This window comes from Camellia sinensis, chromosome 11 (genome assembly GCF_055761805.1).
Source record: "Camellia sinensis isolate YWXY chromosome 11, ASM5576180v1, whole genome shotgun sequence".
Classification (NCBI taxonomy): Eukaryota; Viridiplantae; Streptophyta; class Magnoliopsida; order Ericales; family Theaceae; genus Camellia; species Camellia sinensis.
The window spans coordinates 120,617,036-120,689,124 of NC_138971.1; the positions used below are offsets into that span (position 1 = coordinate 120,617,036).

General features: G+C 37.7%; 2 protein-coding genes across 2 annotated transcripts in view; both read left to right on the top strand.

Annotated features, from left to right (window-relative positions):
- Positions 1 to 15,972: 15,972 nt before the first annotated feature.
- Positions 15,973 to 50,073, top strand: LOC114289014 (putative sucrose-phosphate synthase 1). Its single transcript, XM_028232653.2, has 13 exons — positions 15,973 to 16,522; positions 17,874 to 17,963; positions 41,917 to 42,158; positions 42,437 to 42,500; positions 42,627 to 43,325; positions 43,487 to 43,588; positions 43,736 to 43,867; positions 44,000 to 44,176; positions 45,424 to 45,477; positions 45,568 to 45,630; positions 45,884 to 46,822; positions 46,969 to 47,096; positions 49,426 to 50,073. Exons 1-13 carry the CDS (start codon positions 16,340 to 16,342, stop codon positions 49,697 to 49,699), a joined length of 3,147 nt encoding a protein of 1,048 aa, XP_028088454.2. The 5' UTR covers positions 15,973 to 16,339; the 3' UTR covers positions 49,700 to 50,073.
- An 18,252-nt stretch (positions 50,074 to 68,325) lies between these two features.
- LOC114289028 (uncharacterized) overlaps positions 68,326 to 72,089 on the top strand; it is a 7,866-nt gene continuing 4,102 nt past the window's right edge. The window contains exons 1-5 of the mRNA XM_082895327.1: positions 68,326 to 68,388; positions 68,637 to 68,714; positions 68,798 to 69,262; positions 69,557 to 69,984; positions 70,064 to 70,601. Coding sequence (XP_082751453.1) covers positions 68,326 to 68,388; positions 68,637 to 68,714; positions 68,798 to 69,262; positions 69,557 to 69,984; positions 70,064 to 70,601 — 1,572 coding nt within the window. The remainder of the gene's footprint in view (positions 68,389 to 68,636; positions 68,715 to 68,797; positions 69,263 to 69,556; positions 69,985 to 70,063; positions 70,602 to 72,089) is intronic.

A 72,089-nucleotide genomic window follows, 5' to 3' on the forward strand; every position in this document is an offset into this window, starting at 1 on the left:
AGCGGAGGTACCGGGGGAAGCCGGCCAAGCCGCAATGGGGGCTCTAGCCCGGGAAATGGTGGGGGCATTGAGAGAGTCCATGAATATCCTTAGGGCGGAAACCCAAACTAGGGAGGACGCGGTAGAGACAAGGGCGAGCTTCCTTACGAGGGAGTTCCTACGGGCCAAACCGAATGAGTTCCATGGTGGCCCCGATCCGAAGAAGGCTCTAGAACAAACGGTAAAGACTTTTGAGATGCTCCACATAGAGGATAGCGAGTTGAGGGTGACCCTTGCAAGTTACTATCTGAAGGGTGATGCGGGCCAATGGTGGAAATATGCCAAGGGCCGGATAGCACCAACATGGGAGGCATTTGTAGGGGCTTTCCAAGACAAGTACCTACCTCCCACGGCTCGGGAAAGGTTAAGGTAGGAGTTCCAGGACCTTAAGCAACTGAACATGTCAGTGGCCGAGTTTGAGGCGGTCTTTTCTAGTTTGTTCCGGTTTGCACTGGAATTGGTAGCGACGGAGGAGCGCCGTTACTTTGAGTTTGAGCAAAGGTTGAGAACCAAGATCTTGTACAAGGTAGCCGGGAACATGGTCCATAAATATGATCGCCTTGTGGAGGCGGGTGCACATGTAGAGATTATTGTAGAGGCCGAGGAGAAGAGGCAACAAAACTCGAGGTCTAGGGGCCAAGGGCCTCAGGGGGACTATAGGCCCAACAAGAAGAGTAACAGGACTTTTTCATCTCAGTCCCAGCCACAGCAGTGTAGATTTACATTTCCCTTGCCCAGTGCAGGTTCGGGGAAGGGTGCACCTAGTGGGTTTTCTTGTTTCAAGTGTGGCCAGCTGAGTCACAAGGCCTTTGCATGTCCACAGAAGGGTGGAAGACAGCAGACGTTGCCACTACCACCACCTAACCAATCTCATAGCCAGACTCAAAGTAGGGGTCAGGGGCCTACTTACTTTCAGTGCGGTCAGTCAGGGCATATGAAGAGAGCTTGCCCTCAGTTGGGAAACGCGTCTGGCGCTTCACGGTCTAGGCAGACACAGAGCCACCAGCAGGCTCACTCAGCTCAACCTTCACGAGTTCATCAGGAAGCCGCTTCGGCTCAGTCAGTACAGCAGGCCTACGCTCCAAGGGATGAGCAGGTTGAGCAGAGGCCACAGGGGCGCGTGTATGCAATTACCGCGCTAGAGCAGTTGCCAGGATCCTCGGTAGTGAGAGGTATTTGCATTGTGTGTAATTCTTTGGCCAGTGTGTTGATAGATACGGGTGCGTCTTATTCATTCATATCTGCTGCATTCGCATCTGCATTGGGGTTAGAGATAGTACAATTAGCGTTTCCACTCAGAGTTGAGTCACCAGTCGATGGTACAGTTGACTTAGTCCGGGGGTGTCATGACTGTGAGATAGAGGTCGCTGGGCGTAGACTCCTGTTTGCTTTTGTGTTGTTAGACATGTCGAGTTTTGACGTCATCTTGGGCATAGATTGGTTGTCTTCATATCGGGCAGTGATAGATTGTTTTCGTCGGAGGGTCACAGTATACACCACGGGTGGGGATTGTTTTTATTTTCTGGGAGACAAGGTTGATCGGGTCTTATCGCCAGTATTTAATCCTCGTAGCAGGAATAAGCTTAGCGGCCTTCTAGCTACTCTCCTGGATAGTGAGAGTGACGGGACTCGAGTTGAGTTGCCGAGGGTAGTGCGTGAATACCTGGATGTGTTTCCCGAGGACCTTACCAGTTTGCCACCCCACCGGGAGATTGAGTCCACAATCGACTTAGTACCTGGAACGGCACCAATTTCTATGGCACCGTATAGATTTGCACCCGCGAAGTTGCATGAGTTGAAGATTCAACTCCAAAAGCTTTTAGACAAGGGCTTCATTCGCCCTAGTACGTCACCTTGGGGAGCGTCGGCTCTCTTTGCGAAGAAAAATGATTGGTCGTTGCGATTGTGTATTGACTATTGCAAATTGAATCGAGTTACTGTCATGAACAAATACCCTTTACCCAGAATAGATGACTTGTTCGATTAACTTAGAGGGTCTTGTTGTTTTTCGAAGATAGACTTAAGGTCCGGGTACCATCAGTTGAGAGTCCAGGAGGAAGATATCCAAAAAACGGCCTTTCGTACGCATTACGGCCACTATGAGTTCCTTGTAATGCCCTTTGGGTTGACTAACGCACCGACTTCTTTCATGGACTTAATGAACCGAATTTTTAGGGAGTATTTGGACCATTTTGTGGTCGTCTTCGTGGACGACATCCTTATCTATTCGACCTCCGAGGAGGAACACGAGGCTCAGTTGAGGATAGTGCTTGACTTGCTTAGGGGGCACCAGTTATATGCCAAAATTGAGAAGTGTGAGTTTTGGCTCACCGAGGTGACGTTTTTGGGTCATGTGGTATCAAGTGAAGGGGTAACCGTAGATTCTTCGAAGATAGATTCTGTACAAGATTGGGAGCAATCTAAGAACGTCTTTAAGATCTGGAGTTTCTTGGGATTGGCGGGGTGCTACTGGCGTTTTGTAAAAGACTTTTCTAGACTAGCCGCACCTTTGACTAGGTTGACTAGAAAGGGGGTTAAATTTGTGTAGAATGAGACGTGTGAAAGATCCTTCCAAGAGCTTAAAACTAGATTGACCACGACACCGGTGTTGATCATTCCGAAGAGGGGTTTGGGTTACACCGTCTATTGTGATGCGTCTCGAGATGGACTTGGTTGTGTTCTGATGCAAGAGGGAAAGGTTGTAGCGTATGGTTCTCGTCAGTTGAAAATTCAAGAGAAAAATTACCCAACCCACAACTTAGACCTAGCAGCGGTAGTTTTTACCTTGAAGATTTGGAGGCATTACTTGTACGGTAAGAAATTTGAGGTTTTCTCCGACCATAAGAGCTTGAAATATTTGTTTTCCCAGAAAGATTTGAATCTAAGACAACGAATGTGGATGGAATTTCTAGAAGATTACGATTTTGAATTACACTACCACCCGGGGAAGGGCAATGTAGTGGCCGACGCTTTAAGTCGAAAAACTGTGAGTAGTTTGGCAAGTGTGGCTATTCGGGAGTGGGGTATGTTGGGTGAAGTCGGCAAGTTTGAATTGCAATTGAATGAGTCCGAAGGGGGTGCAACATTGTTTAGTTTGAGTGCTCAACCTATTTTGATTAGCAAAGTTATAGAATCACAACAAGGGGATCGGGAAGTAGAGTTAATTCGGGATAGAATCACCAATGGGAAGGAAGAGAAGGGTTTGAACATTCGCTTAGATCAGAGTATACGTTACCTAGATCGTTTATTTGTGCTTCAATCTTGTAGAGAGGAGGTGCTTCGGGAATTCCATCATTCACGCCTTGCGGTACACCCGGAAGGCACCAAAATGTATCGTGACCTTAGCCATCAGTTTTGGTAGAGGGGTATAAAGCGGGATATCGCATCCTTTGTGTCCAAGTGCCTTACTTGTCAGCAAGTGAAGGCCGAACATCAGAGACCAGCGAGTTTGTTACAACCCTTACCTATAGCCGAGTGGAAGTGCGAATACGTGACCATGGACTTCATAGTTGGGCTTCCTAGAACGCAGCGGGGCAATGATGCCATTTGGGTAATTGTTGATAGGTTGACTAAGTCCACACATTTCATTCCAATGCGTATTAGCAACTCAGTTAAACATTGGCGGAATTGTATGTTAGAGAGATAGTTCGGCTTCATGGGGTACTTGTAACCATTGTGTTAGATAGGGATCCTCATTTTACCACCCGGTTGTGGCAAAGCCTTCAAGAAGCACTGAGGACTAAGTTAACTTTTAGCACCGCTTATCAACCTCAAACCGATTGGCAGTCGGAGCGTACCATTCAAATTTTGGAGGATATGCTTAGAGCTTGTGTCCTAGATTTCAAGGGGTCTTGGGAGAGGCACTTACCCTTGATTGAGTTCGCCTACAACAATAGTTATCAGGCTAGCATCGAGATGGCACCGTTTGAGGCCTTGTATGGCCGACCTTGTAGGTCACCGGTTTGTTGGGCCGAGGTAAGGGATACACCGTTGTTAGGTCCAGAGATTGTGAAGGAGACAACCGAGAAGGTTGCTCTCATTCGTAAGAGGTTGGCTACAGCTCAAAGCCGACAGAAAAGTTACGCCGATAAAAGGAGACGACCTCTATCCTTTGAAATAGGTGACCATGTTTTCCTTAAGATCTTACCTAGACGGGGTTTAATGAGATTTGGCAAGAGCAGGAAATTGTCTCCGAGGTTCATTGGGCATTTCGAGATATTGGAGAGAATCGGGGAAGTAGCATATCAGTTAGCTTTACCGCCACAACTTTTGGCGGTTCACAATGTGTTTCATGTGTCGATGCTTAGGAAGTACGAACCCGACCCTTCTCACGTGTTAGATTGGGTTGATTTGGAGGTAGATGAGGATGCCTCCTACGAGGAGAGACTAGTTCAAATTTTAGATACCCGAGAATAAGTGTTACGAGGCAAGACCATACCGTTAGTAAAGGTGTTGTGGAGACACCATGGAATTGAAGAAGCGACTTGGGAGAGGGAGGCAGAAGTCCGCTACAAATATCCAGATTTGTTTAAAAATGTTTAGTTGTTTACCCTAACTCGTAATGTTTCCTTGTAATGAAGGGAGAGGAGTTAGATTGTTAATTGTGGGTTGTTGTATATGTTGTTGATCTAACCTTGATGTTGTGAAAGAAAGACATTTTGCCATGAATGTTTTATTCCAAACATTTAATATGAGAAATTATTATGTTGGAGAATGAGGATAAAGAGTATGATACCTTATTATGGATGTTTCATTTCATTCTAGCTTGAGCAATTGCATTTTGATGAGAAAATGATGAGGAAAATGCCAGATGTTAGTGAAACATGAATGTTGTAATTTGTTAATGTTGTTGAATTGACTATTATTGATAGAACACTCTTGTTTAATGGGTTTATTCAAATTTCGGGGACGAAATTTCTTATGGTGAGTTCGGGGTGCCGGGGATGAAGTTGAAACTTTGAGCTACTGGGTCAGGGCCACATGTGCGAGGCCTTAGGCCGCACGTGCGGAAGTGGGCCACTCGAGCGGTGGGAGGGGCCGCACGAGCGGCCAAGCTTGACACCCAGAAAATTGGCTACTGTCTAGAGCGCACAAGCGGAGAAAATGGGCCGCACGAGCGGCCAACTGGTTAGTCCGAAACTCTGTTTCTTGTATCATTTTGAACCGAATGTATCTCTCATTATACTCATCTCCCTCTCACTCTAAAGCATATATTTCTCCTCATTCTCTCTAAAAAACCCCTCAAACATCTACACCTCTTTGATTTTGCCCATCTTGGGTCAAGAACATCACCATCTCCTTCAAGATCTTGAAGAATCAAAGCTAGGGTTTCATTTGGTAGAAGCAAATCCAAGGCTCTCTCTTCTTTTCAAGGGCTAGGGTTTCATTTCATCTTCTCCATTGAGCTTGAGGTAGGGTTTTCCTTTAAGTTATATGTGTGTTTATGCAAGTTTGGTTGGTTTTTGGTGAGCTTCTCAATGTATTTCGAAAATGAGGGTTTGGGCTCAAGAGATTGGTGATTTTATTGAAGAAGAACTCACCTTACTTCTTTTAAAAAGGATTTGTGAAATGTTAGGTCATAAGTGTTGAGATTGAAGTGTGTTGTGGGATTTCTTCTTAAAGAAGATGAAAAATGTTTAGATTTTGTGAAAACCTAGAAATTGGGGCTTTTTGTGAAAACATGGAAATCCATGGAGTAAATATCTTTCTTTTTTTTCGTGTTTAAATGGGTGTGTGAGTGTGGGTTTCACAATGTAGTAGGAAAAAAGGGAGTTGATAATCCTCTTGATGTAGAGAGTAGAAGACTTATTTTCAAAACTATTATTAAGAGCATAAGAATACATTTTTTTGTGATATGATAATTGTTGAGTATCATGGATTGGAGGATTGAAATCATGAAAGTTGATATTGAAAATTTTCTTATAGTCTTGATATGAGTTGAATGTCAAGAATTACATATGATGAGAAGTTATTGCCATATTGATAGTTTTGGTAGTGCATGTAAATATTGTGTGTGATTGGCATTGGAAGAAAGGGAATGAAAGAAGAGTTATGGTATATCATTTATTGCATCATCTCCTCATGTAAATTTTGTCATCCTTATATATCTTGACATGAGTTTTGCAAAAACATTTGCATTGAGAAAGATTATATGATAATGAGAACTATAAGAATGAAAAAGGGGTAAATACGTGGTAAGTCCGGATAGGGGGTGTAGTTGTATTTGATAAGATGGCCTGAGTGTCCTTGGTGAAAGACTAGAAAACTGCGCGGATAGGTGCCAAGCCTTCCGGTTAATACTGGTAAAAATGACAGTTTGGTAGCACTCGTAGAGTCTACTTGCAGACACTAGCCTAGGGATTATCGGTGATGTATTTACCGCCCCCCTTATGATTTAAAATTGGAAGTGTGGAAATTAATGAGGTTGCATAAATGTTGACTGAAAGCATGGTGATTTTCATGAAAAGCAGTATATGAGATTTCCTTCAAGTGGCATGGCATAACATATGCCTTTACATAAAATATTGTGAATCTTGCATAAATGTACATACTTTGTTAAGGATTCTCTACTGGGCTATGTGCTCACGCCTATGGGTTTTGATGCAGGTAAAGATGTGGTGATCCCGCCGAATTGAATGCGTGGAAGTATTTTGAGAAGAGTAGCGTACTCTTATTTTGTTGTGATTAATTGTAAGCCGAGGGCTATTTTTGGTTTGGGTCCAAGAGACCACTTTTGTGTAATCAGGCTTAAGCCTTGGAAGTTGTAGTCCGTAAGGGCACTCTATTTATCTTGTTTGCAACTAGATGTTTCACATGCTATAGATTCAGGTGTTCTTTTATCTCATTGAATGTATACCGCATATGGGGATTTTGCATTAAACTCTCTTAATCAAATATGGAAAGATGGAAGGATTATTGTTATTATTTAGCGAATGTCTATGAATGCAGGTAGTTCATGTCGAAATATTTTTGAGGCGTTACATAAGTTGGTTGGTTATTTGACCTAACTAATTAGGCTGAACCGTTTTCAGTAAGGAGCATTGTGAGAGTTTCAATATCTCATACTAATTTTCTTAATTTTAAACAATTAAGAAAATCTCCATTAAGCTAGCTCATTAGTCTATGATTTATTTCATAATCCCACATCGGGAAAAGAAGGAAAAAATGAATTGTTTTACTCTTATAAAGTAAATATTATACCCTTATTTAATATTGTAGTATTGTACATTTTTCAATTTAACATAATTTAAAGTTTAAAATTAAATAAAATTTAAAAGTTTTAATTAATTAATTAATTTTTATGTAAGTTGGTTGGTCTTTTAACCTAATTAATTTGATTGATTCATTGGTTTAACCACGATTTTAACAGTTTTATTTTAGCATATTTATTAAAATATATTGATTAGATTTGTTTGATTCAAAATATTTTAGCAGATTTATTAAAATATATTTATTAGATTTGTTTGATTCAAAATAAACTAAATAATGATTTGATTAAAGATTGAACGATTGAGATTGCTTAATTAGAAATAAATTTTTTGTCTAAATAATTGTAAACTGTTATTTTGTAATCCTACATCGAAAAAAGAAGGAAAAAGTAGGTTGTTTTACTTATATAAAGTGAACCTTAATATTGTAGTGTTGTGCATACTTTAATTCAAGCCAGTTTAAATTTTAAAATCAAAATATCATTTAAAAGTTTAAATTAATTAATTTTTGTATAAGTTAGTTGGTCATTTGACCTAACCGATTTGGCTGAACCGCTTTTAGTTTGATTAATTAGCTGATTTAACCGCAATTTTTCCCACTGATTTTTTTTTTAATTTCAAACAATTAAATTTTTTTTCATTGGCTAACTTTTATTTAACCATATAAAAACAAAATTCTAATTAGTTTATAATTTATTTTATAATCCCACATCGGGAGAAGAAGAGAAAAATTAAGTTATTTCACTTATATAGAATAAATCTTATACTCATATTTAATATTGTAGTGTTGTGCATAATTCAGGTCAACACAGTTTAAATTTTAAAATAAAAACTCTAGTTAGTCTATGAAATGATTTATTTTATAATCACATATCATAAAAAGAAAAAAAAAGTAAATTGTTTCACTTATATAAAGTGAATCTTATACTCTTATTTAATATTGTAGTATTGTACATGTTTCAATTTAAGACAATTTAAATTTTAAAATAAAATTTAAAATTGTTAATTAATTAATTTTTGTGTAAGTTGGTTGGTATTTTGACCTAACCGATTAGGCTAAATCACTTTTAATTTGATTGATTTGTTAGTTTAACCGCAATTTTAGCAGTTTTATTAAAATATATTAGTTAAATTTGTTTGATTCAAAATAAATTAAAGATTGACCTAATTAAAGATTAAATGACTGATATTGTTTGATTCGAAATAAACTTCTTGCCCAAACAATTGTTAAGTTTTATTTTACACAATCACGCATTGAGAAAAAATGAAAAAAAATGAGTTGTTTCATCAGTTATATAAAGTAAACATATGCTCTCATTTAATATAATAGTGTTATGCATGTTCCAATTGAAAACAATTGAAATTTTAAAATAAAATAAAATTTAAAAAATTTAATTAATTAATATTTGTGTAAGTCGGTTAGACTTTTGATCGATTTAAACGATTTTATCAATTATCAATATATATATATATATATATATGTATATTGTTTTATTTCTAAAACATATGTTTAAGTTTTATGACAAATTTTAATACAGAATAAACTAAAACTAAAAAATTTATAACATGAATTTTTTTTTATTTTATCATTAATATAATTTTTTTTTTGTAATTTATTCTATTTTTTTCATCTTTACTAATTATTTTTATTTTATGGCATCTATTTCTTATTGTGAACTTAAAATATATAATTAATAACGTAATAACTGTAATATATATATATATATATATATATATATTCTAATAAAATGATTAAAATTTAATTCATTCTAAATTATTTTTCTATACTTTTTAAATAAATTTTATATTATTATTTAATTTTAAAATTATTTTTAATTATTTATTTAACGCATGCATCGTACAAATTTATAGGCTAGTTCAAAATAAATTAAAAAGCTCACTTTTGACTTATTATAATCTTTTCAAAAAAGCCTTACTCAGCATAAATCCAAGGGAACTCGCAAAACTAAGATGTAAATTATTTTCTGGAAAATGTTGGACATTAAGGCCATGTTTGATTGGCGGGATTAGAGTATTAGATTGGAATTATTAATCTGTGGACCCAATTATTCTATGTTTATTTTAACACTTTGGTTTAAGATTATTAATTTAATGGATAATTAATCCAACAAATTTGTAAGATTATTAGTAATAGGGTAGAGGTGGTATTATTAATCCAATTGGATAGTGAATAACACGCTAATTTAATAGGATTATTAATATTTCACTATTAATCTTGTGAATCAAACATGACCTAAATGAATTATCAAATTTTTTCTTAAATCTCTTATATGAGTGTGGGACCCACATATATGTGATTTGTATGAATCCTACATATATAAGAAATTTGGTAAAAAATTTAATAATCCATTTGAGCATAACTCTTATTTTCGCCCACATTCTCTCGAGTTATTTATTATACTTTTTCTCATATTCATTCTTTATCTATTTGATTTTTTCGTGTTTGCACCAAGAAAATGAGGAAATTGCATTTCTTCCAAACTACACTTTAAAAATAATTTTCACACTTGATCTTTTGATATTATTTTTTTCTTCTTCACTTATTTAAATTGTAATCAATGTGCTCTGCCGTCACATTTAAATGGAAACATTTACAAAATTTTGACTTTTTTTTAAAAAGTGAGTTAATAGTCACTTTTTAATTTTTAATCTATTTTGTATCTTATTATCTCTTATATTTTTTATATTTTTTTTAAAGAAATTAATTTTTAACCATCTTCTCAAAACATTCATTTCACCTCTGATTTTAAATCATAGATTTACCTACCTCTCTTCTTTTAAATCACGGTCACATTAATAACAATTTATATAAGTGAGGGATAAATATATTTAGGGTGAATTACACTAATTATTCCTATAGTTTGAGACTTGTGTCATTTTAATTCTTAACTTTTCAATTGTGACACATATGACCCTGAATTTTGAATTTTGTTCCAAATAAGGACAATTGAAGATATCATTGCTCAATTTTAAAGGCAAAGTCGTCAATTTGATAAAATATAAATTAATTTGACAAAAATAAATGTCAAAAAAATATTTTTGAATCTTTAAAAATTATTTCTATCCACTAACCATAAAATTATATAAAATTGATAAAATCTTTTATGCATTTATTTATTTATTTATTTATTTTTATATGTTTGAATGATGATCATGTAATGGGTGATTATTAGACTTTTAATGTGTAATCGATATATTTAATATATGAAATGTTTTTAGTTTTAAATTTTTGATTTTATAAATTGGTTTAATATTAATATCATAGTGTCTTCATATTCAACTTTTGAAAAAATAGAAACTAATTTAATGAAAATAAAAACAACTATCCATTACATGATCATCATCCAAACACATAATAAAAATTAATTTTGTAAAATAAATAAATAAATGTGTTAAAGATTTATCAATTTTACATTTTATCTTTGGTAGTTAGAAATAATTTTTAAAAATTCAAAAATATTTTTTTGACATTTGTTTTTATCAAATTGATGACTTTGCTCTTGAAATTGAGTAATGGTATTTTCAATTATTCTTATTTGGAACAAGAATCAAAATTCAGGATCAAATGTATCACAATTGAAAAGTTAAGGACCAAAGTAACATAGGTCCCAAACTATAGGGACCATTAGTATAATTTGTCCATATATTTATAATATATTATTTGATAAACATCTGCAATAAATACAAATATTACAACCTTGTTTGAGAAGTATGATTTGGGCTAAAATAACCAATGATGATAAAATAGATTAAAATAATTAATAAGGTAAAATGTTACATTTAAATTATAATCATTTCATTTTTTTCTTTCACAACCATTAAATCAACTATTAAAAAAAAACAATTATCATCCAAAATATAACATTTTTAATTAGGCTAAAATAATAAGAAAAATTAAAAAATCAACTAAAACAATCTATTTTCAAACAACAGCTACAATTAATCAACTTGAATTTTTATATAAATTATCTATCTATCTATATTAGATGGAATAATGTTAGAGATCGCAAAACTTTTATCAAATTTTTTACCAAACGTCTCACATGAGTGTGAGACCCACACAATAGAGCTGAGCAAGGAATCCGTGAAATCCGTAATCCGATCCAGTCCAGTTCAATCCGATAGGTTTGGATTGGTTTTTTGAATCTGTGATTCGGTTCCGGATTAAAGAATTAAAAATCTGTAGTCCACGGATTGGTTCCGGATTGAACCCCTCGATTCCGAATTGGAACCGATCCGGACCGTATACAAATAGTATATATTTTTATTAGACATCCTCCCCTATAATATCTTCTCTTATTCCATATAAAATCTAAACTCAAACCTAAAGCCGCGTAATATCTTCTTTTATTACTTTTGTTTGTTAGTTTTTAGTTTTAATTTGTAATAGTCTAAATACTTATGGTGAAATCAGTTTTCTTATAGTTGTTTAAATTCTAGAACAATATGTCGCAATTATAAAAAGACATGTTGCTATTATAGAACTAATATAGCGCTATGTTTATATTTTTATGAAATTAAAGTGTTATATATATATATATATTAATTATTTAATTATGTGAATCTGTGGTCCTAAACCGATTCAATCTATATTTAAATGGATTGGTTCTATGATTTAAACGGATTGAATTGGTTCTAATTTTTCAGGAATCGTAAATAACGGATTGGTCCTAATTTTGCCCCAATCCGGTGCATGCTCACTCCTAGCACACAATATGAGTCTCATACCTGTGTGAGATAGGTGGTGAAATTTTTGATTAAATTTTTAAGATCTTTAACATTTTTGTATTACATATAAGGTGAACACCCTTTATCTATTTTGAAACTTTAATTTCTTATGTTGTAAGGTGTCTAATTTTTTTATTTAAAATAAAAAAGAATTAAATAGATAAGAGGAATGACTGGAACATCGAATTTATTTCAAATAAAAAAAAAAATCTTATCACTTAATTAACAAACAATAAATTATAAGTATTTTATTTTATTTTTATTTATTTATTTAAATTATACATATGTCGAGTATACATTAAATTATAAATATTTTATTTTATTTTTATTTATTGGGATTTTTATTGATAAGTCCAATTTAGAAGTGTTTTAACCCAAGAAGTCCATGAAGAAATTTTTTAACCCATTTAGTCCCATGTATGTATAGTTTTATTCCATAAAGTCCATTTTCTTGATTTACACTATTTTCTTGGACACTTATGCCCTTATATTTAATTTTGATACCCTTATAAATATTTTTTGAACGATTAGCAATTTAATGATGTGAACATTCATATTTTAAAATTCACATTGGTAGGAATGTAAAATTGGCCCGTGGGCGGCCCGAAACCCGGCCGCGAGCTAGGACGGGCCCGGCCCGTTGACAATGTGAATATTCACATTGACATATTAACATTCACATTAATAGAAGTGTAAAATTGACCCCCGTCCCGTGGCGACGCGAAACCCGCCCGCGACCCATGGCCGGCCCGGGGCGGTCCCGGTCCGACCCGTCGACAATGTGAATATTCACATTGACATGTTAACATTCACATTGATAAGAGCATAAAATTGGGCCGCGGCCCATGGGCGGCCAAAAGCCTGCCCGAGGCCCGGGGCGGGCCCGGCCCGGCCCGTTGACAATGTGAATATTCACATTGACATGTTAACATTCACATTGATAGGAGTATAAAATTAGCCCGTGCCTCGTGGCTAACCAAAACCTGCCCACGGCCCGTGGGCGGGCCCGGCCCGGCCTGTTGACAATGTGAATGTTCACATTGACATGTTAACATTCACATTGATAAGTGTATAAAACTAGATAGCAGCCCAGGGCGGGCCCGACCCGGCCCGGCCCAGCCCGTTGACAATGTGAATATTCACATTGACATGTTAACATTCACATTAATAGGAGTGTAAAATTGGCCCCCGTCCCGGGACAGCGCGAAACTCGCCCGCGGCCCATGGGTAGCCCGGGGCGGGCCCGGTCCGGCCCATTGACAATGTGAATATTCGCATTGACATGTTAACATTCACATTGATAGGAGTATAAAATTGGGCCGCGGCCCATGGGCGGCCAAAAACCCGTCCGCGGCCCGGGGCGGGCCCGATCTGGCCCGTTGACAATGTGAATATTCACATTGACATGTTAACATTCACATTGATAGGAGTGTAAAATTAGCCCGCACCTCATGGCTGCCCGAAACCCGCCCACGGGCCGTGGGCGGGCCCGGCCCTGCCTGTTGACAATGTGAATGCTCACATTGACATATTAATATTCACATTGATAAGAGTATAAAACTGGACAGCAATCCAGGGCGAGCCGACCCGGCCCGGCCCGTTGATAATGTGAATATTCACATTGACATGTTAACATTCACATTAATAGGAGTGTAAAATTGGCCCCCGTCCCGTGGTGGCGTGAAACCCGCCCGAGGCCCGGGGCGGGCCCGGTCCGGCCCATTGACAATGTGAATATTCACATTGACATGTTAACATTCACATTGATAAGAGTATAAAATTGGCCCGCGGCCCATGGACGGCCAAAAGCCCGCCCGCTGCCCGGAGCGGGCCCGGGCCGGCCTGTTGACAATGTGAATATTCACATTGACATGTTAACATTCACATTGATAAGAGTGTAAAATTGGCCCGCAGCCCGTGGGCGACCCGAAGCCCGACCGCAGCCCGAGGCGGGCTTGGCCCAACTCGTGACAATGTGAATATTCATATTGACATGTTAACATGCACATTGATAGGAGTGTAAAATTAGCCCGCGCCCCGTGGCTGCTCGAAACCCGTCTACGGCCCGTGGGTGGCCCGGGGCGGGCCCGGCCCAGCCTGTTGACAATGTGAATATTCACATTGACATGTTAACATTCACATTGATAAGTGTGTACAATTGGCCCATGACCCGTGTGCAGCCCGAAGCCTGACCTCAGGCTGGGGCGAGCCCGGCTCGTTAGCAATGTGAATATTCACATTGACATGTTAACATTCATATTGATAGGAGTGTAAAATTGGCCCGCAGCCCGTGGGCGGCTCGAAGCCTGATCGCAGCCCGAGGCGGGCTTGGCCCGATCCGTGACAATTTGAATATTCACATTGACATGTTAACATTAACATTGATAGAAGTGTAAAATTTGTCCGCTGCCCGAAGCTCGCCCGCGGCCCGGGGTAGGCCCGGACCCAAACCCGGGCCACCCACGGGCTTCAGGCCGCCCGTGGGACGCGAGTCAATTTTACACTCTTATCAATGTGAATGTTAACATGTCAATGTGAATATTCACATTGTCAACAGGCCGGGCCGGGCCCGCCTCGGGCCGCCCACGGGCCGTGGGCATATTTCGGGCAGCCATGGGGCACAGGCTAATGTTACACTCTTATCAATGTGAATGTTAATATGTCAATGTGAATATTCACGTTGTCAACGGGCCGGGCCCGCCCTGGCCCGGGGCCGGGCTTCGGGCTGCTCACAGGTCACGAGCCAATTTTACACTCTTATCAATGTTAATGTTAATATGTCAATGTGAATATTCACATTGTCAACGAGCCGGGCCGGGCCCGCCCTGGGCAGCGGGCGGGTTTCGGGCCGCCCAAGGGCCACGGGCCAATTTTACACTCCTATCAATGTGAATGTTAATATGTCAATGTGAATATTCACATTGTCAACGGGCCAAACCAGGCTCACCCCGCGCCGCCCACGGGCTTCGTGCCGCCCATGGGACGCGAGTCAATTTTACACTCTTATCAATGTGAATGTTAACATGTCAATGTGAATATTCACATTGTCAACAGGCCGGGCCGGGCTCACCCCGGGCCGCCCACGGGCCGTAGGCTAGTTTCGAGCAGCCACGGGGCGCGGGCTAATTTTATACTCTTATCAATGTGAGTGTTAACATGTCAATGTGAATATTCACATTATCAACGGGTCGGGCCAGGCCCGCCCAGGGCAGCCCACGAGTCGCGGGCGGGTTTCGGGCCGGCCACAGGCCGCGGGCTAATTTTACGCTCCTATCAATGTGAATGTTAACATATCAATGTGAATATTCACATTGTCAACGGGCCGGGCCCGCCCCGACCCGGGCCCGGGCTGCCCACGGGTCATGGGCCAATTTTACACTCTTGTCAATGTTATTGTTAATGTTAATATGTCAATGTGAATATTCACATTGTGAATGGGCCGGTCCGGGCCCGCCCCGGGCGGCGGGCTGGTTTCAGGCCGCCCACGGGCCGCAGGCCAATTTTACACTCCTATCAATGTAAATGTTAACTTGTCAATGTGAATATTCATATTATCAACAGGCCGAGCCGGGCCTATTTTTTTGGCCTATGGGCCGGCCCGGCCCGACTCGAATTTTTCCGGGCACCCACGAGGATCGACATGGCCGGGCCCCTACACATTGACGATATGAACATTTACATTGACGGTGTGAACATTCACATTAAGGGTATTTTGGTAATTATGTCACCCATAGGACTTATTGAAATATAAGAAAATAATGTGAATTAAATGGAACATAAGTAGATGAAAAGGGTATTTTGGTCTTCTTATCTCAAATTGGACCTAATGGAATAGTCAAAAAGAATATGGGTTTGATGGAATAAAGCTCTTAGAAAATGGATTTATCAAAAAAGCTCCCTTATTTATTTATACAAACTCAACCCATATTTTATAAAAAGTTTAAAAATAAACTTATTTAAACAGCCCCCTCAAAACATCAAAACAAAACTGAAGCGGTGCCCCCAAATCCCTCCCTCCCTCTCTCTCTCTCTCTCTCTCTCTCTCAATCATCATCTTTATTTCCTCTTTGACACGTTTCTTCTTGTTATTGTTAAACCAAAAGGCAATTACCGGAGACTGGGCGCGCATAACTGACACATTCTCTTCTCTCTCTCTCTAACCATCTCTGCATTCGGCACCTGTCGAGATCTCTCTCTCTCTCTTTCTCTCTCTCTCTCTATATATATATATGCAGATACATATATGCACTATCTTTGATCTCGCACATTTACATACAAGTAATAGATGAATCACTATTACTCTCTCTGTCTCTGAAAAACTCAGAGCTCGGTGAAAGTCGGCAATGGCGGGAAACGATTGGATAAACAGTTACCTAGAAGCGATCTTGGACGTAGGTCCACCACTGGACGATCCGAAATCGTCCTTGTTGTTGAGAGAGCGAGGCCGTTTCAGTCCCACTCGCTACTTCGTTGAAGAAGTCATCACTGGTTTCGATGAGACCGATCTTCATCGCTCTTGGGTTCGAGTACGTATTTCAATCTCACGCTTCAAATTTTTGCTTATGCGTATGATTTTTCCCCCTCATTTTCGCTTATATATTCCAGAAAAGTTTGACTTTGATGTGATGTTCTGATTTCTGATTGATCGTTTTTCAACTTGAAAGCAATTTCAATGAGTGAAAAAAGATCTAAAAAAATGTTTTGATTTCATTATGAATGGTACTTTGACGTATATTTTCGATCAGTAATTTAATGAAAAACAAAGCTCAATCAGTACACGTCTCGATGAGTAATTCTACCCACACAAAAAAAAAAAAAATCATACATAATTATGATGTGGCGCATTATATACCTTCCACCCCCCTCCCTCTTGATCTGATTGGACAGATTTTCTTTTCTTTTTTTGTTTTTTCCTTCTCCCGCAATCACCACTCGTCACATGTGTGTGGGGTGGTGGAGTGGTGATTGGAGGCGGTCTCTGTCAAAACCCTATTTATAATAATAGTATTTATCATATCATTCTTGTCAAAAAAAAGTTTTTTATGATGTGGCTCATTGTGACCTTTTACTTCCAAATGAGAATAAATTTATTTACAATAAATCACTATGCTTGGTTACCAGTTTTCAAAAACACTTTTCAGAAAATTCTACTTTCTTATTTTCCGTATTTTTTTGTTTTTATTGAATTTTTTTAATATTTTGAGCAATTTTTTTAATTTTTAGACATATCTAACATAAATATACTTAAAAAGTAAAAAAAAAAAATTGAAAAAAACCTTTTAAATATTCACTAAATACCAAAAATACAAAAAAAAATATGAGAATTCAGTACATTTTTTGTATTTTTATGTATTTATTAATTTTTAAAATTATTTTTTCACAAATTTTTTACTTTTTAGATACATCTAAGTGAGGTGCATTTAAAAAAGTAAAAAAAAATATTTAAAATTTTAAAAATCTTCACTAAAAACAAAAAAAACACAAAAACCAAAAAACTCAATTTTCAAAAAACTTAACTCAAAAAACTCAAACCAAACACAGTGAATAGTATTGTCACGTCATTTTTATCAATGAAGATAAATTATTTATAATAATGGGATTCTCACATCATTTTTGTCAAGTTTTTTTTCATGACGTGGTTCCTTGTAGACCTTTCACTTTAAAATAAATACCACTTCAAAACGAAATACTATTGAAGATAAATTTAATTATAATAATGATATTGCCATATCATTCTTGTAAAAAAAAAATTTATGATGTGGCTCATTGTGGCTTTTCACTTCAAAACAAAAGATGGCATTGCCACATCATTTTTGTCAAGTTTTTTGTATGAATTTTATGTATCTTTAGAATTTTTCATATTGGATATACTTGCAGGCTTCGGCTATTAGGAATTCGGAGGAGAGGAACACAAGATTGGAAAATATGTGTTGGAGGATTTGGAATTTGGCTCGCAAGAAGAAACAGGTTTTGCTCTTAAATTTTGTGAAATTAGTTTGTTGTTTGTGATAATTTCAGTAAACTTGCGTTACGTGTAATTGGAGACTAAAATTGGAGAGTCATGTTCTATATATTGATGGATTACAAGTTGTGTTTGTTGTATGGAGATTTATGTCTAGAGATTAGATTAATCATGAACAACTTCTCTGCTCGGGTTGATTTTCATTTGTAAATTCTAAACTAGGAATAATCTAGATTTTGTTGTTGCTGATGCTTCTGTCTTAGCCTCCATTATTCTTTGTTTAACTAATATTTACTGAGTTAATTGTTTGCATGCCTTCATCACCGTCACCCCCAGTTTTATCTATCACTTGACTCGATTAGATCAATGAGTGGCAGTCATTTTCCTTGGTTTTTTCTTATTATCAGAACAACAAGAAAATGAAACTTGTAAAATATTACAATGGAAAAAAGTTAAGGATTAAGGCCAGTAATTAGATTTCTTTTTAATATTGATACGGTGGCATTATTCAAATATTCTGTTTATATTGTGGTTGTCCACTTGCGAACTCATCTTGTGCACTTTTTGCCAATAAATTATTGTTACTAGGGCAGTCAAATTTATGTATATTTGCAAAACACCCATTTTATGATTGAACGGCTTGGTAGTACTTCAATATTTGTATCAGATTGCATTATAGGTTTACCAAGAAAAAAAAAATACTATGATTACAGGACTAGTGGAAAAGCTAGGACCTCAATAAATACAAGAAAGGAATATGCAGGTAGTAAAATCATATTAAATTGATCAAACTTGTTGCCCGAGCCAAGCTATTGGTGGACTTGCTAAGCCTTTGAATGCTCTTGCGTTAACAATTTCAGCAATGTTTCAAGTAAAAGGTTTTTTTAATGCAATTTCACAGCTGGTACAGTATGTTCTCATCCAATTTTCTTAAATGTCCAAATGCTAATCAAGCTAAAGTAATTTATGATTAGGAATTTAATGTAGTCTTTGTAATGTTGACATACCATTGTTATTCTTCTATAAAATTTATAACTTACGTTTGATGTTAATTGTGAGATTTTTATCCAAATTCAGTAATGGGATTGCTTGAACAGTAAAAATAGAATATTCATTAAGGGAGGTGGTTAATGTTTCTTTTCTGTTCCTTTTCTGTACATGTTCTTATCCTTCTTTAGTTTTAGTTTTAGTTTTAGTTTGTAGATTTACCCAATGGAGGGCAGAGGGGCCATAATCCAACAATAACTTTGTAATTTTTTAATCTTATTTCCTTAAATTATTAAGTGTTATTGTAGCACTTGTGTTCTTTAAGTCATTGGAGAGTGTATTTAATTTCCTTTTCTTTTATCATTTAGATCTTTGGGTTGTTGTCTCATTGTTTTGGTGGAGTCAAAATTTGATTTAGACTTGTTAGGATTGTTCGCTTGCGTTAGAATTTCTGTTTTGGTGTTGACACTGCGCTCCTGGAGGGTCGACAACAGCTGTTTGCCCTATCTTTCTTGTTGGTTATGCTTTCTGGTGTCAATATCACCCTTTCAGGGTGTCGACACTGCCTGCTTATTTATTCTTGGTATTGCTACTGGTTTCTGGTATTGGTTCAATGGTTAAGACTTGGCCTAATAACCTTGAGGCTATGGATTCAAGTCTTGGGGCCACCACTGGTAGGATCAAATACACCCAGAAAATTATCTCACACACACATAGAAACAATATTTACGTGGTTCGGCCCAATGCCTACATCCACGGAGCAGAAAAGAGAATTTCACTAAAATGGAGCAAAATACAAATACAGACGAGGAGATAAAAATTCTCACTCAATTCACAGCTCTCTCTCTCTCTCTCTATTTTTTGATACAAATCGCCCTCTCCCTCCCGTCTCTATTTATACACAGAGAGTGAGAGTGAGAGAGAGAGAGGAGACAAATCCACACAATTTTCTACATTCTTTAATGGTGGGGGTGAGTGTCAACAATGCCAACAACGTGAAGAGAAGGGAGAAGCTTGCAGATATGCCCAGCATAGACTTTCACTTCCAGTGGAGGTCTTCCTACGCCATTCGCCTTGACTGTGCATGCATGCATGCATGGGGTTGGAACAACAATTCTCCCCCTCCATACCCACATGCATGACTGATTTCCCACTTGAAGTCCATCCCTGCAATGTCTCTGCAAATTTCGAGTTTATCTTTCGAAACCACCTTTGTAAGCATGTCAGCTGGATTCTTATCTGTGTGGATCTTGATCAGTTCCAATAACTATTTTTCCATCACTTCGCGTATCCAATGATACCGAACATCAATGTGCTTCATGCGAGAATGATACATTGAATTCTTGCTCAGGTCTATGGCACTCTAGCTATCACAATGTACTGTGAACTTTTCTTGCTTTAGTCTCAACTCTTGGAGAAATCGCTTCAACCACAACATCTCTTTTCCAGTTTCCGCTACGGCAATATACTTTGCTTCGGTTGTGGATAAAGCAACACATTTCTGTAGCTTGGACTACCAAGACACAGCTCCCCCTGCGAGAGTGAACAGAAATCCTGATGTAAATTTTCTACCATCAAGATCTCCCGCTATATCTGAATTAGTATAGCCTTCCAAGACTGGTTTAGCTCCTCCAAAGCACAAACACATTTTAGATGTACCCTTAAGGTACCTCAGAATCCACTTAACTGCTTCCCAATGCTCTTTTCCTGGATTGGAAAGGAATCTGCTTACTACTCCAACAGCATGAGCAATATCTGGTCAGGTGGACACCATTGCATACATCAAACTCCCTACGGCGGATGAGTAGGGAATAACCTCCATCTCTTCTCTTTCTTTTGTAGAGGAGGGACAAGAACTCTTGCTCAGCTTGAAATGATTAGCTAGCGGAGTACTAACTGGCTTGGCATCTTTCATGTTGAACTTCTCAATCACCCGTTGAACGTACTTCTCCTGTGACAGCCACAACTTCTTGGCTTTCTTGTCATGCACAATTGTCATGCCCAAAATTTGCTGTGCAGGGCCTAGGTCCTTCGCGTCAAAGGACTGTGATAACTCCTTCTTCAGTGATCTGATTGCTGTGGGATCCTGTCCAACGATCAACATGTCATCAACATAGAGCAGGAGTATGATGAAGTTTCTGTTAGCATAGCATATTATATTATTATCTGAGTTATTTGTTTGTTATTGTACTATGCCCTCAGGGCTTATCTTGTAATTGTCTCATCTTGTAAACCCTAATCTTCATTTATAAATAGGGGATGATATCCTATCAAACCCTAAGCTGGTTACTCAAGCTTCATGGTATCAAAGTAGAACCTCTAGGGTTTCGGCACACCCTCACTCTAGGGTTTGAAACTTACCTAGGTGGATCATCTACTGGGTCGATATTCAGCTCGTCGATCTCTGCTTCGTCTTCATCCTCAGTCGCCGTCGTCACTCAGCCGTCTCTCAGTCGATCGTCACTCAGCCGCCTTCCTGTCACCTTCGTCACTCAGCCGTCCTCAGCTCGTCAATCTTCTCAGCTCGTCGATCTCCTCCAGCAGTTCATCAATCTCCTTCTCTGCTCGTCAGTTTGTCGCTCGTCTTCATCACTCTCGTCAGCTCGTCACTTGTCTTCGTCGCTCGTCTTCTCCTCTGTCGCCTTCGTCGATCGTCGATCTCACTGGTATACTCTCATACTCTCACTGGTATACTCTCATACTCTCATCCCTGTTGGTATGATATAACCTATGTCGTGTATAAAACCGTACCAATACATATATAAATAAATAAATAAATCTATATATATAAAAACAAACAAACAAACAAAAAAACAAAAAAACAAAAAACAAAAAAAAAAAATGAAAATGGTTTCTTAATTTTGTTATGCCTTTATAGTGGTCGCTGTGCCTGTTCTTTCACCACCACCTTCCGGGTTTGTGATTGCCACTAGTTTTGTTGCGGGTTCGGTAGTATAGTATCTATGACAGATTCCACCAGTGTGTCCCCTTCTTCTCAAACACCGAGGAGTGAGAATCCTATTATACCTACTACCATGACTGAGAACCCCAACCCTAGTCTGAAAATCACTATCTCTCTATTTAATGGTCAAAACTACCTAGCATGGTCTCAAAGTTTGACTATGTTTTTGAAGAGTAGAGGGAAGATGGGGTATGTTGATGGCAGGATACAGGCACCTAGTACCACTGACTCGGGTTATGACCAATGGGAGATTACCAACTCTTTGATTATGGGTTGACTTATCCATTCGATGGTTCCAAAACTTGGTGAGGGTTACTTGTCCATGGAGACTGCCCAAGATGTTTAGGATGCTATGGCTGCCACCTATTCCCACAAAGGGAATTTCTCACAGGCATTTGAGTTGCACCGCTCTATTGAGAGCTCACTTCAGGGGGAGCAGACTGTTCTTCAGTACTTCACTTTCCTCACTATCGGTTGGAAACGCCTTGACCACCTGCAAGACTATAAGCATGTTTGCCCTGCTGATTCTGTCGGGTACAAGAAGTTCATCGCACAGGAATGGGTATTTAAATTTCTAGCAGACCTAAATGTGGAGTATGATCCAGTTAGGGGTCGAGTTCTAGGTATGGACACTCTTCCTTCACTTCAGGAGGCATTTGCCTATGTACAGAATGAGGAGAGTCGCCGGTCTGCTATGATGTCCCCTGTCTCTACTGATCGCTCAGCATTACTGTCTACTCCTCGGGATGGCCTCAGCCTAACTCCCGTCCCTTCGTCTGCTGCTAAGGAGTCTGTATTCTGTGATTATTGCAAGAAGCAGCGGCATACTCATGAGACGTGTTGGAAGCTTCATGGGACTCCATCCGGGGGTCTAGGTGATCGGTCTGGTTCTCAAGGAGGTCGGTTCGGCCAGTCTAGAGGACGTGGTTCCTATTCCCGAGCTCATTAGTCTAGTGCCGTTGATACACTTGATTCTAATTCTGCCTCTGTTGGCCAAGCTTTTGATGCTGAGCTGGAGGATGCTTTGCGCCAATTGTTGGACCGTCGGTCTTCTAATGCTCTCAGTACAGCTTCCTCGTCCTTTGCCCGCTTAGGTAACTTAGCCTCTTCTCCTTGTGTTTTCCTGTGTCATAAGTCTTTGCCTTGGATTATTGATTCCGGTGCCTCAGATCATATGTCTGGCTCCTCTGATCTTTTCTCTGTCTATAAGCCCTCTTCAGGTTAGGACAAAGTTAGGATTGTAGATGGTACTGTTTCTTCCATTTCTGGAAAAGGTTTAGTCCAAGTCACTCCTACCATACATCTATCTTCTGTTCTCCATGTTTCCAATTTTTCTGTTAATCTGTTATCCTTGAGTCGTCTTACCCAGGATTTGAATTGTAGTGTGACGTTTTTTCCTGATCATTGTCTTTTTCAGGGCCTTGTCACGAAGAGGACGATTGGCAGTGGTAGTGCAGAAAATGGTCTCTACTTCCTGGATCAACCAGACAAACTTGCTTATTCTTCCACCACATCTTCTACTACCCCTGTTGATTTATGGCTGTGGCATCAGCGTCTTGGGCATCTTTCATTTTATTTACTTAAGCATTTATTTCCATCTGGTTTTGCAAATCATCATGTGTCTGACTTTCTTTGTGAGTCTTGTCAACTTGGAAAACAACACAGAGCTTCTTTTGCTCCCAGTTTGAATAAAAGTTTAGTTCCTTTTTCATTAATACCTTCTGATGTTTGGGGTCCCTCTCGTGTTATGTCTGTGAAAGGTCATCGATGGTTTGTTACATTTATTGATGATTTTTCTCGTACTACTTGGGTGTATCTCATGAAAGATAAGAGTGAGGTTTTCTCTGTGTTTCGCAATTTTCATCAGATGATTTGTACTCAGTTTGGGGCCACTGTCAAACTATTTTGTTCTGATAATGGCGTGAAATACATAGATTCTGGGTTAGAACAATATTTCTCTACTCATGGCATTATCCATCAGACCTCTTGCACCAATACCCCTCAACAAAATGGGGTGGCGGAACGTAAGAATCAGCATCTTCTTGACATGGCTCGGTGCATGTGTTTTTCTATGAGTGTGCGTTGGCCCTATTGGGGCGACGCTGTTCTCACCGCTGCCCATCTTATTAGTCGTCTCCCTATCCAGGTCTTGCAAAAACAAGCTCCTCTTCACGTCCTTCTAGGTTCTCAGTCCTTGTTTTCTATTCCTCCCAAAATATTTGGTTGTGTCTGTTTTGTTCATAATCACTCTCCTTCTCGTGGTAAGTTGGACCCTCGCTCCCTCAAGTGTGTTTTCCTTGGTTACTCTCCTACTTAAAAGGGGTATAAATGTTACCACCCTCCTTCTCATAAGTGGTTTGCGTCCATGGATGTTACTTTCTTTGAGTCCCAGTCCTATTTCTTGTCCTCTCCGGTGTCACCGTCCTCATTTCCGGGGGAGCCTTGGTGTGAAGTGAGTCCTGTGCTGAGTCCTGTGCTTCCTATGGTGGACCCAGTTGTTTTTGCACCACCCTCTTATACTGTGCTTCCTATGGTAGAACCAGTTCTTGCACCACCCTCTTCTACTGGGACTATAGAACCTAATGTCACCAAGGATAAGGACGGGCATGTTTATGTCCGGGACATAGACAGACAACAAGTTGACTAGATACAAGGGACCACTTCTGCTCCTCCACTGGCATCTCCTGCTTCTGATGAGAGTCTAGGTAACTTTGAATCTCTTGAGTCCATTGATCTTGATGTTCCTATTGCCAAGAGGAAGGGTGTGAGACCTTGTACTCAACATCCTATCTTACATTTTGTGTCCTACTCTCATTTGTCATCCTCATATAGAGGGTTTGTGTCCAATATTTCCTCTGTTAGCATTCCTAACCATTTTCAGGATGCTTTTGCTACCTCTGAGTGGAAACTAGCCATGATTGAGGAAATGAAAGCACTTAGGAAGAATGGCACTTGGGAATTGACTGAGTTACCTACAGGCAAACGATCTGTGGGATGTAAATGGGTATATACTATGAAACACAAAGCAGATGGGTCTATTGAGCGTTACAAGGCAAGACTTGTGGCAAAAGGGTTTACTCAGACATATGGCATTGATTATCAGGAGACCTTCGCACCCGTGGCTAAGATGAATTCAGTCAGAGTACTTCTCTCTCTAGCAGCTAATCTAGATTGGCCGCTTTATCAGTTTGATGTCAAGAATGCCTTTCTCCATGGTGACCTCGAAGAAAAGGTATATATGGACATTCCTCCTAGTTTTGAGGATCATCAGACAGAAGGCAAAGTATGCAAGTTTCGGAAGTCATTATATGGTCTCAAACAGTCTTCAAGGGCTTGGTTTGAGAGATTCACTCAAGCTATGTTTAAATATGACTTCAAACAGAGTCAGGCAGATCACACCTTGTTTGTGAAACATTCCTTACGTGGTACGACTACAACACTTATTGTTTATGTAGATGACATAGTTTTTACGGGCAATGATAGTGGGAAAATACCTCTATTGAAGAAATATTTAGCTAGTGAGTTTGAAATCAAAGACTTGGGAAGCTTGAAGTATTTTCTGGGAATTGAAGTTGCTCGCTCTAAAAATGGGATATTTATCTCACAGAGAAAATGTGTGCTTGACCTGTTAAAGGAAACTGGGATGCTTGGCTGCAAGGCATGTACCACTCCACTGGAACCCAATTAGAAATTGGGGGATGATGAAGGAGTAGAAGCTGTTGATAGGGGGTGCTATCAGCTATTAGTGGGTAAGCTCATTTACCTATCTCACTCCTGTCCTGATATTGTTGTTGCTGTCAGTGTGGTTAGTCAGTTTATACATGCTCCTCATCAGATTCACTTTGAGGCTGTCATGAGAATCTTAAGGTACTTGAAGTTTACTCCTGGTAAGGGTCTTTATTTTTCAAAGTATGATCATCTTCATGTGGAAGCCTATACAGATGCTGATTAGGCTGGGTCAGTAATTGATAGGAGAGCGACTTCAGGGTATTGCACCTTTGTTGGAGGCAACCTAGTTACTTGGAGGAGTAAGAAACAGAATGTGGTTGCCAGGTCAAGTGCAGAAGCTGAGTTTAGAGCTATGGCACAAGGTGTGTGTGAACTTTTATGGATCAAGTTATTGTTGAGTTATCTAGGTATTGATCAGACGAACTCCATGCGGTTATACTGTGATAATAAGGCCGCCATCAACATCGCTCACAATCCAGTTCAACATGACAGGACAAAACATATTGAGATTGATCGCCACTTCGTTAAGGAGAAACTCACTAGTGGTACCATTTGTACTCCGTTTGTCCAGTCGGATGAACAAGTTGCTGACATTCTCACCAAGGGGGTTGGGAATAAACCATTTCATGACATATTAGGCAAGCTGGGCATGAGAGATATCTTCGCACCAGCTTGAGGGGGAGTGTTAGCATAGCATATTATATTATTATCTGAGTTATTGGTTTGTTATTGTTCTATGCCCTCAGGGCTCATCTTGTAATTGTCTCATCTTGTAAACCCTAATCTTCATTTATAAATAGGGGATGATATCCTATCAAACCCTAAGCTGGTTACTCAAGCTTCAGTTTCCACCGGGAAATTTCCTGACATAAACACATTGGTCTGCAGCAATTCTCTTGTACTCATGACCTACCATGAATGAGTCAAACTTCTTGTACCACTGTCTCAGCGCTTGTTTGAGGCCGTAGAGACTCTTCTTCAATCTACAGACTAAGTTTTCTTTCCCTTTGACTTCAAAACCTTCTGGCTGCTCCATGTAAATTTCTTTCTTCAGATCACCATGGAGAAATGTCGTCTTCACATCCATCTGTTCAAGTTCCAAATTCAAACTGGTGGCTAGTCCCAAAACTACTCGAATGGATGTCATTTTCACAACTGGTGAGAAGATTTCATCAAAATCAATACCTTTCTTCTGCCCAAAACCTTTGACAACCAATCGAGCCTTATACTTGACTAGCTTTCCGCTGCTATCTTTCTTCAACTTGAACACCCATTTGTTCTGCAATGCTTTTTGACCCTGGGAAAGTTTCACCAAATCATAAGTCTGATTCTTCTGCACGGATTGCATCTCTTCTTGCATAGCTTGCTGCCAGCTACTCTTCTCCTTATGATTCTGAGCTTCTTGAAAACTTTCTGGCTCCCTCTCATCAATAAGCAAAATATACTCAGAAGCAGGGTATTTTGACGACGGCTTAGGCTCTCTTGTTGATCTTCATAACTGTAGACCAACAGTCTCTGGCGGAAGGGGTTGTGGCTCCCCCTGCTCAACACCCTCTGCTTCTGGATCTTCTTCTTCTAGAAATTCATCCTGCAACTCTACATCATTGGCTGCATGCTGCAGTAACTCTTCTTCATCAGTGGCATGCTGTGATGGTGCAGGGTTTGGAATAATTTCTGAAATATCATCAACTTTGGGTTTGGCTGGTTACCTAAAGTCTTCTAACGTCTGGCCTTCTTGAAACACCACATCTCGGCTTTGAATGACCTTCTTGTTTTTCGGATCCCACAATCTGTATCCAAATTCTTTATCTCCATAGCCAATAAAGATGCATGGAGTGGCTTTATTATCCAGCTTCTGCCTGTGCTCCTTGGATACATGTGCAAATGCTTTGCACCCAAACACTCTCAAGTGAGAGTAAGAGATCTCCCTTCCAGACCATACTTCTTCTGGAATCTGAAAATTCAGTGGAACTGATGGCGATTTGTTGATCAAATAGCAAGCAATACGAACAGCTTCTCCCTAAATGGCTTTGGCAGCTTTGCCATTTTGAGCATACGTCTGACCTTATCCACAATGGTCTGGTTTATTCTCTCGGCTACACCATTGTGTTGTAAGGTTCCAGGAACAATCTTCTCATGCCGGATGCCGTGAGTAGCATAGTAGGCTTCAAATTCCTCTGACGTGTACTTGCCTCCATTGTCTGTTAGGAGACATTTCAACTTCTTTCCGGTCTCTTTTTCCACCATGGCATGGAATGTCTAAAAATGTTGGAACACCTCAGCTTTGGTCTTTAGGACATAAACCCATACCTTCCGTGATGCGTCATCAATAAACGTTAGGGAGTATTTTCTACCACCCAAAGATTCCACTTCTATGGGACTCTGCAAACATCAGAGTATACTCTGCTCAACAACTCTGATTGTCTTCTGGATGATGAATGGAAAGCGACTCTATGATACTTCCCAAACAAGCAGTTGTCACAAGGATTCAATTTCGCATCTTTGGCAAAGGGAATAAAAGACTTTTTTGCCAGAATCTGCAACCCTTTCTCACTCATGTGACCCAGCCTTTTGTGTCACAAATTTGGTGACGTCTCATCTTCTGTTGCATTGAAGCTGTCTAAATTCACCTCCACATGAGTCTTGTATAGTGTGCCAATTGCCTGTCCTTTGGCTACCACCAGGGATCCCTTTTTCAACATGCCTTTGCCGAAGTAGTTCTCATAGCCTTGTCGATCTAAGGCTATCCCTGTGATAAGATTCAGGCGTAAATCGGGAACATGCCTGACATCTTTCAACACCATCATGCACCTAACTTTGGTTTGGATGCGAACATCACCAATTCCCACAATCTTCGAAAAACTGGAGTTACCCATATTCACTGTACCAAAATCTCCAGCTTGGTACGTACTGAAGAACTTCTTCTGGGATGTAGCATGGTAGGATACTGTTTTATCTACCACCCACTCGGTGTCGTTGTCTGACATATGGAGGCATTCTTCTTTTTCTACAGAGAATAATGCAATATCCTCTGAGACAGTAACTGTAGTGTTCCCATCTTCGGTCTTTGACTGTTTATTGCCTTGTTTTTGTTCTCCCTTCAAGGCATAGCAATATTTCTTTATGTGACCCTATCCACAATGGTCTGGTTTATTCTCTCGGCTACACCATTGTGTTGTAAGGTTCCAGGAACAATCTTCTCATGCCGGATGCCGTGAGTAGCATAGTAGGCTTCAAATTCCTCTGACGTGTACTTGCCTCCATTGTCTGTTAGGAGACATTTCAACTTCTTTCCGGTCTCTTTTTCCACCATGGCATGGAATGTCTAAAAATGTTGGAACACCTCAGCTTTGGTCTTTAGGACATAAACCCATACCTTCCGTGATGCGTCATCAATAAACGTTAGGGAGTATTTTCTACCACCCAAAGATTCCACTTCTATGGGACTCTGCAAACATCAGAGTATACTCTGCTCAACAACTCTGATTGTCTTCTGGATGATGAATGGAAAGCGACTCTATGATACTTCCCAAACAAGCAGTTGTCACAAGGATTCAATTTCGCATCTTTGGCAAAGGGAATAAAAGACTTTTTTGCCAGAATCTGCAACCCTTTCTCACTCATGTGACCCAGCCTTTTGTGTCACAAATTTGGTGACGTCTCATCTTCTGTTGCATTGAAGCTGTCTAAATTCACCTCCACATGAGTCTTGTATAGTGTGCCAATTGCCTGTCCTTTGGCTACCACCAGGGATCCCTTTTTCAACTTCCATATGCCTTTGCCGAAGTAGTTCTCATAGCCTTGTCGATCTAAGGCTATCCCTGTGATAAGATTCAGGCGTAAATCGGGAACATGCCTGACATCTTTCAACACCATCATGCACCTAACTTTGGTTTGGATGCGAACATCACCAATTCCCACAATCTTCGAAAAACTGGAGTTACCCATATTCACTGTACCAAAATCTCCAGCTTGGTACGTACTGAAGAACTTCTTCTGGGATGTAGCATGGTAGGATACTGTTTTATCTACCACCCACTCGGTGTCGTTGTCTGACATATGGAGGCATTCTTCTTTTTCTACAGAGAATAATGCAATATCCTCTGAGACAGTAACTGTAGTGTTCCCATCTTCGGTCTTTGACTGTTTATTGCCTTGTTTTTGTTCTCCCTTCAAGGCATAGCAATATTTCTTTATGTGACCCTCTTGGCCACGATGGTAACACTTGAACCTTGGCTGGCTTGTACGTTCTCTGGATTTCCCTCTGTCTTGAGATCTTCCTCTGCTACATCCTTGTTAAATAAATTGATGTATATTATTGATTGATATTTTGATGTATTACAAGATTGATTAATTACAATTCCTATACAATCTATATATAGAAGAAAATGTGGTAGTAGGTGTAGTGGAGGTGATAGTGGGTTAGGTGAAGTGGAGTGTGTGGTGAAGTGGAGGTAGGTGAAGTGGAGTGTGTAGTGGAGTAGGTGAAGGTAAAGATGGGAAATTCTAACAGCCCCCCGCAAACTCAAGGAGGAGAGAAACTAACCAATTTGAGTTTGGAGAGAGTAACAAAACAAGAAAATACAAAAAAAATAAAAAAGGATAGGAGACACTGTATGGTCGTGTCAGACCGTTGGTGAAGACACTGAAATGTGGTGTCATAACGTTGTAGAGGACACTGTATGGGGGTGTCATAACTTTGTAGAGGACACTGTAGGGGGGTGTCATAACGTTGTAGAGGACATTGTATGGTGATGTCATAACGGTGTAGAGGACACTGGATGGCGGTGTCAGACCGATGTAGAAGACAGTTTATGGGTCATGTCGGACCGTTGTAGAAGACAGTTTATGGGGTCATGTCGGACCGTTGTAGAAGACAGTTTATGGGGTCATGTCGGACCGTTGTAGAAGACAGTTTATGGGGTTATGTCGGACCGTTGTAGAAGACAATGTTGTGACAGTTTACGGAGTCTTGCTGGACCCTTGTAGAAACTAACCGGAATCAATGTCGGGACAGTTTACAGAGTCTTGTCGGACCCATAAAGGAGCTAACCGGAATCAATGTCGGGACAGTTTACAGAGTCTTGTCGGACCCATAAAAAATCGCATCCTCAAAAGGTGCGCTCAATTTTTCAAAAGGCGTGCCATCAAAAGGCGTGCCCAATCCATAAAAAGGCGTGCCATCAAAAAGGCGTGCCCAATTCATCAAAAGGTGTGCCGGACATGATGGCGAGGCACGTGGGCGCCTTGGCTTGCGTGCCCGTTTGTCGGCTGGTGGCAAGAGGCGCGCGATGCGCGTGGCTACCTTGGCTATTTAACCAAGGTTGATGCTGAGGCTGAGGCAGAGAAAAACTGCGAAAACCCTCTGAAAAAAACTTCGTTGTGCTGAGAGAGAGAGTCTGAAAAACTCTTCGTTGTGCTAAGAGAGAGAGTCTGTAACACTCTGAGAGAGAGAGTCTGTAACACTCTGTTGCCTAGAAAATGGCTTCATCGTCTTCCCGCAGGCTGCTCACCCTCTTTCCCGACCTCAACGAGTCAACAAGAGAGACAACTGGTGCGGTGGCGCTGGAACCTCAACCAAGCGCCCCGGAGTTTACTCCGTTGAACTTTCCGATGCGGTCTGTGGAGCAAAGAATGGCAGTGCAGTCGGATGTGGAGGCCAACCAGTATACTTTAAAGACATGTGTGGAAAGCATGACGGCGGTCACAAATTTGTCGAACCGGCTGCAGAGTAGGACAAATGAGGTGCAGCATTTAAATTCCCAGCTGGCTCTGCTCCAACGCATGTATAAGGATGCGCGAGCAGAGATCAGTGTGCTGAAAGCAGAAAATAAGGAGCTGAAGCGGAAGGCCACCGTGATGTTCCGATTTGGAGGGCCGCCATATGCGGCAGTGGAGGAGCAGGGAGTAAATGTGCTCGGTGGCGTGGGAAATCCGGAGGCAACACCGGCAAGGGCTGGCCAAGACGGAGGCAAGAAGAAAAGACCGGCGGCAGAGTAGAGAAGAAAATCCTGCCGGTGGATGTGGTTTTTTTTTTTTTTTTTTTTTTTTTTTTTTTTTTTTTTGGTGTAAAATTGTGATCGGGGTTGAGCCCCTGATATGAATAAAATGAGTTTGGTGTGCAGTTCGTCTTCTTCCTCTTGGTTTTTTTTTTTTTTTTTTTTTTTTTTAATAAAAATAAATAAATAAATAAAAAAAATAAAAGAAGAAAAAGGAAAGTGGAGTAACGTGGGTGATGATAATGTTTTGTGAGTGGAGAATAAAGAAAAGAAAAGAAAAGAAAGGGGTTGTTTGAGACATCTGTGTGTGTCACCCGAAATAAAGAGAGTGGGTGATATTATATTCAGAAAGTGGGCGGTGAGAGGCATGCCCATGTGGGGCAATGGCTTAAGCATGAATGCTGAAATCACCCATCTTGGTGTAAGAATTGGTTTGCAAGCAGGAAGTTCCTGTTGAGTAAACTTCGAATATTTGGGTCGCTTGGAATTTCGTCTGGGTGCTGAAGAATCAGTTGATCCAGCAGCAGCAGCAGCAGCGCCTCCTCCGGAGCTTGAAGACGGGGCATTTGAATTCATTGAAGTAGAGCTTTCTTTGACGGACACAACCCAACCCAACTACTGATGATGATGATTAAAAAAATCACCCAAGAAAGATGGATCAAAAATGAAGAGGATGATGAAGGTATATGCGATCAAAATATTCAAAACACACACGTATGTATTACGAGCCAGGGGAGGATGAGAAGCTATATCACTTATGCTATGAGTCTGCTTCAGGAAAAAAGTTCAACCGAGATTGTATTCAAGGCGATGGGTAGAGCTATCAACAAAACTGTAACTATTGTGGAGTTAATCAAGAGGAGGATTGTTGGATACATCTTCTGTCGGGTACCAGCCGCCTCTACCAGCTGACCAGGTCAAGGCATGGACTGAATTTGATTATGAAGAAGAAAGATCACCTACTGGTCGTGGAAGGGGCTGCGGTGGTATTCCGGAGGGGTTTTCCGGCGCTTCTGAGCTTTGAATGGACAGAACAGAGAGGTAAGAGAGAGGTAAGAGAAGTTACAGTCTGGGTATGTGTAGAGGTCCGGCGGGCAGCCAAGGCGAAGCTGCCGCCCGCCGGTGAAGCAGAATGAATAGGTTCTTAACCTTGCTCTGATACCATGTTAAATAAATTGATGTATATTATTGATTGATATTTTGATGTATTACAAGATTGATTAATTACAATTCCTATACAATCTATATATAGAAGAAAATGTGGTAGTAGGTGTAGTGGAGGTGATAGTGGGTTAGGTGAAGTGGAGTGTGTGGTGAAGTGGAGGTAGGTGAAGTGGAGTGTGTAGTGGAGTAGGTGAAGGTAAAGATGGGAAATTCTAACAATCCTCTACTTTTGCTTCTTCCCCTACCTCAGCCTCTACCTCTACCTCTATTTTCTGTGACGAGGGCATGGGACTAATCTCCACCCATGTCTTTCTTTCTTGCCTCTTCACTAAATAGAGCATCTATAACCATGCTCATGGTCAGTTTCCCTTCTGGGACACAGTTGTTGAGGGACACCACCAACGTCTCCCAACTGTCTGGCAAAGAACTGAGCAGCAATAAGGCCTGCATCTCATCATCTAACTCCATTTTGACAGTTGCCAGTTGGTTCACCAGATTTTAAAACTTACTGGTGTGTTCAACAACAGAGATACCGCCTTTCAATTTCAAATTCACTAGTCTTCTCATCAGGAGGGCTTTGTTCCGAGCAGTCTTCAACTGGTACATGCCTTCTAACTTCGTCCAAAGAGCAGGCATCAGTCTCTTGGGCGACATGGTGGAAGACACTGTGATCGATCCATTGTCTGATCTGGCCAATGGTCTTTCGGTTCTTCCGCTTCCAATCTTCGTCTTTTTTTGTTGTTGGTTTAACTCCATTAAGCTCAATGGGGTCAAACAAATCTCGGCAGTATAGGACATCCTCCATTCTGGGCTTCCAAATGGCATAATTGGAAGCATTCTGCTTTGTCATAGATCCCGAAGTCAACGTTGATTCCTCCATCAGACTTTGCCGTTGAGTCCGGATTGATCAAATTAGGCTGAAAAGCACTTCGGATTGCCAAAAGAAGACTACAATTTTTTGAAAGCTGATTTGCAAAATCCAACCGTACGGATGTGTCTAGAATATTCCAAATAGTTGGAAAGCACTATTGGATCACCAAAAACGGATTCAGAATGGCTCAGATCAAGCCAAAACAGGTTGAATGGTTCAGATCGGCAGAATTTGGTGCAGCTGAGAAGCATCGGATAATTCCTCCAGATAGGTTGACGCCAGCGTGTCGTCAGCAGCTCGGCTTGGTCAACTCGGCTCGGTCAACGGTTCCGTATTGGGCGACTCAGCTCAAGTGGATTTTAAAAAAAAAATTATTTTGTCTCCAAGGAGTTTTGAACTCCTAACTTCCCGTAGCAACACCCAGAAGAGTCGTTTCTTCCCTGGGTTCGCGCTTGAAGCGCGTGCGGCCAATCACCGACGCGAGAGAACGGCGTCAAGTGCGCGTGCGGCCTTATCCGACCTCAATTTTTTACGCAATTTTCACCTCTGTGCTTGTCTCGTCGAGAGCTTCAACCTGGTATAATAAAAAGTGGATTTTGACCACTTTTGATTTCTGAGCAATTTTTGAAAATACACTCTGTTTTTTTCGAAAAACACACACCAGGCTCTGATACCACTTTGTTAGGATCAAACACACCCAGAAAATTATCTCACACACACATAGAACACAATATTTACGTGGTTCGGCCCAATGCCTACATCCACGGAGCAAAAAAGAGAATTTCACTAAAATGGAGCAAAATACAAATACAGAGGAGGAGATAAAAATTCAGAATCAACTCACAGCTCTCTCTCTCTCTATTATCTTATACAAATCACCCTCTCCCTCTCGTCTCTATTTATACACAAAGAGAGTGAGAGAGAGAGGAGACAAACCCACATAATTTTCTACATTCTTTAATGGTGAGGGTGAGTGTCAACAATGCCAACAACGTGAAGAGAAGGGAGAAGCTTGTAGATATGCCCAGCATAGACTTTCACTTCCAGTGGAGGTCTTCCTACGCCATCCTCCTTGACTGTGCATGCATGCATGGGGTTAGAACAACAACCACTTTATGCATTATGCCAAAGGTTAGGTGTGTACTCAATCTTTCCCCTGCTAAACATACATTAATGTGTACTAATTGGGCGTTGTTTTTTATTGCTATTGGTTTCTTGTGTCGATACCAGGGCCTTCAGGTGCTGACACCCTGTCTGCTTCAAACATTAGTGTTTCACCATTGCTTCTTGGGGTTAACACCCCTCCTCTGGGTGTTGACACTTGCGGAAAATTCAGATTTTTGTTTGCTACGCTTGGTCCTACTTTTTAGGAATTTTTGACTTATATTCTTTGGTTTTGGGCAAAAACATTCTATCTTTGACCTAGACTATAAATAGACCCAAACCCACTCTCTTTCCTCACTTTACTTTCTCTTTCTCTCTCCTTTTTCTTCTCTCCACTGTGAAACCCACCATATCTCTCTAAACTTTAACTTTTTCACTTCAAGCTTAAGATTTATTCACTTAGAGGCATCTTCTTACCTTGCTCATTTGAGATTAAGTGTAGATCTTCGTTTCACTACCATGAACTTTTGGAGGTTTTTCTTCCTTCTTGCTTTGAGGTAGGGATTTTCTTGATGTCTTCTATGCTCTTTAACTTTGATAGGTGTTATTTTATAAAGTAAATGATTTTGGAAAGCTAGGGTTTGATTTAAGTTATTTATTACTTCATAAAGGGGGGGGGGGGGGGGTTTCTTGGGTTTTGCTTAATAAATGTTCTTTCAGTTAACTTGTGACTTGGTTTTGGAAGAAAATGATATTTCGAGAAAGAAACTCCAATTTTTCTATAAAAACCTAGTTTGATTTTGAAGCTTTTGGGAAAAGGTTTAATTAGAAAGATTTGTGAAACTTTGGAAATGATGGGTATTAATTACTCTTTTTGAAATATTGAGTTTGTTGGAAAAATTAAATTAATTTCTTTTTTTGGAAATTGGTTTTGAAATGTTGAGATTTATGAGACTCTTAATAAGTATGAATGTTGTTTATTGGGAACCATTGAGATTTTGGGAAAATCAAGGAGATTTCGGATTTTGATATCATGTTGGATTAAATCATTGTTGTTATGCTTTAAATTTTGAAATTTACAGATGACTGTTTTAGCTATCGGTGAAAGATATCATTGCCGTGTGTTAGAAATTGCATGTGGTTTAGGCGATTAAACTGTTTATAAATCATATATCTCATGGAATCATATCATGAAATTGTGAACTAAATGCGTTATGTTTTGGAAATGATTTCATTTTGAGAAAGGGATAAATAAGATGGTAAATCTATATAGGGGGTGTGTTTGTGGTTAATTACCTGCACGGTAAGTGCCTTCCTTCCAGTTAGGAGGCGATAAAGTGGCTTTTGATAGTGCTTGAGAAACTATTTGCAGACACTAACCTTGGGGAGTTACGGCATTGTATTTATTATCCTGTTTCTCTGTTTCAAAGGAAGTGTTTGAGATGTGGTTTTGGAGCTCTTGCATGGCATTGTTTCGAAAGGATAAAACCTCATATTTTTTGGGCATAGAATTCCATAAGCATCCACCGTATGGCATTGTTAACTATCATACATGTCATTAAGTTATCTCTACTGGACTTTATGCTCAGCCTACATGGAAACAACTTTCAGTTGTTGACGGCATACCTCCGCCAAAATGAGAGCTTCGGAGGATCTTGGAGCTTAAGGCTCGTTTTGTTACTTTCTTTTGTATAGCCATGGGCTTTCTCGTATTGAGCCTTGACCCACTTTTGTTGTAACAGTTAGAATGTAAAATGAAGGAATTTAGGGTTGGGATTTAGGAAGAAGAAGAAGAAGAAGATGAGAGAAATTTTATATATGTTGAATAATCATCTTTTCTCAACTCTACATCAGCAAAATATATATATACAAACCCTAACATAGCAATAATATATGACCATTGTACCCTCAACTTACGTAAATATTAACAAGAGAACAAATATAAGTATTCTAACACTCCCTCTCAAGCCTGGAGCATAGAGATCAAACATGCCCAGCTTGATGGATAAATGATGAAACGAATGCCGAGCCAAGGGCTTGGTTAGAATATCACCCAATCGATCTTCAGAAAGGACATAAGGAGTCACAAGTTGCTTACGAAATAAAAGATCACGAATAAAATGCCAATCAACTTCGATATGTTTGGTGTGTTCATGAAACATAGGATTATTGGCAATAAAGATAACAGCCTGATTGTCACAAGACATGTTCATAGGAGTGGGAACAGAAACGCCAAATCCCAGAGAAAAGGTTGAACCTAGAGCATCTCAGAAGCAATATGAGCCATGGCACGGTACTTAGCCTCGGCACTAGAACGAGCAACAACAGTCTGTTTCTTGCTACGCCAAGTAACATGATTACTACCAACAAAGGTACAATAGGCCGAGGTGGAACGTCGGTCAATCCTATTACCAGCCCAATTAGCTTCATTGAAGCCAGTGACAAACAAGAAGGAAGATGGGTGATAGAGCAAACCCCGACCTGGAGCACTCTTCAAGTATAGCAAGATACGACACACAGCCACAAAATGGGGTTCGTGGAGAGCATGCATAAACTGATTGACCACACCCACGACATATGTAATATCGGGACGAGTGACAGCTAGATAGATTAACTTCCCAACCAACCGACGATAACAACTAATATCGGGAAATAAGTCCCCAGTTTGTAGTCAATTGTCACTTTATCATTCCTCAGTTTCTTGCTTACTTGGTGGTTAGCGGTTCTATTCCTCGTTCACTGTCCGATGATTCAGGCTTCTGTTACTTCTTTCGTGGAGCCGGAGTTCGCTAGCGTGCCCTGTTCTCCGCTCGAAGGCGTGTTCTGGTAGAAGCCGGTGTAGTGGAGTATAGCTTAAAACAAATATTAGATCATCATCAAACTTGACACTAGAATCCATGGGAGTATCACTAGGGCGAGTGCTTAATAGGCCAGTCTTAGTAAGAAGATCAAGAACATACTTCCGTTGAGAAAGAAACCAACCCAGCAGAGCGGAAAACTTCAATCCCAAGAAAATACCAAAAATGGCCTAAGTCTTTGGTGTGAAATTGTTGGCCCAAATACTGCTTCAAATCAGCAATACCAGTGGAGTCACTCCTTGAAATGATGATATCATCTACGTAGACTAAGAACAATACTCCTAGGAGATGAGTGGCGCACAAAAACAGAGTGATCAAAGGTGGAACGGTGAAATCCATAGCCAAGCACAATAGCACTAAAACGATCAAACCAGGCACGAGGGGATTGCTGAAGACCATACAAGGCCTTCCGCAATCGACAAACAAGATGCACAAAAATAACAAAATAAAAAAAAAACCATTAACATTGAAAGTGGTCTAGAAGGACCCCAAATATCTGTATGGACAAGAGCAAACGGCTCAAACACATGCATACCACTACGACTAGGAAAAGAACTACGGTGATGCTTCCCAAATTGACAAGCTTCACACTCAAGTTGAGAAGCATGACTCAAAGCAGGAACAACTAACTTGAGCGTAGCCAAGAAGGGATGACCCAAGCGTAAATGCCACTGAAGAAGAGATACAGTTGCACTCAACACAGCAGATGGAGGGTTAGGAGAGTGCTTCGTGTCCAAAAATATAAGCCATTCTTCTCATACCTCGAACCAATCATCCTCTTGGTTATCGAACAGTGGAGAGATTTTGTCAATTGGCTAACAGACAGTAAATTAAATGGAAACTTAGGAACATAAAGACCCGAAGGTAACGAAAAAGATGACGTGGGGTGAAGAGGACCTTGACCACTGACAGGTCGAGGAGATCCATCAGCAAGTATAATAGAATGATCAACATGTCTTAGAGTATCAAAAAGTGGGGAATTACCAGAGATATGGGAACTAGCACCAGAATCTAGGAGCCAAGGCTAGGTGGACTTAACTATACATGCAATATTACTTGAACTAGCCATAGTAGCGGTAGACGATAAAGGTAGACTAGGCTGGTGGGACTGGACAAGAGCGTTAAGCTCACTAATCTGAGTAGTGAGTGTCTCATGAGACTCAACCGGAGAAGCAACAGAACCAGTGGAAAGCAAGGAGGATTGTGAGGATGGGGCATCCATAACTTGATAGACATGGTCCGGTTTACCATACTTTTACCAAAACCAAGGTTCTGTATAACCTTGGGAACCACAATAAGTACACTTACGATCACCACGTGTGCGACAACCAGGTCCACTACTATATCCACCCTTGAAACCACCACGGAACCAGCCCCACGAAAGCCCCATGAACCAGAATAAGAGCCCTGTTGAGCAGATGGCCAAAAAAAACCCTCGAGTAGACCCATGATCACCACTATTCGAGACTAATGCAGAAGATGATAAGGTAGAGGACACAGAGGTGGGTTGTGCCTATCCCAAAGAAGAACGTGACAGCTGAGAATAGGCATTAGCAGCAGAAGGTAAAGTCTCACTGGCAGGAATCTGATCCTTGAACCCCTGCAATTCAGGATCTAAGTCGGAGAGTAAAGAAGCCAACATAAACTTCTTCCAATGTTCCTTCTGTTTGTTCATATCAGTAGTGAAGGGTCGATGCTGAAATAATTGATCCCACAAGGTCTTGAGACTACTATAATAATCAGAAAGGGACCCGGTCAGATTGGCGCATAGCAAAAATCTGCTCATATACCCGAGAGACATTACTCTGATTCGAAAATGATTCAACAAGGGAGTCCCAAATTTCCTTAGAGGTATCACAAAATTCCACAGTAGTAGCAACATGTGGTTCCAAGCTATGCCAGATCCTACCCATAACACAGGAATCCTCACTACACCAATCTTCATAAGCTTTGTTGTCAGTGACAGAAGGGAGTTCGCTAATGAAGCAGGATTTCTTCTTATCACGTAAGAAAATTTTTACAGCACGGGCCCAAGTCAAATAATTGGCACCATTCAATTTCTTGGTAGTAATAGATTTGGGCATGTCATCATCTTTACCCACAACCATAGCCTTAGTCTCAGTTTCAGCCATGACAATAAATCACACACAATACTCAACACAAGAGTATGAATGTAGCAGAAACCTTGCAAAAAGGAATTACCCACACTAATCAGCACTTACAACAATGAGTATAGATGCGAAACTAGTTCAATCGACCAAACAGATTTAGACCTAAATTCAACAGAAAAAACACCAACCCACCAACACAAATCAACACTTTAAGATCAAACAGTCATTGCTAGATAATTTTCGGTCCCTATACAGTAAGTTTCAGTAGGTAGAAACTGGAAAATAACACTGCCGAACGTGTACAGTTCAGAAAGAGGCCAAAATCGAATCGAATTGAATCAAATATCAACCCAACAGCAGTAAATCAACAAAATAATAGCAAATAACACTCAGGGTGTGTATTTCGGCTCCTAGAGATAGGATTTCAGCAGGCAAATTCAACAAAAACTAGTCCCAAATCCAAATTTGAAGATTGACACCAAAAAAACTTAGGTATTAAGAAGAAGGAAACTAGAGCCTTATAACTAGCCTGGGACACATTCTAACACACCCTCTTGGACCACAACATATAGTGGCTAGACAAACAGCACACCAATCACAGGCCTAACCAAGCTTTGATATCAAAAAAATCGAAAAACATTCATAAATAGAAAACTCACTTCGAGGATGATAAAAAATTTCGCAAAAATCACCATAAGTCTGAAGAGGAAATTTCGAATTTAGGGGTGAAGGATCCGTTTGTACAGTGCTTACATCATGCTGACGTCATCGTATGGCCGATGACATCAACATGTCTCGATCGCCTCTAATCGATTTGCAGAGTCTGTAGAAACTTTCTAATGAAGAATAGATTGCTCTGATACCCGATTCGTGCGGATTCTTCCCCTAACTACCAAAGAGATCTTGGCGGAATTGCCACATATGAAATTGAGCACAATTTTGTAAAGAAATAGTCCACTTGTTTCTCGAGAAGAGATGGGAAACATGATCAATATCATTTGATTGAATAGTTGACCCAGCCCCCTTGTTTTTTGAAGAAACCCTAGTTAGAATGTAAAATGAAGGAATTTAGAGTTGGGATTTAGGAAGAAGAAGAAGAACAGAGAAATTTTATATATGTTGAATAATCATCTTTTCTCAACTCTACATCAGCAAAATATATATACAAATCCTAACATAGCAATATGACCATTGTACCCTCAACTTACGTAAATGTTAACAAGAGAACAAAAATAAGTATTCTAACAGTAACCAAGCTAAGTCTTGGAGACTTGCATTTATTTACTATTGTCCTTATAGATCACATGCTATAGATTCATGTTTCAGGATCGATGAATTTATTAATGCATGTGATGTTATTTTGTAAAACTCAAAGGACATTTATGAATGGAGTATAGTTTTGGAGATGTTTCTAGTATCATAATGATTGAGATTTATTAAGCTTCCGCATATATGTTGAGGAATATAATGGGTTGTTCGGTATCTATATTTTTGGGGCGTGACAGTTATTAAGGTTGGCCTCCACAGGGAGTACCTCATATCCTTCTGGAGAGAGAAAACAAATTGAAGAGTGAGAAGAAAGAAAAAGAAGGCAAGAGAATACATCAGTGTTTATGTAAGCCTTTGGTGGGGGGGATTTCAAGGTGGGATGGGTAAGCTAGACCTGGTGGAGTTCAAACAGATTGAGATGGTGGAGGATGCAATTTGGGCTATCGGAGAATTACACTTTTAATTTTCTTTGTTTTCTCTACATACTTAAGTAATCATTTCATTTCTTTCTCACAGTTTCCTAAATGGAATGGAATGTTAGGGATAGGTTTGCTTTTGTGTTCGTTACTAACCATGATTCTTGGGTCCACCACTGGATTTAGCAGAAATCATCATTTTGATTTATTAGAAGGTTCATTTACATTTCTTATGAGGCAGCTGTGTTGTAACTTTTATCTGATTCAAGCATCATGTTCTGAACTATGTTGGAAGTAGTTTCAAATTGTATGCATAGCTATTCCTATTTTAGAAAAAAAATTTCCTTATTGAAAATTTTTTCTTTTCCTTTTTGCAATTTTTTTTTCTATAGTTATATTCAAATCTCCCCCCTTGTTTCTGATGACTATGTCCTTGAAGTACTGTGTTGTTTACCTTCTTATTCAGTAAACTTGGCTTCCTGATGTAGCTTGAAGGTGAAGAAGCTCAGCACTCAGCTAAAAAGCGACTTGAACGTGAAAAAGCTCGTAGAGAGGCAACTGCTGATATGTCAGAAGACTTATCAGAAGGAGAGAAAGGAGACGTGGTTGGTGATATGTCAGCTCATGGTGGCAGCACTAGAGGAAGAATGCCAAGGATCAGTTCTGTTGATGCTATGGAGAACTGGGCTAATCAACACAAGGAAAAGAAACTTTACATTGTGTTAATAAGGCATGGATTAATTACTTTCTTGCTTTCTTTTTTTATATTTGTATATTTTAATTTCTTTCAAACACTTAACCTCTAATTAAGATTACTTGTGACAGCTATTTTAAAATATATATATATGCTGATTAAAAATATATATATATATATATATATTTGTGTATTTTGTTCTCCTCTTTTTTATTTATTTAATTTTTTATACTGATGATGAGTGGAAAAATTCCAAAATAATTTAGACATTTGTGGTGGAATTTATTTCCTTTTAATCACCAGTCTTCCTGCAGCCTCCATGGATTGATACGTGGTGAAAACATGGAGCTTGGACGGGATTCTGATACAGGCGGCCAGGTAGCTTCTGGCCATGATTTTCTTTCTACAAATTCTTGTTGACATGGTTTTGTGTGACACCTACATTATCAAGATCTGAAAAGTGTATCTCATGGGAAGTTCTTGCTTATTTTCTTTGGTACTCAGGTTAAGTATGTTGTGGAACTTGCCAGGGCCCTAGGCGAAATGCCTGGAGTTTATCGGGTCGATTTGTTGACGAGGCAAGTATCATCACCAGATGTAGATTGGAGTTATGGTGAACCAACAGAGATGCTAAACTCAAGGAACTCAGAAAATGACATTCATGAAACTGGGGAGAGCAGTGGTGCTTATATAATTCGTATACCATTTGGCCCAAAAGATAAATATATTCCCAAAGAGCTCCTTTGGCCTCATATTTCTGAATTTGTGGATGGTGCACTTTGCCACATCATACAGATGTCCAGAGTTCTTGGTGAGCAAATTGGTGGTATGGAACCAGTCTGGCCTGTTGCCATCCATGGACATTATGCAGATGCAGGTGACTCTGCTGCTCTTCTGTCAGGAGCTCTAAATGTACCAATGCTCTTTACTGGTCACTCACTTGGACGAGACAAGCTTGAACAACTTTTGAAACAAGGACGACAGTCAAGGGACGAAATAAATGCCGCATACAAAATAATGCGACGTATAGAGGCTGAGGAATTATCTCTTGATGCCTCTGAAGTAGTCATCACTAGCACTAGACAGGAAATAGAAGAGCAATGGAGGTTGTATGATGGATTTGATCCAATATTAGAGCGCAAACTAAGAGCAAGGATTAAGCGCAATGTGAGCTGTTATGGCAGGTCTATGCCTCGCATGGTTGTAAGTACCAAGATTGTCTTCTTGTTAAACCAATGAGGCTCCACTCAGTAGCTAAATCAGACACTATTTGATTATTGTTGGTTCTCTATTTGGTTGGTTAGGTCATTTCACACTATTTGCTGCTTGTACATGCATGTTCAAAATTGTCATATTGGTATTAGGTGATGCCTCCTGGAATGGAATTTAATCACATTGTTCCACAAGATGCTGATATGGATGGGGAAACTGAAGGAAATGAAGATAATCCACCTATTTGGTCTGAGGTTTGAACAATTTTTTGTTCTCTAAATCTGTTCATTTGTGACAGAGACAATCATTTATGTTGTTGACTTGATTGTCCAAGTTACTTTCTGCTGCAGAAAATCAGCCAATAAACATATTTCTGATCATGGTAATCTTCTGTTTTGCAGATAATGCGTTTCTTTTCCAATGCTCGCAAACCTATGATACTTGCACTTGCCAGGCCAGACCCAAAAAAGAATATAACTACTTTAGTCAAAGCTTTTGGAGAATGCAAGCCATTGAGGGAACTTGCTAACCTTGTATGTTCAAACTTTGAGTTGCATTTGATTATTAATACATCTATATGATTTTGTGAGCTGTTGAAAAGTCTTAGTCAACTGAGGTATCTTTTTCAGTTCTGTGACTACACCTTTGCATTTCTGTTGTTGCAGACATTAATAATGGGCAACCGTGATGCTATCGATGAAATGTCTAACACAAATGCAACTGTTCTTCTTTCAATATTAAAACTTATTGACAAATATGATCTGTATGGTCATGTGGCATATCCTAAACACCACAAGCAGTCTGATGTTCCTGACATATATCATCTGGCAGCAACAACAAAGGTATCTTTTTGCAAATCATAAATTGAATTGTGATACGAGAAGGGTTATCTTTTGCACTTCCATGAAGCAAAATGATTAAGCATGGTTGAATAGATCGTGCTACAGTTATTCTGTCAATACATTTGCACATATGGTTTTTTCAAGTGTCATATTTTAATGTCCTCTAAATTTCCTTCTTTTTTTCCCTTTTCCCTTTCTCCAATCCTTTATGGATTGGAGAAAGAATTTGACATTGGTCACCATTGTTTGGTAGTGAGTTATATCATTGACATGAAAGATCATCATGTAGGTATCTAATGGTTAAGCAACTTCTATTGTTGTATGATGTCATCCATGTGATCAGGGACGGAGTCAGGAATTTTGTTTATCAAGGTAAGTGTAGCCAAAAAAAAAAAGAAGTTAGCTTTTGATAGAAGAAATTTCTTACATAATAATTATAAAAGAAATAATAATAAGAGGGAATTGGTCAATATCAGTTGTTTCCTAATAGTTGTTTAAATTATTTCATATAATTTTTTGAGCTATATAATTAGCATCTTAGATTAGACTATCATTTTAAGGCATTTTATTGGTTCATATAATGTACATAATTAAAAAAAATTTAAAAAAAAAAAGAAGCCTTTGTGAACAACAAATGACATTTACATGTTGTGTAAAACCAAAACAATAGAATTTACGTAATATGTGAAATAGTTGGGGGTGATTCCATATACATTGTAAGCATACTCTTGAAATGTGAAATAGGTTTCAGCTCCAGAGGGATTTCTAAGCACCCTCAATAATGAGGAATAGCTCCTACGTTTGAATTGGGATGCCAGAGAGGTAGGGGCAGTTATTGACAGAGCACTGCCCTTATCTTCAAGCTGTAACTGTAAATGCCAAAGATTGTGATCCTATAGCCAGACATGCATGAGGAAATGAATTATTCATTGTAGAGTAAGATAGGGAAGTAGGGGAATATAGATCGAAGATAACTCACTTTGCATCTTGATGCCCTGCTTAATGGCCCTATATGATGAAATAGAGGGCATCTTGTTATTGTTATTGTTGTTAAATATCATTTTTATTATTCACTTTGGTTATAGATATATGTAAGTAAAAGAATATGACTGGGGTAAATGAGTAGTTGTAATTACCTGATTATGTTTTTCTTTTTATTTTATTTTTCTATGTGCAGTATCATTTGTGATGATATTACTCTATTATTTTTCTAGTTTGACTTTCTCATTCTAACGAACATTTTTTAGGGTGTCTTCATCAATCCAGCTTTCATTGAGCCATTTGGGCTCACTCTTATTGAGGTGCTTGCCATTACTTTATTAATTGCAGAGCTTTATGTTTCACTTCTTCATTCATGAGCTAATCCAAGGTTAGCTCTTTTCACTGAACAGGCAGCAGCTCGTGGTTTGCCTATGGTTGCCACAAAAAATGGAGGTCCAGTTGATATTCATCGGGTGTGTCCATTGTTGGAACCTTATTGCTTAAGGCTGTGTTTGGATGATGGATTTGGAAAGGGAAAGGAAAAAGTTTAGGGAAATGGAGAAAAAATTTAGCTTAATCGCTCACTTTTTTCCTCTCCCTTCCCATATCCCTACACAAATCCATGATCCAAACACAGCCTAAAAGATTTTTCTGATTTGATATTTGGAGTTGTAGCAAGATGAACTGTCATCCTAGTTTTTCAATACTGACCATGGCTTAGTTCAGGTTCTTGATAATGGCCTGCTAGTTGACCCCCATGATCAGCATTCTATTGCTGATGCTCTTCTCAAGCTTGTTGCAGACAAGCAACTTTGGGCAAGATGTAGACAGAATGGACTGGAAAATATTCACTCTTTCTCATGGCCGGAGCATTGTAAGACATACTTATCTCGAATTGCCATCTGCAAATCAAGGCAGCCGCAATGGCAAAAAAGTGACGATGGATTTGAAAATTCAGATTCAGATTCACCCAGTGATTCCTTGAGGGATATCAAGGATCTATCTTTGAACTTAAAGATGTCAATTGAGGGAAGTGGAACATTTGATAATGCTTTAGATTTTGAAGATCATGCTACTGATGGAAAGAGCAGAGTAGAGAATTCAAGTTTGACATTGTCAAAGGGTACGGAAGAAAACCGACAAAAATCTGGTTACATGGAAAAAATAGAACATAATATGAGCAAGTCTCTAATATTAAGACGGAGGAAGTCAGTCTTTGTCATTGCTGTGGATTGTGATATGACTTCTGATTTTCTTGATATCATCAAAGTGATTGTTGAGGCTGCTGGTCCGGGCAAGAGTGTGGGCTCTATAGGCTTCGTATTGTCAGCGGCCTCGTGCATAACTGAGATATTCTCTCTTCTGAAGTCAGGAGGCTTGAGTCCAATGGACTTTGATGCTTTTATATGCAACAGTGGTAGTGAACTCTACTATCCATCCTCAACTTCTGAAAATGGTCCTTTTGGGCTTCCTATCATAGCAGATTTAGACTATTACTCGCACATTGATTACCGTTGGGGTGGAGAAGGTTTGAGGAAAACATTGGTTAGTTGGGCTGCTTCTATCAATGACAAAAAGGGAGTAGAAGGAGGACCAGTGGTTGCTGAAGATGAATCAGGATCGGCTAAACATTGCTATTCATTCAAAGTGAAAGACCCAGCATTGGTAAATTGTATCTGCAATTTGTTTGCGGAAAGCTTCCCCAGTCCACTAGTCAATTTGAATGCTTATTTTAAACTGTCACTTCCTAAATCAATTGACATATTGGTCGCCATGCACTTGTAATTTTAATACTTACTTTGTCTTTGTAGGTTCCTCCTGTTAAGGAACTTCGGAAATCGATGCGAATTCAGGCTCTAAGAAGTCACGTTATTTATTGTCAGAATGGTACAAAGATGAATGTGATCCCTGTGCTGGCTTCTCGATCCCAGGCCCTCAGGTGTGTTGTGGTTGTCATCTTTTCCCCTTTTTATGTTATGTTTTTTTTGTTTTTTTTTCTTGGGTAGCATTTTGTTACAAAAAGAAAGAGAGTACAATATAGCTCAGCTCACGTACCCATACACATTATCCATAATGGGCATATGAAACACCATGGCAGCCTAAACATAAACACACAAATGGAAAGCAGCAAGTGTTCAGCAAAGAGCATTATGCTGCTCACTTTATTTTTATTTTTATTTTTAAGTAGACAATCTTTCAAACAGTCTTGCAAGGTCTTCGTTGTTCTTATTGATAGTAGCACACTCTTGGAGCTATCAAGTGATTGTGGTTTTACTTTGCAGCATGGTATCAATCGAGAACATAATCTGTAAATTTTCTATGACTATCACTGTGCTCGACATGTTTGTCTGGTTAGACTTATAATCATTTTGGATACACTCACATGCTCTTATCTTACCTATGTTACATGGATTCGGGTGTGAGTATCGGGTGCGGATGCGTGTCCAAATGTCGGACTTTCCTAAACTTAAATATTAGATATTGGGATATGTATCTAAAATTAAGTACACATATCCTGCACACTTATAGGGTATATATTATATAATATTCTTATATAAGATAATGTAAATTATTTAAAACACGTGAAATTAAATAAGATTTGCTAGAAATGTAGAATTTCTCTTTTCCATTCATGTTAGCGGTAAGAAATATTTCTTTTACTAAAAATTGTGAGCTACTTTTTTTTTTCTTTCCAAACATCGTATCGGATGAGTGTCTAATGAGTATGGGTGCAAGACACATCCACACCCTTACCCATGTTATATCATGTGTCCACGGGTACTGTGACGAAATAGAAGAGTCCACGTAACAGAATATCTTTATATACAAATAATTTTGTAGGAACCCATATTGTGGTAGGTAGAGTTAAATTCATTGATAATCCGTGGTGTTTTTGTGATTGTCTTAATCTAAGTAGCATGGATACTGCACGCAATATGACACAATGATGTTAAAAAAATACAAGATACGACATGGTTGGGTCACGTTAAATTTTTTCTTTTTTCTTTTTTTTTTTTATATTTTAAAATATCATAGTGTGTTGAAAAATATGTAACATAACACTAATTACATATAAAAAATCACATTAAACATCTAGATATCATTCATATAACAATAACATCCTAAAGAATGCAAAACCATTATAGAACATTGCAATTCATGTTCCAAGTATTTCAAAAATATTTGTAGAGTGCATACGTTGTGTTATGAAGAATGCAAAACATTGTTATTATTCATCACATGTGATGTGTCTATAGGATTCAAGAAGTAATCACCAAAATGTCCTCGAAATGTGGATAAAGTGTCCAATGTTATGAATATGATTTTTTAAATAAGACGTATTGAAGAAGTGTTGGACATGCTTTTAGAAGTGTTCAAAGAGTGTTGATGTCTGACATGACACACTTCCTCCACAGAAGTGTTCGTGCCTTTTAGGTCTGAATCGATTTGTTTGATATATCACTCATCTGTTGATATGTTTTGGTCATGAAACAATGTTTGAAGTAGTGTTTCCTGCCACTGGTTTGGTTAAATTAAAATGAGAAGTTAACCAGATAATGTTCAGAATTTTGGTATGCATCTTATGTTCCAGTTACACAGATTCACGCATTAGTTTAGTGCTTTTGACGATTGGAGTGATATGTGAATTTTGAATCATGAGAAGGTTTTGTAAGGTTCGTCAATTATCTTTTTGCATTACTTATGACAGAACTCATTATGCCTTTTTGGAAATATCTCATTTTTATGCTTTCAGTGGTATTGAGACTAAAACGTAGCTTGTTTTAAAGTTCATCTGCAGTACATGCAGCCCTGAATTTTGCTGTACAATTGCAACTAGTTATCGAAATTCATGACTATTATGAGTGAAAAAGTCGTGAAAACTAAAGAGATTTGTGTACACAATGCTAAGGCAATTCACATCCCTATGCATCCGGGTGAACTTTCCATTTTTGTTTATTCTTTTTGTGAAAACATCTCTCCTGCATTTTGATTGGGGTTTCAACATTTCTGTTTTCTTTTTATGAAATAATTTTTGGTGGTGCTACATGTATCAATTGGTATACTAATTAATGTGTACCAACATATGTTATGATATTACCATTTTAAAATTACGACTCTACCCATTATATAAATTATAAATACTCAAAACCTCTAAAATCGTGTTACATCATCCGTTTATACACTAATTGATATACCAATTGGTGCATAGAGCATTATTTAGTAATTTTAGGAGACCGTCTTCCATAATAATTGTACTTTCTTTGCAGGTACTTGTATGTCCGATGGGGGGTAGAATTGTCAAATATAGTGGTCTTTGTGGGAGAAAGCGGGGACACGGATTATGAAGGATTAATTGGTGGAATACACAAAACTGTGATATTGAAGGGAGTTTGCAGCGGTGCACACAAATTGCATAGTAACAGAAACTATCCTCTCGAATATGTTATGCCATATGACAACCCCAATCTTGTCGAGTCTGAAGGGTGCAACAGCAGCAATGTCAAAGCATCTCTGCAAAAGCTAGGTGTTCTAAACGGATAGAAATTTACTAGTTTATGCTTTTCCTTATATTTATGAGAGCGTCCCATATCACTATTCCCGCTAGTTGCTTTCGGCTTCTGATTCTAATAACTATATAGAATTCCGATTACTGTTAAATCAAAAGCCCGCTGGTTCTTGCCAAATGAAAACTTGCACGAATCATCCTTGTCATGTTTTAGGTCTCCCAGTCCATGAATAATTTCGTTGTAGTTCTTACTTTTCTTTTATAGCTCTAGTGTTCTGTATTCATTTCTCTCTCTATTTTTTTTTTTCCCAGATATGCATAGTTGGATGGTATATGAGCACAATAACTTGGATGATTCTATTTTGTCATTACATTGTTTTTGCAATAAGAATCTATGGTTTCAGAGCAAGTCCATCAATTTCTTATCAATTGTGCTAATGCTAAATTTTTTTACAATGGTTACCAAACTATCAACTTCAACGACACAATGCTATCTGTCAAATCTCTATGGCATCTAATTTGACTATGATGACCAAAATATGTTGAATTTTAGCATGAATTATTTAAATTTTATATAGTCTACCATAAAAATATTGCGTCATATATTGTCTTATATATGTATATATATTAGTATCACAAAATAAAATTTAATAAATTATTTTTAAAAACATAAACCTTCATAACAAAATATTTTCAAATATAATTTGAATGCATTCTAAATACTTAGACAAGACTCACTCATGGAACTTGCTCTATCAGTATTCGTGACTACACAACTTCAACATCATTAAGAATCATAAAATAAATTATTCTTTCGCCCTTAAGTCCCTGTTTGTTTATTGGATATAAAGGTCGGATATAGGTGTGGGATCATATATAATACAAGGTAGATCTCACATGTTTTGTTTTTTTTAATCTCCCTACGTATCCTATATCCTATGTTTGGTTGCTCCGGATATGGATATTATATGATGCAAAATGGGAGATATGCAATGCCATCTCCCATGGTATTGTATATTCTCCACCATATCTTTCATTCAAAGGTCAAAAATAATTGCTTCCATCTTATATCCTATTTTAACCAAATATAATATAAGTGAGTATATATAATCCATCTTATATTATATTTCATTTTTATTCTTAGGTATTATATATTCTTCTCAAACTCTTATATCTAATTCGGACAAACAAACGGGACTTTAAAATATAAGTCATTTTTCACTTTTAGTCTTTAACAAAAATGTTGGCATTTTCTGTCACAAAAGTTTAGTGTTGTAATTTGGACAAAATGGGAAGAATCTAATAGTTTAATAACCAAAGTATAGAAAATATTTTCTCTATATAAATATAATTTACTACCAAACTAATATGAAGTATAAGTCAAGTTGTAAACAAATTAAATCGAACTTTGTAATGTTTGAGTTAGGCTCTTTTGTTTATCAAGCTAGAAAATCAAACTCAAACTTGGCTCGTAAATTAATTTATCTCGAGTTCGCCTTGACTTGTTGATACTAATTATTCTCAAGCTTAGCTTGAAAATCTGATAACAAAGAAAAAGTTTGGATCCATAATCAATCTCGGTTGATTGGTTAAATATTATTTTGTATTACAATATGCACATATAAGGGAAAATCACAAATTAGTGATATACAAAATATTTATAGATTTATAAAAAAAATTATAACTTTAATTATTAAAATTAATAAACTTTTCACTAATTTATAATTTTTTTGAAACCTTGCACCCAATTGCAATTTTTCCTATAAATAATGATAGATTCTATTATTTAAATACCTAATACAAGAGTAGAGCTTATTCTAACTCGAGTTAAATTGGTTTATTTAATGAGTTTAAAATTTTAGTTTGAACTCATTTATATATACTACAAACTGAGTCAAGTAGAGCCGTACCACGTTAAGCCAAACCAAGTCACGGTGAACAAGTTGGTTCATTTGCAACTGTAGGCATAAATTGTCGGTTTAAATCTCTTACACTTTAGTTCTACTTATATAGAGAAATGGTTGAATTTATTTTATATTTACATCTCAACATAAGAGGACTTGAGAGGCCCATGAGTAATTCAACTTATTTGAAAAAAAAAACTGAGTTTTTTTCATGTTCATATCTCAACATAAGAGGACTTGAGGGGTTCGTGGACTCATCACGAGTCTTATTTTCATAATCCAAACAACTCATTTTGTGGAGTCCTCAATTACATCATCTATCAAAAAATTATATTGATCTAAGAATTGTAACCTCTTTCATTTTATCGTGTCTCCAAAAAATAAAATCTATTTTTAAAAGTATATTTTTTGTCTACTTTTTCGTAAACAAATGTGATAGAATGAAAATGTTTAGATTATTGGATCAAACTAATTTTTTAATGAATATATATAGAAAGTTTTATAAAATGAATGGTTCGAAATATTGAAATGGAATCTATGATGAGTTCTACAGACTTCTTAAATAGATCCAACTAATTTTTTAATTTTTATGAAATAATGAATAAGTAATGTTAGAAATTTTAAAAATTTTACTAAATTTTCTATCGAATGTCTCAATGATGAATACTCGTAAAAGTACAATTGCACATGGCACACAAGGCATTAATCAGATGATGGACTCAAAGTCAAGAAGAAGAATTAATACTTCCCCAGTTATCATGTTTGCATGGGATGAAGCACCTCGGCATGGTGATTCGAGTACCATCATCAATTCAATTTCACATTTCTCACTTTGTAGGGTTTGAATTTTATTTGTTCAGTTTTTAATTTAGGAAAAATATAAAATAAAATTCTAAAGTTTGACCTCGTAACAAAATAAAATATGAAATTTTAATTTTTTAATTTAAATTATAACCTTGTGATTTATTTTCAATTTAAATTACTTACCTATTTTCGTTAGGTAAAGCAAACGAAAAAAATAGTATCAAAATAAATATTTTAAATATTTTTTGTATGACTACATTGTGAGCTCTTTAGAAATTAACAATTTGATTGACTTTTTAACTTTCTACGGAAAATACATGTAAAAAACTAAGTCAAATGATTATTTAGTTTGACTTTTTGACTATTTTAATCAAAAAAATCACTCTCTAAACAATCTTTGAGTTTAATAATTAAAATACTCATTTTTGTCGGTTTTACTTGACATAAATATACGAATGATTTAATTAAAAATAAATAAAAACATTAGAATTTAAATTAATAAAACAAAAAACAAAAAAAATATTTTATTATAAACGTCAAATCTTAATATTTTTTCTTTCTTTCTCTTCTCCTCTTTAATTTATAAATATCAAACTAAGCATTTGATTATGATAGTGTTGGCTTATTTTTCCTACGAAGAAAAATATTATAAATGCGAGCGTGCCAGTAATGATTGAAAAATCCTTACAAATTAAATTCAAGCCAATTATCAAACAATTGCGTTGACGGTTCTTTTGCCTCAATGAAAAGGACTTCAAAATTGCCAAGTGTAGAGAAAAGAAAAATTAAAAGAAAAAAGAGGGAGATGGAGAAAAACGATTGAGTGAACAATCAAAGTAATAATTATTTACCTCTACTTCTTTGCTTCGAAAATGAAGTGTATAAAATGCTTTGAAAAGGAAATACTAAAAATAAATACTTCGAAATATAAATCTATATTAAACTACTCCTAAGATAAGGAAAATGACAAGAAATATTGAAATCAATTGTCTTTGATTATGAATTCTGGATCTTTTACAATGTAGCCATGAATGGCTATTTATAAGCAAATATTTGTAGGAAAAAACTTCCAGCAATAACTACCCAATAACCACTTAAAACTATCCACTCTTCCATCTTCATTCCCATAATGCCACATATCCCTCATGTCTTCATAACTTCCTTTAACCTCCAATTCATGCTCTATGTTCTCTACTTTATTCTCCATCATCTTTTCACATTTCATAACTTCTCATAACCTCCAAATGAGTAAGAGGATGCCACATGTCCTGCAATTATATAAATAATAAATAATAATAAAAATGGCAGATTTATGGTGCCAACAGATAGAAACTTTAAAACCTAATCATATACACAAATTCTTTTTAATACACATGGTTTGTTTGAGATATGCTATTATTGTGAATTTTTATTTTGTATTTATTTTTTCAAATTTTCTTTAACAAACGACATCATTTTGAGGTGCTAAAGTTTTTTTTTTTTTTTTTAGATCGGGAAGAAAATCTTTATTATAAAATTGATAAAAAATTGGATCAATCTGATACAGCGGTATCACAAGATTTTAAAAAAAGATAAATCATCTTTATAGGAGTAAGGATCCAAGCCTCCGTAGAGGAGAAGAAAAGGCTTTCGCAAGGGAGAAAACAAACCTCAACACAGGAAGAATTATTATTGTATCAACAAACTAAAAATTAAGAGGGGAAAAAACCCCAAATCTAAGTTGCCATTGAACTTATCCAAAATTTCACTGTTTTACAGTGTTCAACTTAGAATCTGAAGATCCTACCTCCGCTGGTCAATATAGAACATTGAGATTAAGGTAGTCACCTAGCGTGAAGCGTTATCTAGCGTCGACCTTTGGACTGTGAGAAGATCTAAACTCAGATCTTAAAGTTTTGAACTCGATGGTAGAGAAGGTAAGGCAGTAATGGATAGACTGGTGAGGCAAACATCAAATCTAAGTTAAGAAAAAAAGGATAGAAGGGAGGGAGAAGAGATTGAAAAGGTGAGTGAACCACCGCCGTTTCCTTTTCTCCTTGCAAGAAAATTTAAATAGAAAAGTAAGAGATATATTAAAGTTTAAAAGTATATTTCAGAGAGATGGATCATCTATTTGCTTATGTGTTAACTTTTGATTAAAAGTACTACAAGATCATTTATAAAAATGCTTTTAAAATTTCACATGGTTTATGAATTGAATTTTTTTTTTTAAAATTTAAATTTCTAATAGTGTGAAATTTCATATATTTAAAACGTAAAAAATTAAAATAAATCTCACAGTTCCATATTAAATCCTAAGGATATTTTATAAATCTAAAAAAATCCTTAAATTATGTGAATGTTGACACTTATTATGAATAAAAAAATGTGAATTTTTTGAAGTGCAAATATTCACATTTTCAATGAAAAAGAGAAAATGTGAATATTTGAAAAATATGAATATTTTTTTGAAAAGTGTAAATATTCACACTGATTTTTATATTTTTTAAAAAAATTCATAATATTTTGTTTATTAAAAGTATGAATATTCACATTTATAATTATAATATATTTTTCAAAAATTCACACTAAAAAGATTAACATTATTATCTAACTATGGTGATTTTTTTCCAGCAAAAAAATATAGATTTTGATATATATAATAAAAAAATAAATCATATTGTACAAGATAAGTAAAAATTAGATAATTTAAAGAAATTCTCCTATAATCAAACTACATGTTGAATTGAGATTCCATTGCCAAATATAGAGATGCATTAAAAAATGGTCATTTTGAAAATTATGGTATTAAATGGAGTTGAGGTAATTCTGTTACACCACAAAACTAACTCCTTACATCCTTAAAATTTTAATTTTTAATTTTTTTTTCACAATTTCTATAATTCCATTCCTATCCTCATCTTTACCATTCACTCTTCTCCTTACCCAAAATCTAAAAAACCCTAACTCCTTCGACCATCACCTTCGACTACCATTCTGCTATAATCGCCACTTTCTCTGTCGCCTCACCACTGTAACCATCACTACTGTTACAACTACCATCTTCGCAGCTCCTTACCGTTGCAACCATCATTCCCTTTGTTGCTTCACTGCCGGGACCATTACCAAAGCCGCAACCACTCCATCTACGTTCCCAACTATTGCCCGAGAGAGAGAGAGATGAAAACCTAGGGTTTTCATATCTGAAAGAATAAGAGAATAAGAAGAAGGGGAAGTGAAGCAGCGGGAAGAGATGGGGGCAACAAAACGACGTTTTGGGTTAGGGGCTACATGAGAAGGGTTAGGGTTGGCGGAGTGAAACAAAGAGGGGCTAGATGATGGCAGTTGATGGTAAGGAATTAGGTAGCGACAATTGGTAGTGAGAGGCTGGATAGAAAGAAGGTTAACGCCGAGGGAGAGGGGTGAGACAGAAAGGAGCTGGGTGGAAGGGAAGAGTGGTGGCGGAGAAGTGACGAACATGGTATGTCGATAGAGGTGGTGGTGATGGAATGAGGATGTAATGAAAAATTTAGAAGTTTAGTGATGATAGGTCTTTTTGGTAATAATAAAAATACAAAGATAAAGAGTTAGAAATGTGGTGTAAGTTACTTACGTGTGTTTTTATTATTTTCTTTTGTTTTTCAATCAATCATAAAAGATTTATAAATATAAAGACACTTCCATCAAATTGGAAATTTAAGCTTAAAATTCTCTATAATATGCTAACTTTAAATTCTATTACTAGAAGTTGTATCGCATTTAGTTCTATTCATAAATTATAATTTAGTAAATTAAGAGATTAATTTACCTATTTATCCATATCTTAATGATCAAAGATGTATACATATCATTTATAAAAAAAATTAATCAAATTGATCCTACAATCATAGTCTTAATTTTTTTCAGATTTATCTTTTAATAAATAAATTATAAATATGATTTTCAAAATAAACTAAATTTTTTTATAAAAAAAATATATATATATATATATATGATGAAATTGTGTGACTATACATTTTTTTATTTTATTTTATAATTCATAAGATAAACGATTCAAATCACTAAAATAATGTAGACCCAACTATAGGATTGAAGATAAGCCTCATCGATATGTTATATCTGTTCATCAAATTCTAATGGGCACCAGAAACAGAAATTAGGTCACTCCGGCCAATAAATTTGAAACATTTGAGGAAATCACCTCATATTCTATTCTTTTTTGTCCATAAGGACAACAACAAATTGAAAGACTATATTACCTTTTATTGTGATAACCCTGTTTTGTGTTATGTTAATTAACCTTGATTATGATTGTGATTATATGCTTAATATGATTTCGGCGATAATTGTGTGATTATTTATGCTTCTGAAACTATATCTATTCACCGTAGAAAAATTTGTCGAACTTACTGCTATAATTTAAAGTCTGAAGACCGTAGAGGTTATAGAAACTAAAATTGTCTGCACCATTATGATTAGCGTGATTTTTAGAGTCTATGGTGAAATTTAATTAAAAATTGATTTGGACCGAATTAATTAGATTAAATTGATTAATTTAAGCTCAATCAATTAGCCTTAATCAAAATTGATTAGGCAAGCATATATAAGTGACCTATTTACACTTATGCTCAATCTTTTGAGCTCATTTCTCTTTACTTGGCTGAGATTACACTCTAGAGAGAGAGGAACAGTTCTAGAGAGAGGATGAAGGCAAAAAATTGTGGAATTAAGCAAGAAGCTTGAAATTTGAGAAGGTTAACTCAAGAACTAATTAGAATTTGGAAGATTGGAGCTCCTAGATGAGTAATTGAACTCAAATTCATGAGTTTAAGTTTATAATTAAGTGAATTCAAGCAAGATATGTAATTAAGAACAAGAATTGAGTTGATTATAATGAATTTGAAGTTAATATGTACATGCATGTGAGGATTAGCCATAAATTTGCATGTTGGAATGTGAAACATGTTGATCATGTTGTATTGAGGGTTGTTTGGCACATGTATGTAAGAATTTTCATATATTGAAGCTTAATTTCAAGCCTAGGAGCTTGTCCATGCAAGATACAAAACATGAATTCTGAATACATAAAGTTTATGGTTTGAAATTTGTTAAAGCCATGGAATTTTGAACTATAGTTGTGAGTTATCTTCAAATATGTGTTTTTGGGAGTGTACTTGCATATTTGAGTGTTTTATACATGAATTGGACCTTTGGAATTGTGATTTGAACTTCAAACAACTTGCTGGAAAACCCAGAACTCGACCTATCTGCTGGAGCGCGGAAAGTGTCGCTCGAGCGTGAAAACCAAGCTCCCAGAAGTTTTGCAGAGATTTGTTCTATAGCTCGAGTGAACAAGTATGCACTAGAGCGAACCCTGTTTTGCAACGCTCCTTGCTTGAGCGTCAGAAGTGTCGCTCGAGCCTAAAATGTATGCAACTAGTACTTTTACAGAGTTTTGCAGGCCGCTCAAGCGACCAAAGCTGCGCTCGAGCGGAGAGCCTTGTTTCAGAAATTTTGAAAAGTTGTTTTATGTTTCATTTTATGTTCTCTTTCATTTCTAAGCACTCTTAGGCATGCATTGAACATTGTAAATGAACTAAAGGGGTAAGAAAGAGGTCTAAGAGAAATAAAACAAATTAAGAACGGATTGAATCGCTTGTAACCCAATATGTTATGAAATGTGTAAGGTCAAGCGCAAGGGCAAATCCATCGGAAGAACACTGTGAGTAATATCTTAGTAAAGATATTTTCAAGTATGTTACTTTTCAAATGCTACTTCTGTGATAAGCTTCATGGATCTGTTGACTTGCAGTATGAATGAGAATTCTATATGCCTAAATTTTGTATAAGGCTCTGTGAAGAACATGATTTGGGCCCAAGGCGTTTGATATGTGTTGAATTGGGCCTGAGGCCATTTGATACGTTTGAATACAAATGCATTGGGCCTAAGGCCGTTTGAATACGAATATGATTATGATTGCAAATATGAAATGTGTATTAATGTGCCCGAGTCCGTTCGATATGATTGGGCCAAAGGCCGTTTGACATGAATGAATTGCAGAGGCCGTTTGATATCAATGAATTGGGTCCGAGGCCATTTAACATGAATAAATTGGGCAAGAGGTCATTTGACATAAATGAATTGGGCCAGAGGCCATTTGACATGAATGAATTGGGCCAGAGGCTGTTTGATATGATGGGCCAGAGACCGTTTGATATGTTTAGGCCTGAGGCCGTTTGACATATTTGATAAGAGTATGAATGGGCCTATGGCAGTTTGATGTGTTTAACAAGAATATTACTTATTAGAGAATTTCATTCATATAACCTCTTTACCTTGGTATTATTCACTAGACTTTGGCTCACTCTTATCTATATGTATATAGGTGAGCAAATAAATGTCCAAACCCAACCTTAGTGAACCTCAGTGGAGGATGTGAAAGAAATCCAAGTTTTTGTGAAGTCACATTTGTAGTGATGTGTGATTGAATTTATTTAAGAAACCTTTCAATTTATATTCAAAATATCTCAATTTATAATAATGTCAGTTTTTTTTTAATAAATATAATGTGTGATTGAATTTAATTATAGAATGTTTTAATTTTTTTTAACATATAGCCCGATTGGTGGACTTGGGATTTATAATTATTTTTTGGGCTAGACTTGGGTAAATGTAAAGGCCCAATGTTAAAATTGGGCGGGTTTAGACAGACTCAAAATCTCTTATTATCTAGTGTCGGCCTAGCCTGACGAACGCTCACCATTAAACCAGGCCAACCAATGAGGGCATCCTTACCCTATTCCTTAGCATGAATTGAAGGATGAGAAATCATAGCTATAATAAGGTACTCCTTTACGCTATTCCTTCCTAAAGTCAAGAATGATGGGATGCTAACTCAAAACTCAAAGCATTATGCTCACAAGCAGAATCACTAAAATTTGCATTTCTTCACCAGGCTTTGACCATGTCTCTTGAACAATCGTTGTACATATAGCATAAGATGATTGCACATATTAAGGTCGGAATGTGATCCGGTAGAGATAGCATAACCTTGCCCGGTCTTCACACCTGTCAATTTCGTAATGAATAAATCGTATAGATTGAATTGATACATTTGCCTTACCAATTCGACAGATGCTCGGATGAAATATCTTAGAGATCAAGAAACAAATACTTTCTTCAGGAGAGATGAATACTACATGGTAGTGAAAGGGAATTTCTTGACGTTGAATCGGGTTAGGAAGTGGACTTACTGCTAATGTTTCCTAGAAATTATCTAATTTGTCAAAAAAATTATAATATTTTCCCAACCAATAATGTTCTCGCATCATTTACCATTTATTTTTCTTCCAACCTAAGAAGCATACTTTCATAGTTATCATTTGTTCTCACCAAAATATAAATAAATAAATTCATAGTTGTCATTACTCTTTAGATTGAAAAAGGCATTCCACCCAATTGATCATCTGGTACAATCCTAAGCTATAATTATATCAACCAAGTAATCCTTAGGGGTGTTTTAGAAAGATGGTTAAAAGCTGTTTTTTAGTTTTTTTTTTTTTTTTTTGACTTTTTTGTAAGAGAGGGAAGTGAGTTAAAAGCTAGGAAATGGCTTTTAATCTACTTCCCAAAATAGGCCTTATTGTAACTAAAGCAAGTGTGCTGACAATTTCTTGGTTTCTTAATACCTAGAGAAAAAAATAATAATAATAATTTACAAGATATTAAGATTTTATATGATAGATAACATATAATATTTTCATAATAGTTAAGGTCACTCAACATTTTTATAGAGAAAATTCAACTAAGAGAAATTTCACCTGACTCAGAGAAATTTTGTCAAACTCAGAGAAATTTCGGTCCTAATACAGAAATTTTAATTTTCACAGAGAAATTTCTCTGATATGTTCACAGAGAAATTTTATCGAGAGACCTTAGCTAATAAAAAAAACAACTTGGACCTCTCCTACTACACATAGTTGGAGAGGGATGTTTCACTAATTTTTTTATTAAAAAAAAAAACATTTTAAATATTTGTCCTAATTTTAATTTTTTTCTTTCTTGAAAAGAGATGATTAATGTGTTAGTAAAAATATTTTTATCAGTACTAAAAAAGAAAAAGAAAAAAGAGAGAAGCCCTTTATAATAGGATAAATAATTTAGATCATTAGGGTGACCTCTACGTAGGAGTATAAAAAATGACCCGTGACCCAAGGTAAACCTAGTTAGGCCCAGGCCCAGGCCCAACTCGGGATCCTGGGCCTGGGCCTCGGCTATCATTTTGAAGCCCGTGGGCCTGGCCCGCAGCCTGGGCCATCGGCCCGCTCAACGCCCACTCAAAGCCCAGTCCAATGTCTAGTGCCGTTTTTGGTGGGAAAAAAAAATTGATGAAAAAAGTAGAAAAAAACAAAAAAAAAATGTTCAAGCCCTGCCCGAGCTCGAGCCCAAGCCCATACCCACCGGACTGGCCCAAGGCTCGGCCCGCCCAAGGCCCAAATATCTCTTGGGCCTGGGCGTGGGCCTAATTTTATGCACTCGTGAGAGTTTAGATTTCTCATTTGGGTTTTGAAGCCCGATTTTGGAGCTCAGTTTGGTAATTTGAATTGTTTATTTTTTAGGATTTATTGAATATAATTTTTAGGGAGACTTATTTATAAGTCCTTTTTCAGACACTTATGGTAGGCTAAGTCCTGTGTAATTTCTTATAGAGTCTCAAGTCTTGTTTATATAGGAATGTATTCTACAAGATCCTACATAAACGTAACGTGACGTGACACTTACATAAATGTAACGTGACGTGACACTTACATAAACGTAACGTAACGTGACACCTATATAAACGTAACGTAACGTGACACCTACATAAACGTAACGTAACGTAACGTGTCACGTTACGTTTCACAAACTTAATGAATTTTTATTTTTTTAAATTGAATGTGAAAATGTTGCTGGTTTATGTTGGTGTCACGTTACGTTTCATATAAATATGATCTATGGTAGCATTCAATTTCCTATATAGGAAATTGAATGTTGCCATAGATCATAGGTGTCACGTTACGTTTATGTAGGTGTCACGTTACGTTACGTTTATGTAGATATGATCTATGGTAACATTCAATTTCCTATATAGGAAATTGCATGTTACCATAGATCATAGGTGTCACGTTACGTTTATGTAGGTGCCACGTTATGTTACGTTTATGTAGATATGATCTATGGTAACATTCAATTTCCTATATATGGTTTTGCTATTATTTATGATATTAACAACTAATATTGAGGGTAAATGTGTCAACAAACTTCCCACAGGACTTATGGGAACATAAGTTTTTTAGTAGGACCATATGTAGCATAAGTCTCCCTAATAGGACTTATAAATAATTTTTCCTAATTTTTATAGTAAAATATTAAGATTATCGGATATCATTAATCACATAATTAGATCTTAAATGTAATCCAAATAAGTAGTTACTTATGTCTAGTCATATTTATTTTTTAAAGTTGGCTTCTCTTAAGTTGGTCATTTCAACTTGAAAAAACGTTTGGATTTGGTAGATCCATTTGGAACCAATTTCGATGATCTAAATTGTTTACTTTTTATAACGCGTTGAATAGAATATTCATACAAAAAATTAAGATGATCGGACATCGGTACCTATATACTTGAATCAAATTAATATTACAAAAAAATGTATTCTTGAAATTATATTTGTTGTTCATTTTTTTAAAATAAATATGATTCAAATATATAACTACTGATATCTAATCATTTTGATTTTTTATATAAATATTCTACTTAATAAATCTTAAAAAGTAAACGGTTCAAATAATCAAAATTGGCCTCAAAATAGACCTACTAAACCTAAACGCTCTCTCAACAAATCTTAAAAAATAAACAATTCAGTTCATCGGGCTCACCAAGCCCAATTGTTTTTCTCTAATTAGCTGGCCAGTTAGGGAGAATTCATCTCCAAAATTTTGAAAGGATCAAATTAGGTGGAACCGGACAACTCGATGATAGAATTAGGATTAATTACAATTGTCTTAGGTTGGTTCCAGTTGGTACAATTTCCTATATAGAAATTAGGATTAATTACATTTTGTCTAGTTTGGAAAGTTGAGATTTTTGCCAAAAAGTCAATAAATTTTCTTTATTATTTTACACATCTTTTTATATTGTCGTAAAAAGTTAAAAAATTAAAAATATATTGACAAAATCAATTCCCAAACAAACTTTTAGTATCCTTTTACCTTTTTAAAATATCACATTATTTCCATTCATTTTTAATTTTGATAATTAATCACTTATACTTTGAATCCATTTTCAATGTCAAACTTTCATATATCTGGTGTTAATAATTCTACGAGAATTGATATGTGAATGGCGTATGACATTTTTTGTACTTCTCTAACACCCCTTCCTACACTTTTATCAAAATTTATTTAGGTCATCTACACTTCCACTAAAATTTTACTGTAGTCTCTTTTTTTTTAATTGTTCTTAAAAAAATGTCACATTTTACATACTCAATTTTATTATAATAACGCTACAGATCTCTAAAAAACACAACCCCCACTTACCTACGATTGGTCCAAGAAGGAAAGAAAAAAAACAAAACAAAAAAATAAAAATACATAATTGGTCCACATCATTTTGGGAGTCATGGAGATCCCCAACTTTGGGGGTCTCAAGCATTTTTGATTTTATTAATAGCAGATAAATAGAAGAATAATAATATAACTTAACTTAATATGCAAGAAATTGACCATTACAATTGAATGAAGGACTAAATAGTAAAGTGCAAAGATAATAACTGTCATTAACTCTACAGATTATTAATTTGAACTAATGTTCCACTACAAACATTTTTTTTAAAAACAAATGTGATTTTTCACATATTCTAATGTGTTGTTCAATAAAAAAAGTTAACATATATAATTAGGGATTTTTATTGATAAGTCCAATTTAGAAGTATTTTAACCCAAGAAGTCCATGGAGGAATTTTTTAATCCATTTAGTCCCATGTATGTATAGTTTTATTCCATAAAGTCCATTTTCTTGATTTACACTATTTTCTTGGACACTTATGCCCTTATATTTAATTTTGATACCCTTATAAATATTTTTTCAACGATTAACAATTTAATGATGTGAACATTCATATTTTAAAATTCACATTTGTAGGAATGTAAATTGGCCCGTGGGCGGCCCGAAACCCGCCTGCGAGCCATGGCGGGCCCGGCCCGTTGACAATGTGAATATTCACATTGACATGTTAAAATTCACATTAATAGGAGTGTAAAATTGGCCCCCGTCCCGTGGCGGCGCGAAACCCGCCCGCGGCCCATGGGCAACCCGGGGCGGGCCCTGTCCGGCCCGTTGACAATGTGAATATTCACATTGACATGTTAACATTCACATTGATAAGAGTATAAAATTGGGCCGCGGTCCATGGGCGGCCAAAAGCCCGCCCGCAGCCCAGAGCGGGCCCGGCCCGGGCCATTGACAATGTGAATATTCACATTGACATGTTAACATTCACATTGATAGGAGTGTAAAATTAGCCCGCGCCTCATAGCTGCCAAAAACCCGCCCACGGCCCGTGGGCAGGCCCGGCCCGGCCTGTTGACAATGTGAATGTTCACATTGACATGTTAACATTCACATTGATAAGAGTATAAAACTAGACAGCAACCCAGGGTGGGCCCGACTCGGCCCGGCCCGGTTCGGCCCGGCCCGTTGACAATGTGAATATTCACATTGACATGTTAACATACACATTAATAGGAGTGTAAAATTGGCCCCCGTCCCGTGGCGGCGCGAAACTCGCCCGCAGCCCATGGACGGCCCTGGGCGGGCCGGGTCCGGCCCGTTGACAATGTGAATATTCACATTGACATATTAACATTCACATTAATAAGAGTATAAAATTGGCCCGCGGCCCATGGACGGCCAAAAGTCCGCCCGCGGCCAGGGGCGGCCCGTTGACAATGTGAATATTCACATTGACATATTAACATTCACATTGATAAGAGTGTAAAATTGGCCAGCAGCCCGTGGGCGGCCCAAAGCCCGACCGCAGCCTGAGGCGGGCGTGGCCCGACCCGTGACAATGTGAATATTCACATTGACATGTTAACATGTACATTGATAGGAGTGTAAAATTAGCCCGCGCCCCGTGGCTGCCCGAAACCCGTGGGCGGCCCGGGGCGGGCCCGGCCCAGCCTGTTGACAATGTAAATATTCACATTGACATGTTAACATTCACATTGATAAGAGTGTACAATTGGCCCGTGACCCGTGGGCAGCCCGAAGCCCGACCTCGGGCCAGGGCGAGCCCGGCCTGTTGGCAATGTGAATATTCACATTGACATGTTAACATTCACATTGCTAGGAGTGTAAAATTGACCCGCAGCCCGTGGGCGGCCCGAAGCCCGATCGCAGCCCGAGGCGGGCTTGGCCCCGACCCGTGACAATGTGAATATTCACATTGACATGTTAACATTAACATTGATAGGAGTGTAAAACTTGTCTACTGTCCGAAGCTCGCCCGCGGCCCGGGGTAGGCCCGGACCCAAACCCGAGCCACCCCGGGCCGCCCACGGGCTTCGGGCCGCCCATGGAACGCGAGTCAATTTTACACTCTTATCAATGTGAATGTTAACATGTCAATGTGAATATTCACATTGTCAACAGGCCGGGCCGGGCCCGCCTCGGGCCGCCCACGGGCCGTGGGCGTATTTCGGGCAGCCACGGGGCACGGGCTAATGTTACACTCTTATCAATGTGAATTTTAACATGTTAATGTAAATATTCACGTTATCAACAGGCCGAGCCCGCGTTGGCCCGGGGCCGGGCTTCGGGCTGCCCACGGGTCACAGGCTAATTTTACACTCTTATTAATGTTAATGTTAATATGTCAATGTGAATATTCACATTGTCAACGAGCCGGGCCGGGCCCACCCTGGGCAGCGGGCTGGCTTCGGGCCGCCCACGAGCCACGGGCCAATTTTACACTCCTATCAATGTGAATGTTAATATGTCAATGTGAATATTCACAATGTCAATGTGAATATTCACATTGTCAACAGGCCGGACCGGGCTCGCCCCGGGCCGCCCATGGGACGCGAGTCAATTTTACACTCTTATCAATGTGAATGTTAATATGTCAACAGGCCGGACCGGGCTCGCCCCGGGCCACCCATGGGATGCGAGTCAATTTTACACTCTTATCAATGTGAATGTTAATATGTCAATGTGAATATTCACATTGTCAACAGGCCGGGTCGGGCCCGCCACGGGCTGCCCACGGGCCGTGGGCTAGTTTTGGGCAGCCACGGGGCGCGGGCTAATTTTATACTTTTATCAATATGAATGTTAACATGTCAATGTGAATATTTGCATTATCAACGAGTCGGGCCGGGCCCACCTATGGCAGCCCACGAGCCGCAGGCGGGTTTCGGGCCGGCCACAGGCCGCGGGCTAATTTTACACTCCTATCAATGTGAATGTTAACATGTCAATGTGAATATTCACATTGTCAACGGGCCGAGCCGGGCCCGGGCCCAAGCTTCGGGCTGCCAACGGGTCATGGGCCAATTTTACACTCTTGTCAATGTTAATGTTAATGTTAATATGTCAATGTGAATATTCATATTGTGAACGGGCCGGTCCGGGCTGGCCCCGGGTGACGGGCTGGTTTCGGGCCGCCCACGGGCCACAGACCAATTTTACACTCCTATCAATGTGAATGTTAACTTGTCAATGTGAATATTTATATTATCAACGGGCCGGGTCGGACCTATTTTTTTGGCTTGTGGGCCGGCCCGACCCGACTCGAATTTTTCCGGGCACCCACGAGGATCGACATGAGCCGAGCCCCTACACATTGACGACATAAACATTTATATTGACGGTGTGAACATTCACATTAAGGGTATTTTGGTAATTATGTCACCCATAAGACTTATTGAAACATAAGAAAATAATGTGAACTAAATAGAATATAAGTAGATGAAAAGGGTATTTTGGTCTTCTCATCTCAAATTGGACCTAATGGAATAGTCAAAAAGAATATGGGTTGGATGGAATAAAACTCTTAGAAAATGGATTTATCAAAAAAGCTCCCATATAATTATCAACCAAAAAAGGAAAAAAAAGAAAAAGATCTGATTTGAATTTCAAATATTTTTCCTTTCTAAAAGCTATATTTATTTACTTAAGATTTAAAGAGAGATCAAATTATTTAAAATTTGGCTCTTCTATTATAATGTATTCATTATTTTTATTTTGGATTAACTAAAATTTTGGTCACTATAGTATAAGTTTTTGTCATTTTGATTCACAATATATAACCGTGTTTTAATTTAATTTATAAAGTTTAAATTATGTTAATCTAGTCCCTAATGTATTTTAATTTAGTTCCTCAAGCGTAAATTAACAGAGTTAGATTGGAGGACTAAATTGAAACACTTTCTATATATTAGAAACCAAATCAACATAGTTTAAACATTAAAAACTAAAATGATACAAAATTCATACTTTAAAGGCTAAAAATATAATTAACCCTTTTATTATTATTTTTTCTTTACGCGAATTAATCAAAAAATAAAATGATAAGAGATGGATGGAGAGATGGTTCATCATTGACACATATTTCCTGCTAGATATTACACAGACCTTCTCTCCTTTAATACCATACCCATAATCTTATATTTTCAAAATATCATCTTGTCATCAAGAGGTGGAAAAAATGGTATAATTTTATTATCCTTTTTATACAAAATAATAGATTCCTCATATAGTCATTAATGGGTCATATTACACAATTTTTATTTTTTTGCATGATATATTCATTATTGCAACTCATATCCTCTTTATATCGAGTAATAAAAAAATCAAGTAAAAAGTTTGTTTTTTAATATGTGATAACAAAAAATTAAGTACAAAATCCATTTTGTATTTAGCATTCCAATAAAGATAATTAGTTAATCTATTTTCCCTTATCAATTATTTTAACATATTGACTTTTTTTTTTTTTCCTTTTTTTATTATTTATACATATTTTTATTTGTGAAGCTCCATATGGGAAAGATTTTTTTGGTATTAAATTTTTAGTAGCTTTTTGATTTTTCTAAAAGCTAAAAAAACATTAATATGCTTGAGAAGTTATCTTGTTTGTCATAACGTAAAAAAGTTAAAAAGTTAAAAAGTCACTATCTTATTTATGTCACATCATCTTATTTAAGTCACATCATCTTTTTATCACATTACTTCAAACTCAACCCATACTCAACTCATATTTCATAAAATGTTTTTTTATTTTTATTTTTTTTGGTGCGAGTAGATAATTGTTTTTTATTTTTTTAGTTGATAATAATAATTTATTTATTTTTTTTGGTTGAGTTTTTAACTTTTTATTGAGAGTTGGTCATTGGAAGTTTTATCTTTTTTTTTTTTTTTTTTTTGGTTTTGATTTTCAACTTTAAAAAAAAAAAGAAAAAAAAAAAAGAGAGTCATTTGGCAAATTGTTACACACGGTTTTCATTTATGTAAATCTATTCATAGGGCCAATTTCATAATTTAACCTTGTTTCGTAGTTTAAGGCTCGCAACCTTTTGGGAGCTTTTATCTACACACACCAAATCCCTTCTATACACACACTTAATGATATTTATTTTAATTACAATTTTATCCTTAAGTGTAATTACTATTTTAGACATCTACCTAATTCAAAACGTCTTAATGCACACATCCATCCAGACTTCACGTTGAAGCTCCAAGTTCAACTTCTTCCATTGAGCTAGAAGTGAAAGCACTCATTCACTCATTCGTAGCTTCTTCCAAGTTCGTAGCTTTTTCCATTAAGCTCCAAGTTCGTAACTTCTCAATACACTCATTCATCATACATTAAGCTAGAAGGGAAAGCATCAACCTTCCTCATTCGTAGCTTCTTCCTCATTCATCATTGTTATGGAGGATTTATCTTCTGAAAATCAGCAAATAAATGTTCATGAGAAACATAGCGAAGGAAATGTGAGTTTCTCTTCTTCTTCTTTTTTCCAGCGTCGTTCGGATAACCAAAGTCGAATAATATTATTTTGTTTGGAAATCTACTACCGAAATAAGTATTTATTTTCGAAAGTTGTTGTCTGAAAAAAGTATTTAATTTCGGAAGTTGTTGTCTGAAAAAAGTATTTAATTTCGGAAGTTGTTGTTCGAAAAAAGTATTTAATTTCTTTATAATGCCATTAAAAATTTGTAATGTTATACAAAACATGTAGGAATATGTGTCAACTCAAAGAAGTCAGGTTTGCGCGGATTTTGTGTTGGATTACACTACTCAATTCACAACTGAACAGGTTCACTCTACGAAATTATAATGATTATGTTTCGAATTACTCAACAAATGTAAATGTTTGATAATATTTATTTGACTTTGTAGGCATTCAAAAGTAAGGATGAATTGCTCAACTGGGTACGTGAAGTTGGAAAGAGAAATGGTTTGGTCATTGTAATCAAAACATCAGACTATGGTGGAGGGAAAAAAAGACCCAGGATGTATCTTGCTTGTGAGAGGAGTGGCCAATATAGAGCGACAAAAAAGTTAAAACATGATGGCAACAATACATCAAGAATAACCGGTACGAAGAAGTGTGGTTGTCCTTTTGATATAAGGGCTCACAGGTTTACCACACATGATGAATGGGCATTGACCGTAGTATGCGGATTGCATAACCATCCACCTGCGGAGCATCTTGAGGGACATTCATATGCGGGGAGGCTATCAAAGGATAAGAAAGAATTGTTAATGGATATGTCAAAGAGCATGGTTCGGCCAAAAGAAATCCAAGTAACCTTGAAACAACGAGATGCCCTCAATATAAGCACACTTAAAACCATTTACAATGTACGCTATTGAAACAGGATGGTACAAAGAGCTGGAAGATCACAGATACAACACTTATTGGGTGAATTGGCCAAGTATAATTACATTGAGCGCCATCGGTCTGAAGAGTCCACGATGACTGTGACAGACTTGTTTTGGGCACATCCTACCAGTTTGGACTTATTTCGGTCTTTCCCACGTATATTAATTATGGATTGCACATATAAAACCAACAGATATCGTCTTCCTCTTCTTGAAATTGTGGGAATGATATCAACTGAAATGACTTTCTCTGTAGCTTTCGCATACTTATAGTATGAGAAGGTCGATAACTATGCGTGGGTGTTAGCTACATTGCGTGATGTCATGGATGGTTTTGTTGTGCCAACAATTATTGTTACTGACAGAGAGCTAGCCTTGATGAATGCCATACATAAGATATTCCCTAGTGGCAGACATTTATTATGTCATTGGCATATCAGTAAGAATGTATTGACCAAATGCAAGAAAATGTTTGAGACACAGCAGAAATGGGAGAAGTTCAACCATGAGTGGAACTCTTTAGTATGTTCATCTTCTGAAATTCAATACGATGAGCGTCTTATATCATTACTTAAGGAATTCAGTAGTTATCTTGATGCAGTCATATACGTTATGGATACTTGGTTGGTTCCTTACAAGGAGAAATTTGTGGTGCCATGGACAGACACGTGTATGCATTATGGCAATGTTACAACAAACCGGTAAGATTACTTTTGTTCAATATGTTATTAATAAGTGCCATGTACTTGATTTTAATTTGACTTACATTGAATTGAACAGGGCTGAGAGTGTACATGCAAAACTTAAAAGACAATTGGGTTCATGTCAAGTCTCATTTCAGGCATCATTTGAGAAAATACACAGTCTGCTTGAGTTGCAACACACTGATATCAAGGCTTCATTTACTGTTGTGCAATATCAATTTAAACCTTCTCAGTTCAGGGAGCTACAGGGTAATGTGTCTATCTCTGCATTGGAGTATTTGCTTGTAGAGAGTAAGAGAGCCAATTCCATTGGTATTGATGTTGAAGCTTGTGGATGCGTCCTTCGCTACACTCATGGTTTACCTTGTGCCCATAAGATTGCTGACTACATCAGACAAGATTGTCCTATACCACTTGCTACCATACACTCACAGTGGAGGCAACTTCATATCTCCATATGCAAGAAAAAAGAGGAAACAGAGGTGAGTTGTCATGCAGAAGTAGAGTTGTTTGTGAACAAGTTTAATGAAAGTGATAGAACCATGCAGTTGGAGCTTTTGAAGAAATTGAAAGAGATTGTATATCCGGGAAGCACTTTTCTTGTTGAGCCAGAGGTGAAGCCCAAAACACGTCCTCGGGATCATAAGAAGATTGTAGACGCGCCCTCGGGCCTCACTGCAGTTCGGACTCAATTTGTGTTACAGTCCTGTATCTAATCTCGCAGAGTGTAATACAAGACCGATGAATCATCAAAGAGTCCAAATCCGGCAAATCTTTTTTGAAAACAGATTTTTTGAAAGAAGTGCCAAACATGGACTGCTTTGCCAGATACAGAGTCGCCACCTAAATATTTATTTTGGGGGAATTTAGGAAACCCTGACTCGTTGCCTAAGGCCATGTGTCCGTCATCACCAAAGTTGCCTCGGCTCGGGAACTTGGGTACGATTGGGGAAGGTCACTTCGTGAGCACCCCCGCTCGCCCGATCAAAGATCAGCCTCTACTAACCATGATATCTAGTTTTGAAAACATTATGCATTCTTATTCCGGTTATTAGCCTAGATTTACTATGTGATGCGTACAGCATACAAGTATAGACTGAATCGCCTGAATTGGAACAAAACATTTCATGTTTGTTTTTGAAAGTGGTTTGCTACTCGCAAGTAGGCTTAAAATGCAGATTTTGCTACCCTCGGGTGGGCTTAGAAAATATGGTTTTGCCACTATCTAGTGGGCTTAAAACTCACAATTGATGAATTGTTCCAATTCAGATAATCCAACATTCACCCACAGGCATTCAGACAGTTGTATCATATAAGCACATAGCCTCATGGTAAGTATGCTATCATGGCAGTCACTCACACACATGCAAGGATGCTAAAGCATAAACACTTATCGAGTACTCCAAGACAAAACAGAAGCTATGTTAGAGATTCACGCATGATCCTAACTATGCTGAAATACCTAATGCAACACATGCAAAAATGCAACTACAATAGGCTCGGCTATTCTAAAATGACATGTGAAATGCTACAGCTAACAAGTATTCAACTTGGAATTGAAATACAATGCAGTTAGTATGATGCGCCGAGCCCGGTGCATGCAAGACAGATGAATGAATGCAAACATGTTATCATACTGTATGCTAATTGAAACATGCCCTAAACTAACCATCATAAGCTGGTAAATAAAAGGGAGAAAGACGTGGGGTTGGAAGACATACATCACACACACGCACACTTATTATAGTTGTGCCCTCGCTCGGAGGGTCCGAATAAATAATATACAATCCGGATAAATAGTACAGTCCGAATAAATAGAAAATCCTAATTAATTAACAAATTAATCTAGAAAAGCAGGTAAATTAGCACGTAAATCCATGGACCGCCTCAGCTCTGTTCCGAATGATGAATGATGCATGCTTGAGTTGCCTTGCGCGGAAATCCATTGCGATGCCCCAGTTTGCCTCTGTTTGAAATTGTTCTCGGAATATTGTGCAAAGCTCCAGAAGGCTGCTGATTTTTGATTTGCTTCAACAGAGAGCAACAAAAGGGCATGTCAAAGTATTTTCACATATGTATGCATGACTAGTCTTCAGGGAGTG

Bases quoted from the DNA above. Each gene is read 5' to 3' on its own strand.
- LOC114289014 (XM_028232653.2), top strand. From the start codon at position 16,340: ATGGCGGGAAACGATTGGATAAACAGTTACCTAGAAGCGATCTTGGAC. The intron at 43,589-43,735 runs GTTTGAACAATT...TCTGTTTTGCAG, and splicing joins ATCCACCTATTTGGTCTGAG to ATAATGCGTTTCTTTTCCAA. The intron at 44,177-45,423 runs GTATCTTTTTGC...AACATTTTTTAG, and splicing joins ATCTGGCAGCAACAACAAAG to GGTGTCTTCATCAATCCAGC.